The 66067-nt window shown below is 35.3% G+C and overlaps 1 protein-coding gene across 2 annotated transcripts; it reads right to left on the bottom strand.

The window, feature by feature from the left end:
- Nucleotides 1-20177: 20177 nt before the first annotated feature.
- geminin (geminin DNA replication inhibitor) lies at nt 20178-55970 on the bottom strand. Of its 2 annotated transcripts, none has more exons than XM_081771056.1 (5): nt 55723-55970; nt 47632-47786; nt 43408-43544; nt 30899-31071; nt 20178-20469 (listed from the first exon to the last, which is right to left on the bottom strand). In XM_081771056.1, exons 1-5 carry the CDS (start codon nt 55777-55779, stop codon nt 20383-20385), a joined length of 609 nt encoding a protein of 202 aa, XP_081627182.1. In that variant the 5' UTR covers nt 55780-55970; the 3' UTR covers nt 20178-20382. The 2 variants fall into 2 exon arrangements, with proteins under 2 accessions (XP_081627182.1, XP_081627183.1); XM_081771057.1 differs by having other exon boundaries at nt 47632-47759; nt 55723-55968.
- Between the last annotated feature and the right edge of the window lie 10097 nt (nt 55971-66067).

Raw genomic sequence — 66067 nt, forward strand, 5'->3', positions numbered from 1 at the left:
TAGACTTATATTCACCGGAAGTTTCATTTTCTATTGTATTTTAACCTTTCGGATGTTTATCATTATAGTCGCAGCTATAAAACCATGTCGACTTTTATCACTAAAATTGTTTTATACTGCTTGTAGACGATCCAAGAAAGCTTGAACAAGACTCTTGTTCAAGACCATTCAAGACTATTTGATGAAAAAGATGTCAGCACTGACGTCATTTTTGTCTTGAATTCAATAGTTTCGTTCAAGAAATTTCGTTTCGGTCCTCTTCTAAACAATCCAATTCAAGAGCATTCAATAGCTAATCAGCGCTCGGGTTGAATGCAGGAAAATACAAAAGAAGTATGATGGCGTCGTTAGACAGAGCGGAAGTTGTTGAATAAATATCTTTTCATTACTCTTTCCCGTAATTATCCGATCTTCCAAGTGTGCATTATAATAATAAACAGAAGCTAATATTTGCGCCGGAAGATATTGTTATACTGCTTGTAGACGATCCAAGAAAGCTTGAACAAGACTCTTGTTCAAAACCATTCAAGACTATTTGATGGAAAAGAAGTCAGCACTGAAGTAATTTTTGTCTTGAATTCAATAGTTTCATTCAAGAAATTTCGTTTCGGTCCTGTTCTAAACAATCCAATTCAAGAGCATTCAATAGCCAATCAGCGCTCGAGTTGAATGCAGAAAAATACAAAACAAGTATGATAGCGTAGTGAGACAGAGGCAGGTGTTGAATAAATATATTTTCATTACTCTTCCATAATTACCTGAGTTTCCAAGTGTGCATTAATATTAAACAAAAGCTAACATATTCTGGAATATATTGTTAGTATTTTTTGTTGATAATATACACGATTTATTTAGTTACAATACTTGCATGCCCATAACTATTGATAAATTTTGAGGCAATGAGATAAGTATTCATTTGAGAATTTGACCCGGGTTCGATTCCCGGCGGGAGCTCATGTAGTTCGGATTCCACGTTAATCAGTACGTCCACGTCTTATATAGCCTCGCTGCTGAACGGAACGTAAAACTCAAAAATCAATCCAATCAATCATTTGAGAATTTAATATACAAGAATATCGGGTGTAGATTAAGAAAAAAGAGTCCATCAAATAAAAAATATATAACTGACTTTTCTTGATTTAATAAGACGTTTTGTACTGTTATTAATTTGGGATAATATCAAATAATTGCGTACAGATTGATAATATGCTCGCAAACTGAAGTATCCTGGAAATGATTACATATTATCTTATTGTAATGTAATTATTTTATCACGAAATCCACACGTACAGGTAGAGGTTGCTTTCATGTATGCAAATTAATTTTACGAGAACTTTCCTGTAAGGTAAAAATGCGCATCCTGACATATGTCACATATAAGAAAGTGCAAAAAAAAATAAAAAAAATCGAGAATGCTATTTAACAGTGTCAGGGCAGGAACATAGAAGCAGGCCTGTGCGAAAGTACGTCTGTAGGGAGCAGGCGTGTCATCCACGGAGGTTATAGAGCAAGAAACATAAGAATAATAAATAATAAATTAGAACAGTGCAACAAACCCTTGACATCTTATTCACTCATTTGAACTCAACTATAGCGTTTGCAATGATTTGATACTGGTAACATTCTAAACATAAAATACTGATTTCCCACGTTATACAAGCATGTTCCGACAGTGGAAATTAATAATTTCAGACAGTCCCCTTTCATACGCACTCACACATTTTAACAGTAAAATTACTATTTGTTTGAACGGCTATTCTTAATTAGTAGCAAATATAGGATAGGTTTGTGAAGAAAGTCTGATGGAAGTATGGGCAGTAAGTCCAGTAGCTGAAAAAAAGTGTTATCATTGCTTCGTTTGATTTCATGTGTTTTCAGCCTTTTCTTCAAACTATCTTCGATGCAATAGCATAAATAACATAAAAAAGACAGTCATTGCCTTGTGATACACACAACTTTGGGAAACAGTTCTCTATTTTTTTTCACACCATGTGAAGAATCAGATTTTTTTTTTTAAAAAAAAAAGCTTAGTACAGGGAATGATTTTATACTTAGATAGCACTTTACTCTTTTAACGTGAGCTAACCTAACCCGCATTTAATGTAAAAGGAGGAAAATACTTCGTGAAAATTCGAAGGGGGTTGCTACAAAATCAATTGACCTGTTTTCTAAATGGTTTAATATACCGGTAATCTATTAAATTCCAAATGCTTGTAGAAAGTTCGGAAAGATTTGCTAATATTATAGTTATTCATGCGTAGTTCTGAAGTAAATCAGTACACAGTTTCCGTTTCATTTGTTTTCATAGTTTCGATAACTTGTTTTGGACTGCCACCTATCAACAAGTACAGTATACAAAACATGATTCAATACATCTATGATCGTGTTAAAGATGTTTCAAGTTCATTCGAGACTCTTGTTCAAGTATCTTGAAAAATATTCCTTTGAACGTGTAAATTTGAGGTATTGAATGGTCTTGTTCAAGCTTTCTTTGGCAGTGTACAAACAACATTAGTACTGAAATTGCATGAAAAGTTACAGTAGGCCTATAACCTGTAACTAAAATGACCAGACAGTAAGTAAAATTGTTAACACTAAAAATTGTAAGAAAGAACGAAGGATAGTGGCGTCATATATCGATATTATATATGTATGTATTTAATTGTTCTAAATAACTTAAAGATTTTATCAAACTAGTAAAATGTCTAAAAGTAAACTTTTTTAATTTTTTTTAAAAAAAAGTGAATGTGAATGTGTAACGTTCATGTATTTATCTGTCCTACCGCCATCTTGATCCACTCGAACTTCACTTTTCATGCTTTAAATCAATGGTCGCCAAACTTATGAAGCTTTGAGCTACCATACCGTTTTAAAATCCTGCTGTGAGCTACCAACTTAAAAAAGAAAACAATCTTACATTTGTTTATTGTCTTGATTATTATTGCCTATTGTTTATTGCCAATAGGAGCGTTGACGCGATTTACCGAAAATGTTCCCGCGAGCTACTAATAGCTCACGATCGACGGTTTGACGATCACTGCTTTAAATGATTCCTAACAGCGTTGCCAAATCAGGTATTCAAAATATCAGTAGATATCTCTAAAGTTAAAAGAACATCGAACAACCAATCTACATGCATAATATTGCGATTTCTGAACTATTTGATTAAATACATTTACGTGACAGTTTGAATACACTGTACCTACTTATATTTGATTTAAAACAAGAAACCATATATATACCTCCTTTTCGTCAGTGAGTAAGTTCAAACACTATTCTATATTTACAAAATATTTATGTCTTGTGTCAGAAAGTTTAGTCTCTTAGAGAAGCTTCTACCCTCACGTCAAAATACATCTGTTCTACTAGCAAAAAGACATCATGTCATCTATAGTCTACTCATTCAAGCTCTGCAGTCTGTAAGTGCTGTTTTATTAGCAATCAAGAATAGTTCTCAAATAAATAACATTATTTGTGTCCAGGGCCGGATTTAGGCATGGGCTCGTGACTAGGGCGGCAAATTTTGAGGTGCGGCAATTTAAAAAATATTTTAAAAACGATAAAATTATTGAAAATGCATATTTTACCAAAGCGAAAGCCTTGCCTTACTGAATAAAATAAGCGAAAGCCTTTTTAAAAAAAATAGTCGTGACTACGATAATATTGTAGCAGATTAATCGTAGGATATATTGGCATAAGTCAATTGGTTATTATGGCGGTTTAAACACTTGTCGATGAATCTGCTGAAAAGGGTGGCAGCAGGCAGCTCGACACCCGTACTTCCACAAATTGGCGTTGGCGCGGCAGAATGTTGTTATATCTTCATATCGTTTTTTTGACTTGTTACACGAACTCTATCATTTTTCTTATTCCTCGACCCATCAATGGAATATTTTTCAAGCCTGACGATAAGAATATTTCTATCAAATCACTGAGCATAACAAGATGGTTTTGGTTTGCCGGGGAAGATGCATACAAAAGCGTCAACAGAGAATTTGAGCCAATTGCAAAGGTTCTCACGTGTTTGATTCTCAGCCAAGATGAAAATGAACTAACAAAGACCAAAGCTAAAGGGCTTTTAAGAAAACTTCTTTCTTCTGAAATTTCGTTTATGGTAGCCTTATGAGGAGACATCCTCAGTAGATTTAATTCTGTGAGTGAAAAGATACAATCCCATATGACTGTAACTGCAGTTATATTATGTCTGTACACATCTCTCATTACATTTGGGGATGAACTGAACGATTGTCCAGATTGTTCTTGAAACTGATGGTGAATGCCCAGAAAACAGGACTAGCTCGGGAGAGTAATGCTCCCGGAAGTAGAAACGACAAACACATTTCTGATTGGTTGGCGTTATCCACTTCTTGCCACGTTGTATTCAAATAGCAGACAACAAACACTTACTGTTGTCGGCCTCAGTGGCCGAGTGGGCTAGCGCTATATGCTAGTAATAAAATCCTCTTTTGGCGCGAGGAAAGTTTTTCCTTACATTTTTATAACACTTATTAAATTAAAATAATATGAAAATAATACTTAAAAAAGTGATTTATTTATTTTTATGCAGATAAGTAGTTGTAGTACTTATGCCCTTGTACTCCATGATATAGGGTCGTTTTGTTCCCCTTGTACTTCATGATATAAATTTTGTGACCAACTTAAAACAACTGGCTAGGATAGCGCGTAAAACAGCTGTCTAGAGTAGCGCGCGGAAAAATACTTCCGGGAGTATTACTCTCCCGAGCGGGTCGTCAGAAAACAGTCCTAAAAAATTAAGAAAAAGAAATTCTTTGATGAATCAGAATCATCTGAATCAAAAGAGGAAAAGGAGATAGAAAACCCAGATCATTGTATTCAAGAAACCTTTGTTGTGGTCATTGATAAGCTTCTTTCCGAATTGAATCAAAGAATCGCGGTCTACAACGAATTTCTCAGCAGATTTTTTCCTTCTTAACAAATCTATGCAACTTGCGTGCCGAAGAATTCACCACAGCAGCGATTTTTTTTTCCAGGGTGTATGCAGCTGACATCGAGAAATCTTCGTTTGTTGTTGAGTGCCTTCATTTAAAAGGACTCTTAGCTCAAGAGAAGTTGGGAAGTGTTGAAGAAATGTCACTATCGCAACTTAACCGATTTCTCATATCGAAAAATCTTCAGGATTTATATCCTAAAATAAGTATTTGCCTTAAAGTGTTTTTATGTACACCAGCAACTAACTGTGAAGTGGAAAGATCATTTTCCACACTGTCAAGAATCAAAAGCTATTTAAGATCTACTCTTTCTCAGAAGAGACTGGTTCATCTAGCTGTTTTAGCCATCGAAAATGACTGTAAAAACTTGATTTTGATGACGTTTAACCGCTTTAGGATCCTGGCATTTTGGGCTATTTTTTAGACTTTCAGTCAAGCAGCTACTGCATCGTCACTATTTATCCTAGAATCATGGTCCATACCTCGTTCTCTTCAGAATAGAGCTGGCTTTCAAATGGTATCACTTGCATGCCCATACCATATACCAGAAGCGGGAAAAAATGTCAAAGTGAAAATTTCGGAGGGAAAAATTTTTTCTCGAACTTTGGCCCCCCTGGACCCCCCTGTGTGATCGTAGCCATCTAAAAAAATCTGATAAATAGTACTTGGTATAGTGAATGTGTGTGCCAAATTTCAAGTTTCTATCTTGAATAGTAAGGGCGAGAGAATTTGTACCAAAAATTCCCACAATGCCCCAAATTACCATAAAACACAATGATCTCAGGGGGAAAAAATTCCTGAGACATCCCTAATTACCCTAGGACTATAATTCGCCAATCATTCTCTTCAGAATAGAACTGTTTTTCAGGCGGTACCATTCACATGTCTCCATCATGTATCTAAGGCGGGAAATTCCTGAAAAAAATGATTTTGGGGGAAAATTTCCCTTTTTTCAACTTTTGCCCCTCTGGACCCCCCTGTTTTTACGCAGAAATCGAAAAAAAACTTCTGGTAAATACTACTCGGTGGACTGAATGTTTGTGCAAAATTTCAATCTTCTACGTGAAAAAATAGGCCCCCCAGAAAAAAATTCCCTACCATGCCCCACTTTTACCCTATAGAGAAGTATATTTGGATAAAAATTCACTGAGACGGCCCTAATTACCCTAGAATAATAATTCGACAGTCGATCTCTTCAGAATGGAACTGCCTTTCAGACGGTATGACTCACGTGTCCCCATCATGTATGTGAGGCGGGAAAATCCTGAAAAACGGGATTTTTGGGGTAAAAATATCCCTTTTTTTTACCCCTTTGCCCCTCTGGTTCCCCCCCCCCCTGTTTTAGCACTGACATCGGAACAAAAACTCTGGTAAATACTACTCGGTGGACTGAATGTTTGTGCAAAATTTCAATCTTTTACGTAGAAAAATAAGCCCACCAAAAAATATTGAACATAGGCTTAGAAAATGAGAAAATAAATTTTTGACTTATGACGTCATCATCTCCTATGTCTGGACGCAGGACGGTCTGAAACCATACGTAATGTCTTCTACAAGGCCTCTGGACTTGGAAAACAAAAAAAACCGGACGAAAAAGCTCAAATAGAAGAGAAATAACGCAATGTACCATGAAACACCCGTATGGTACAAATTGTAGACCTACCATGAGATCCGATAAGGGTTAATGGTTTTGCCAATGTCAAAACAAGACGTAACCAGTTTTGATACACAAAAGTTTCCAGAAACGTCATTTCGTAAATATTTAGGTACAATAATATAACTCTATATCATTTAAAATTGTTTTATATTTTGCTGTCTTTTACACCATAGATTAAGCAGAAGACAGGTAAGTTTTAATGGATCTACTCCAATTGCTGGCCAGATATAGGAATTAAATTATATTACATAAAATGAGTAATAAGAAATAAGAATAGTAATAACTAATAATAGTAATAATTAGTTTAAATTATAATTTAGTAGCAAACGTAAAAGTAATATTTTAAGAAGTGGATCCAGGAGAACGATTGGTGTGGTTTTGGAGAGCGATTGGTGTGGTTAGGGGCGGCAATTTTGCTAGGGTCCATGGGTGCAAAACATGAAAATCCAGTACTGTTTGTGCCTAATGTGAAAATCTGGGGATTTTCATCTGCCATCTGTATTTAAATTAGTGAATAAATATAAGCATACAAAATGAATAAATTGTACGTGAAGTGGTACGTAAATTGTTATGGTCTTTTAGTGTGCAACAGATGCTTATCTCCTATGACTACTAGCGTATATATCTGCAGATTTACGTTTTTTTTTTTTTCTAATCCTGATCATTATTGCACATCTATTTGTGAGTTTTAGAGTAGTTTGACGTACATTTTTAGCCCGCTCCCCCCAGTTCTTTGTCACCGGAACTGGAAGAGTCACTACTACTACTACTACTACTACTACTACTACTACTACTACTACTACTACTACTACTACTACTGCTGCTGCTGCTGCTCCTACTGCTGCTACTACTACTACTATTACTACTACTATTACTACTACTACTACTACTACTATCTACTATTACTACTGTTACTACTACTACTACCGCTACTACTACTACTTATACTAAAGCTTCCTTACCGCAAGATTTATATCTTAAATCTTTATAACATGTTTAATCTTTACAACATTATGAACTAGTATGAATCGTTGAAATCACTATGATTCGTTAAAAATCATTGGGGGGAGCGGGCTATACTCAATCCTTTAGCTCTATGATAGCTGACATAGGCAACTGCTGAACTGCATGAAGAATGGTGCACTATTCTTCGATTCACAATTTACGTGCATGAATTCTGCGACGAATACAAGAAGTAATCCAGATTACAAGAGATCCAACGCCGCATTAATCGGATAAGTTGCATCTTGTCAGGGTGTTTCCATAGTTTTGAAAACTATTTCCAGGTGCCTCTGCAGCCCTTTCTGAGAAATATGGAGCTTAGCAACACTCAAAATTCGAGGAAGTTAAGATCGAACTATCCGCTTGGCCCATAGAAATGTATATTACGTCAGGTTCCCAATAAAAGTCCAAAATAAATTTTTAAGACTACTCAAGACTTTGAATATTTTGTATTCTTCACGAAACTTGGTAAAGCCAAGACTTACAAACTCGTCATCTATCAAATAGCTTTACCACTAGAAAGAATTTGGACAGTGTAAAGTTCACGCAAACCAATAAAGTTACCTATCTTTTTAGGACACCCTACAATTACCAATTACCAAATTCCCCTCTCCCTCTTTCTACCCTCCACATTAGGCTGACCGAATATTGACCAGAAGGAAACTGGTCAAGCTAACGCATAAGAGGATGTTAAGAGTTCTAGATGTCTACTATTTCAGACAAATAAAATCCCCTGACTTTTTCTAGGTTTTCCAGACCACAACAGAAAATTGTTCAGACTGTTTTAGTGAAGTTACTGCTGTTCACAAACCACTTGTAGTTTTATATCTATTCACAAAATATCTTTAGGCTCTCTTAGATGCAACAGCTGTTATAAATATGCGAACAACGCTAAATTTTGTATTTATCTCTGGCAAGAACAATGTATTTTGAACAACTTGCCATTAAGTACACTGTATATTTGATGGCCTCCCATATCCTCATAGGCATTCCTATCCACTTCTTGTTTCAATACAACTTATATATGTATGGTGTTCTAAACATGGCGCCCACGGACCACAGAGCGTTATTCTACATGCCAATATATATTTGCACACCATTCGAGACCTCGTCCGGAGACACAAATTGCACTATGTGGCAACCTCAAAAATAAGGAACCATAGATTAGATCTACCAACCTATCAAATAGTTTTATTGATTCTATCCAGATGGCAGCTTAAGTTGATATTGATTGACACTAGCATCACTTAGTGTAGCAATCGATTCAAGTGCTTGCTGTATTCGTAGAGCAATGTTAATGGATCCAGTTAATCTGCGACTTTACCACATTATTAAATTTTGATTCGCCATAGCGGCTGAAGGAGGCCCCGGAGGGCAAATGGCAAATCATCATATAACATTTTCGCTTTATTTTGATCTGTAGAATAGTGCTCTGTGGTACGTGGACGCCATTTTTAGAACACCCGATATATATATATATATATATAGGGCCGGATCCAGGATTGTCTGAGGGGGTGCACCAATAATTACCAAAATAACCAATCATAGTGCCATGTGACAATATTCATTATACCCCTGACAACACTGAAACGTGAAACAGGGGAGGGAGTATTTTAAAGAGGGTCTCAAGTGTTATGCAAGAAAAAAAAATGTTCTTCTGTCCCCCTGGTTTCTGCTTTCTTCCCTACTAGACAAATACGAGTATTATATTCTTTTGCTTGGTGAATCCTTTTCCTTCAACCTTCAGAAAATCAACTTAAACTATTACTTTTCCAAAGCTCTGCTTTCTTTTAATCCCCAAACGAAAACATGACGGCAGAAAGTGTCAGAATGCGTTGCTATTTTCACTGCTAGCTTCTCATTTTAGATAGTGTATATTTATAACGAAGGGGAGTGCACGTGCACCTTTGCACCCCCCTAAATCCGGCCCTGTATATATATATATATATTAAAATACAGAAAGTGTGAATGACAAAATATACATGACAACACACACAAAAATTCGCATGAAGATATTACATTTTACACTACATGCTTGTGAGGTACACCCAGTTACATATACTGGACTATTCAAGCGATTTACTTATGTGTTGGGAAACAGATTTTGCAAGAAAAAAAAAGGATAAGATAATCTAATATTACTAAGAAGAATAACTATTAAAATGTTTTTTTGAGAAAACAACCTTTCCTAAGGGACAAGAGAGACTTCTTAATTATTAGAAACATAATTAAAGTGTGATAAACACGAGGGATAAGGAGGATACATGCTGGCAAAAAGGAGGACGGAAGCAACCAAAGACGAGAGGAGAATTCAGAGTCATGTGGGTGAGAGGACACCTTATACTCATGTAAGACTTTTTCCTGTTTGTAAATCTCAGTTGGAAAAGAATCTAAGCTAAGTAAGGTCTCTTATGTAAAATATTCTGTGATTACAAAATTTACGTTATTTCAATGTAATCTTATTGTTTTTTGTATTCCTCAATAATCTCTCTCAGTGTGAATAAAATTTTCTAACTTAAGTAATCCTTCCGGTTCTTTTACTTAGTTTCATAGAGAAGAGATAAAAACCAGTATTTTAAATTGACAGCGGCGGATACTCATCACTACTAATACTATAAAATTCTTTCATTTTTACTAATCATGGCTCTGGTCAATAATGTAATGTGTAATATTGATGAACTAAAGATTATGAGATGAGAAATTTTAAGTGCCTAAAGTTTATTTAAATATTAAATTAAGTTCATGTTTGTCAGATCATTTAAAAAGTATCTCGAAGTATATCAAAACTAAATGTAATATAGTATGCAGTAATCTTATTCTGTGATCTGTTATACAAACTTTCGTTTAATATATCATTATATGAAGAAGAATCAGCAATTTTTATTTTCAAGTGTGATGGATATGCTGAAAACTTAAATTACCAAACCTATAGTACTGGCTCACTGCAAGGACAGATTTTTGCAAGAAAAAGGATAAGACCGACACACACAAAAAGGTGTTGTTCGAGTTATGTACTGATACAGTGGGGGAATGTGTTGGGAAACAGATTTTGCAAGAAAAAAAAGGATAATATAATATAATATGTACTAAGAAGAATAACTATTAAAATGTTTTTTGAGAAAACAACCTTGCCTAAGGGACGAGACTTCTTAATTATTAGAAACATAATTAAAGTGTGATAAACACGAGGGATATAAGGAGGATACAGGCTGGCAAAAAGGAGGACGGAAGCAACCAAAGACGAAAGGAAAATTCAGAGTCATGTCGGTGAGAGGACACCTTATACTCATGTAAGACTTTTTCCTGTTTGTAAATCTCAGTTGGAAAAGAATCTGAGCTAAGTAAGGTCTCTTGTGTAAAATATTCTGTGATTACAAAATTTACGTTATTTCAATGTAATCTTATTGTTTTTTGTATTTCTCAATAATCTCTCTCAGTGTGAATAAAATTTGCTAACTTAATTATTCCTTCCAGTTCTTTTACTTACTTCCATAGAGAAGAAACAAAAACCAGTAATTTTGAATTGACAGCGGCGGATACTCATCACTACCGATACTATAAAATTCTTTCATTTTAACTAATCACTTATACTGGATTCTTAGTATACCAGGATGTAGTATATGAAGTATGAACTAGGCGTAATACATGCACGACAATAGACTAGTAACTACTACATAAAGGACTAATATCATAATGGTGTCAGAGTTCTCCAGAGTGGATTTCTTCTAGGTGATTTCATGAACTTTTTGATACCCCCTTGTATATGTGTGGTTACTTACAAGAATGTTATTTCGAGATACAAATACTGACAAACATTGTGGATTTTAGTATTCTAGATTATAAAAATATTCTATACTTAGTATTTTAGACTTTAGTGGATATGTTTTTAAATTGTGTTAAGCATTAACAATAAAATTGGAAATGTTAAACGTTATTCCGCATGAGATCTCATATTGTGATCACGTTACTGGATCTTTTAAGATTTTTTTATATGTTCAACTTCGTTTATTTCTTTTGCTGCCTTCTCAAGGATTTTTCCTTCTTTTTCTTCAATTGTTCCAACTCTGCAGCAGCTCCTTTTCTTTCTTTCGAACAATTTTTCTCTGCCTCAGTTGTTGTATTCTTGTTTCTGAGAGTCTCTTTCTATTTGGCATTTGTACGAGTATTTCTTGCTGTATGAATTAATTGTTCCAAGATAGGCATTGAATGAACACTTCCATGGAATGTGACAGCGTCATGTACTATTATTTGCGAAAATAAAGACTTTTTTGTAGATTATCCACAAGAAACTCCTTATTCAAAGAGAAAGTGCGTTTAACGAAAGAGTTTCCGATGCGATAACATTAGAATTTTCTTAATAAACACTGATAAGTTGTTGCTGGAGTTAGTGTTGTCAAGAATGAAGAACACAAGTGATCTGAACAATCGGTAGTCACGTCAAAATTCTTCATTATTGTAGTAACTGCATCTTGAGTACGTACAAGTTTCACCATAGAGTCCTTTTACTTCATCAACAGCAGGGTCAGACAAATGATTCTCTACAAGCACTTCCAATGCTACGTTTATGGTCCTCCCCAAGCTTCTTGTTTAAAATTGAATCGAGAGAGAAGCATGCAGCACCGTGAATAAATCTGTATTTCAACGAAGATTTACACAGAATCTTCTTACACAAATCTGTTAAAATATGCAACGTACAGCTCTCCGAAAACGAAGGATATCCAGTTTAGGTAACTTCTCCGATTTAAACCTGTACGTGTTACAAACCCGACATTAACTTGTTCAGCCGAAAACAGATCCTTAAGGTAAATTTTCTCAGAACTTGCTGCTTCAATCACTTTTTTTCTTTTTTTTAATACAAATATCATCATAAGGGATTTCAGTTTAAGTACTTCACCATAATAATAATAATAATAAAAAAGGAAGTATTGCCGAAGTGCCGTGTGAATTTAACTAAACTTTGGCTAGAAAAAAGGTTGAATATCTGCAGCAACAGTTTGGAAGAAACCTAATTTAGCTCCTAGCAAAGAATCTTTCAAACATAATTTAACAATTTTAAAGCTATCACACGATGGTTCTCCGTTACTACCTGAAACTCAATCGACGTACTTTTTCAAGTTTGCTAATAATTGCTGAACTGTGTCTACTATATTCACGTTTTATACCCAAAGAATCGGGTAGAACTTTTTTAGAAAACACAGATGATTCAGTAATTGCCACAAAATCTGCCCTTCGCACTGGAATGTTTTTGAATAAGTTACAGATGGCTCTTAGGAAAACAGCTACGTTCCAGTCACAACTTGGGAAGGATATTTTGAAGGCACCATGAATAGCATGAAGACCACAGCTACCGATTTCAAGTAATCTTTTACCTTCCAGGTTACTACTTGCTATAGTTCTTTATCTTATTGAAGAATTTCCAATTAAATGCTGGTCTGCCCATGGATATCTCAATTATGTTTCCGGATTGGATATTTTTAATATCTTTTTCAAATGCATAACGCAAATCTGCAACTGTCGTATGTCCTCGGAATACAGAATTTAAGTATCTATCAACCACGATAGTTTGGTCGGTATCCCCAAAACGATCTAGTATGTTAATCTGTTCTTTTTCTGAGACGTTAAGTTTTTATCATAATATATAACCAGTTCTTCGTTCTAGTTCGGTCTGGAAGAAAGGATCTAATCCAAAAGCAATGGTATACGCTATTTTGTCTTTCTGAAGTTTCATACTACTAGCGGTTTCATTGCCAGGAAACATATATGTGAATAAAATAACTGCACTAGTTGCTGTAACTGAATGTAAACACCACAGAATTTCTGCACATGTAACTTCGTCTTTACAAAGAAATGTGCGCATACTTCGGTCTTAACACTACTTTGAGGACACATACTTCGGTCTTTACTATCACTTTGAGGACACCTTTCGGCAGAAGATATTTAGTTAACCGCAAGTTAAGACTACTACACTTCTGAGCCCGCTAATCAACAATGTTTTTTTCGACTTTTGTGAGAAACAACTCTTTTTCTCCCACATCTCAAAGCAAACTTTTGTTTACATAAAATACAGTAAGCCGAAATTTTCACTTGACACTTCTCGGAGCCACTTCGACCATGTCGGGTGAATTTCTTTTTCCAATCACATCTTGTTAAACACAGATTTCCTCGCCATAGATGTAAAGAAAAACGAAATGTTTACGAGAATTTGCGAGAAAATATGTAATTATTAGCAAGGTGCAAGCACGCAAAGGGAATGCACAGAAATTACCTGTAAAATAATAACAAACATCACAATACACGCGGAACGTCAAACTGTACTGAAATTAGAATCTGGAGAACATTTTAGAAACTAGTCGAGATTGAAAAAAAAATACAAGTGTTAAATAAACCCTTAACTAACTCAAAATGGACAAAAAATTGGGAATATTTTGTCAATCTGTTTCATATGTGTTTTAAATGTACTCAAACAACGATTTTTAAAAACCAAGTTTTCAAATGCTGTTAAAATTTAGAACTTACGTAAAATGATTTTACGATCTTGAACACTACAAAAAAAAAGAAGAAGAAGAAAGAAAAAGAAAATCTCCTTTACAGGAACAATGTAGGATTTTCAGACTACAGAATAATTCTGTCTCGGTCATTTGCGGAAGTAACAACTGAGAAAAAAACAATAATCATTATAAAATTCAAAAACTGAATGGAACAAAACATCGTTTTGTTAACTCATTCTATTTGGTCTAGGAATTATTTCGTGCGGTTGGTACGCACGCATTGAAGCTGTAGTACAAACACAAAATACATAAATACCTTAAGAAAAATATTGTCCATCGCTAGCCACCACTTTCGCCCATCTGTCAGGCAATGTACGGATTCCGTGGCGAAAGAAGTCCTCATCCTTGGAAGCGATCCAGTCAGAGACCCATGTTTCGATATCTTCTGAAGAAGTAAACCGCTGTCCAATCAAATCGTTGTTCATGCAATCGAACAAGTAGTAGTCCGAAAGAGCAACGTCTGGTGAATACGGCGGGTGGGGTAAAACTTCCCATCCGACATTTTCTAAATAGGTTTTGACCGGTTTTGCGACATGTGGGCGAGCGTTATCATGTTGAACAATAAGTTTATCATGTCTGTTCTCCCATTCTGGTCGTGTTCTGGCCAGAGCTTGCTTCAAACGCATTAATTGTCGTCGATAACGTTCTCCATTCATAGTTTCACCCGGTTGCAGCAGCTCATAGTACACCACACCTTTCATATCCCACCATATGCACAGCATAACCTTTGCACAGTGAATATCTCGTTTTGGTTGTGATGGACCTGGTTCACCTGGTTTCACCCAGGCCTTTTTTCGTTTAGGGTTCTCGTAATGGATCCACTTCTCATCACCCGTAATAATTCGATGCAGAAACCCCTTTCTGCTCTGTCGTTGAAGTAGCAATTCGCAAATGGTTTTTCGTCTTTCAACGTCTCTGTCTTTCAATTCATGTGGAACCCAATGTGACATCTTTTGAATCATTCCCATGGTTTTCAAGCGTTTGGAGACTGTTGTTTGATCAACGCCTAATGCTGCTGCAAGTTGTTCCTGCGTTTGACACGAATCCTGCTCGAGCAATGCTGTCAATTCTTCGTCTTGAAATTTTTTTGGCTGTCCAGCTCGCTCTTGGTCTGCCAAGCCGAAATCACCACTTCTAAACCGTGCAAACCACTTCTGACACGTTCGCTCAGCTAGAGCATGGTCACCATACACTTCCACCAAAATACGATGACTTTCAGTCGCACTTTTCTGCATGTTAAAGTAATGCAGCAGGACACCCCGCAAAAACACTTTATCAGGCACAAATTGCGCCATGTTCACTTAACTACAAACTGGTGTTGTTGACGCTTTAATCCACTGCCCTATACTACGAACGATACGCGATGACAGGGGTTTGCAACACATGTGTGGATACACGGAACTGTGGGACGCTCCCTTCGTTGCGCCATCTCTTGTCCACCCGCACGAATTAATTCCTAGACCAAATATGTTGTACTAGTTTGCGATCCACGAAGTAGTTCCGACATGGGAATTGTCCTAAGAATGAATGTGTCTCATACATAATACAAGGGTCTTAGATCTTGGATTTTTTCCACAACCCAAACAGCAGATGCGTGTATATGTCGTGATCGGCCAACCCAAGAGGTAGTGTGGCAAGTGAACTAGGAAGCCGCCCCCCACGTTACTATTTTCAGTCAGTTTTTAGCACCAGTGATAATGAGAACTCAACAACATCTGATACATGAACTGTTATTTTGTAAATTCGAACTTGGGCATAACGCTGCAACAACTACACAAAACACTTGTCATGCGAAAGGAGTAGGTGAGTTGAGCTACAGTACAGCAGCTCGTTCGTTCCAGAAATTTTGTGCAGGTTTTAAAAAATGTCGATCAGCCACAGTTCGGCCAACCAAGGTAACAGATTTTTGGTCACACGATATACCATGGAAAAAAAAAATCCATGGTATATCCACCAGCACTCTACGATTGTGACCAACTCATATGTCCCAGTTCATAGTGTGTTACTTTCACGAACTTGAGAAAACCATCAGGAGCTGCATCACTGTGCCAAATGCAGGGTTCTTACAAAATTTCTTTTATCATTTTCTCTGACTTTTCCCTGATTTCCAGGTGCAAAACCAACTATTTTCCCTGACCCGCGACATTTAATAAGATAGTGGTGTACTGTCGATGAATGCCTGTGAAAGCTACATAAAGACTTGGGCCAGTGATTCTCAACCTGTATGCTACAAAAGATCAGCAAGTTTCCATTTGCAACACTATACAGTAGACAGAGCCATACAAAAGGCTAATAATAGTAGACAAGCAAACCAGTGTATGCTAACCAAAGAATTGCTATTTTAAGCTAATAAAGAAACTTTATAAGACATCTTCAAATATTATTACACATTAACGTAAAATTTCTTTAAAATTATTAAAAAAAAGAAAAAAAGTAAGAAAGAAATTGGCCATCCTTCTCCCCAATGAGCAGCTGTAACTTCAGAATTCTTTAAAAAAATGTCAACCAATTGCTTTTATTAATTTCGAAGAAAATAAGACGCTCTCCTAAACATTTAGTCAACAGACGAAAAAACAGTACTTTAATGGAATTCAATATTTCTTCGAATTCAATAAATGAGAAAATAAAACAATGAAAACTTTTCAATGAGAATACAAATTGTGAATTTTTTTCCCCCTCAAACGCAAAAATATTTGAAAGTTTAACATAATGAAAATGGGGAACGAACATTACAGCTGCCTCTATTATCTATTATCTAGTACCGATTTTTTTTAACTTATTGTAATAGATCCTAATTATCACAATAAAACAAATTTATTATGTTATACCTAGGTACAACACATTAAAAGGTAACAAGAATTTTAGGAATGACCGAAAAAAAAATGGATCAAAAGATTGCGATCTTGGCCGATAATTAGTTTTTGGATCAGGAGCTACAAAATTTTTGAACGGGTCCTAAGTCGTGTTTTCTTTCTTTCTTTCTTTCCTTTTTTTTTTTTTTTTTTTTTTAACGGAATAAGCGTATCATACTGAGTTAAGCGATAATTTGAGTTGGCTACACTATATGTAGTTCTCGAGATATAAGATGTACAAGAAAATCTTTCAATGAAATATATTGGATTTTTTGGATCAGGGGCCACAAAATTTTTGAACGGACTCTAAATCGAGTTTTCTTATATTTTTACGGAATAAGCACATCATACGGAGCTAAGTGATAGTTTTGGTTTGGCTACACTATAGGTAGTTCTCCAGATATAAAACCTTCAAGAAAATTTTTGCTTGAAATATATTGGATCTTTTGATCCCAACAAAAAGAAATGAAACCATTTATAACGTGAAGTGTAACAAATGAAACTATCTTCATAAATTACATTCTTAATATTAGAAATAATGTTGTGTACAACGATACACGAAGTAGTAACTACTTTACTTAACAAGTTTACATACTATAAATACAACTCCTAAGACTCAACGAAACTCATTTACTTATAGTGCTTCTTTCAACAAATAATGACTGAATTATTGGCTTATCTTAACAAATAGGTAAGACGGATAATAGTTTCATTTCCTGAGAAAAATCTCCAATTTTCCCTGATTTCCAGGTTAAGCACCATTTTCCCTTCATTTTCCCAGTTTTCCAGATTTGTAAGAACCCTGCACATGAGTTAACCCCAGCTAAGGTCCAGAGGAGGATGTGTACCGACAACTGCTGTAAAATCTATGTGATGTGCGTTTCCTGAAACGAATTGTCACATACGACGAAAAGTTAGTATTTTTTTCAAAATCCAAATGTGTAAAAACATGGTTGAGCAAGGACTAACATCCAAACGACCATTTTAATTATAAAAGTCAAGGTGTCGCGTAGCGTAGTCGCTAACATTCCACCTTTGGTGCGAGCGTCCCTAGCTTCGATTCCCAGTGGGGACACTCCGTCGAAAAAGTGTAAAAGCTGCTTCAGGCCAGCCATCCTGAGTGAGGTTTTCTTCATTCACACCAGGCAAATACCAGAATAGTACCTAACAATGGTCCCAGGCCGCTTCCTTTATTCCCCATTCCTTTTCCTTTCAAATTTCCTGGGCAGTGTGATCAAGGCACTTCATTATTCATACTGCATAGATGCCGAAAGCCCAGAATTCTAATTCCTAATCGATCATGAAGTCTTGTTCTGTGTATGGTGAAACTACGAGAGTGTAATACACTTCGAGTTCGTTTCTAACGGACGTACCATTAATGTGGATTTTTATTCTGAACTGTTGGCTTATGTATTTTGTACTACCGAAATTCTGGTTAACCGAAAGCGCGCTCTGCTGCAATAGGATAAAGCAAAATCATACTCGGCTCGAAACACTCAACAAAAAAATCAGCATCTTGATTGCATTGAACTGGTGCTACACTCAGCATATAGTCTTTACCTTGTTCCTTCGGATTACTACCTGCTTGTTTATGACATATTTTCGCAAAAGACATGCTTCACCAACCAGCAGGAGGCGGAAATGGCAGTGACTAACTTCTCTGCCTCTAAGGACAAGACGTACGAGGCGATCCAATCGCCAGACAACAGTAACTGAACTTGCCAAAGAGTTCTCATAACAAAAATTTTGTGCGAAGTGGGTGCCAAAAATGCTCACAAGTGTTCACAAAGAACAAAGAATGACAGCTGTACGTGGTTTTTTGGCCCGTTAGGGGAAGGATGAGGATGGCCTCTCCTCTCACATTGTGACAGGGAATATAACGATATCGTACACCGCTGGGGAGTTGAAACAGCAGTCAATGCAATAGCGGCACTCTGGTATTCCTAAAGCAAAAGAAATTCAAATAAATACCATCAGTTCACACAACTATGGCTTCCATGTTTTGGGACTTAAATAGGGTACTCTTGAGGAATTCTTGGAACGAACTATTAAAGCAGATGTGCATTGCCCAACACTGAATAATCTCTGAAGTGTCATCCAAAATTGGCAAAGAGGAATAATATGGTCTGGAATTTCCCTGATCATGACACAGCCCGCCAACACAGCTGCTCGTAGTGTTGAGACAATTCAGAGATTTCGATTGGAACTATTCAATCACCCTCTTACCGCCCCGACCTTGCTCCCAGTGATTTCTTTCTTTTTCTTCATTTGAAAGTGGTTTGCATTAAAGCGCTTCACTATCAGTGAAGTTCTCAAGACATCAGTTTTGGCCTGGTTGCACTCTCACGCGGCAGATTTTTACATAAAGGATATACGGAAGCTTGTGTCACGCTACCAGAAATATCTAGAGGTTCAAAGTGACTACGTCTAAAAATAGTCAAGATATATATATATATTACACTTGTATATCAATCACAGTAAAATACTTCTTTCTATATCTTCTTGTTTTTTAAAAAAATATCGGCCCGTTTCTTTGACATGCGCCTCGTAGTATTGACGAAATGACAGGAAGATGGCTGCACTCTTCCTACACAAGAAGCTGCACTTTGAACGTCAACCTGTTTTCATTTTACTGTAATAAATACAGATAATTGTGCACCAGAATATTGAAAGACTTATGACTCATCCTTGTACAACAGAGTATTGAGTTTGGTTAAGTTATTTATGGGTAAGTAAAATGCTCTTCACATTTATTATTAGTTTTTATTATTGATACTGGAAAAATAATAATTCTGATTTTTTCCACGTTTTACAACTCATATTTTACGTTAAACAATTCCTCTGCATTTTTCTCCTCAATGAAGATTGCAGAGCAAGTATGCAATAAGCATTTCACGATATTAATTCTACACATCAAGAAACAATTTAAAATTATAAATAAATGAATAAGCATTAAAAATAGTAAATAAGCAAACAATACAATTACTACATAAATAAGGAATGTTTTCGAAGATCTCCAGCTTAACAAAAGCTACCACATTTATAAAATAATAGTAATAATGTACCTAAAAGTGTTAACTGCACGCATTATTTTACATTTACATTAAAATTGGGATGTTCCATGACACTACAGAAAATGTTCAGAAAATTCTGAGTCAAACTGCCTTTATTTCACAAACCTTGAAGTTACAGACCGCAAAGTTTATCACAAAGCGTAAATAAAACTATAAAAAATCCATTTTATCTCTGCTGGAGGCGTTCCCTTTGTCTCTTCTAAATTATACAAGCATATAACAATCGTATAGCCACAATACAAAATTATATATTCACATTATCACAATAATGGTAAGTTTTCAGACTGTTAACGATGATTCTGCTAGCACCTTCAGAGCTTCATCTGTTTCAACGGATTCCTCGGCATCTTGGTTGCCAACCATTTCCTTCAAAGACAAAAAGGAAAACATATTTCAGCAATTGAACAGAATTTGAAAGCATTCATGCATAGTTAACCATTACTATATCTTCATTGTACTACACAAGGAATATATCTTCAGTAGCAACAGCAAAGCCCAAAGCATTTACACTTTCTGATAATGACCCGTAAATCTGAATTTGCTGCAGTATTGAGGAATCATGAAATGACGACTTAGGAAACTAAACAGTGTAATTCGCTCTCTGCAAAATAAGTGATTTCATGGAGTCATGCGTCTCTTGTTAATAATTAATTCCTGTAACTTCAATAATAATAATAATAATAATAATAATAATAATAATAATAATAATAATAATAATAATAATAATAATAATAATAATTGTAGTAGTAGTAGTAGTAGTAGATGATGATGATGATATCAATAATCCCTACTATAAGGGGAAAATATCTCATTCTGTGATTAATGCTACCTAATAGTTCACACTCGTTGCTCCGCTACGTGCACTGCCAATCTCCCTGACGTCAATAGATAGTACTAGCGTGCAGGCACTTTGTATTTAAAAACTGCATTGTTTCAACTTAACTGTTATTTCAAAGCAGATCAAGGGCGTAAAGTGTATTTAGATTTGAGCATTATTTGTGTCCTTGCAAAGTAATATATTGTGACAATTTAGTTGCAACTTAAACTGTATTGTTTCACTTTAACTATTTGAAAATGGAAAGTGATGATGTTGAACGTGAAGTTGTTTGAAGTTGTTGTTAAGTTCAAGACAAACAATTACAACTTTTGACTAACAACGATTTTAAGTCATAATGTGAAGCCAGCCGAAAGCTTAGGAAAACAAGTGGTAATAATAATAATAAAAAGTTATGCTAACAAATACTTCTTGCTTTTAACTATTTTCTTTAAAAGTATGACGCACGATAAGGACGATGATCGAAAATTCAACATTTTGAAGGAATAAAATCACTAGCGAAAAATGAAAAAAATACCCATCTTATACAACGTTTCTTTTCAGTATCTTTGAAACGTATGGATCCATTTTAATAGTTTTCGGTTAAAAAAAAAAAAAAAGAAAAAAATGTTATTCTCTCAAAAATTACCCGTTCAAATTATTCTATCTTAAAAAAAAATCAGACTGTTAGGTCTACTCAAATTCCCACTTTAAAAAGTCCTCTAGAAAAGGAAGTTTTTTCAAGACTGTCTGAAGAAAACACTCGAAACTGAATAATGAAAGCTCTAGGCGAATTGAAACAAAACACTACAAATTAAAGCAAACAAAAAATTGTGTCTGTGCCAATTACATCATTACAGAGAGCACATCAACAATCACATTACAATGACAAAGAATCATATTCATTCTGTGAAAAAAAAAAAAACTCATATAAATCAATTAGTTAAGCAGAACTATCGATTATTACTGGTAACGAAGAGTACATACCGTTTATCACTATAAAATTTTGTTTTAGTGGATTTTCTCGGAAATTATCAGAACTTACCCTTAAGCATGTAATTTTGTTCAGTTCGTTCTGATCGGTCGATTCATATCGTCAATCTCGAGACAAAAGGGCGTATCTCATTTTTTTTCAACTTTTCCAGGAGACAAGTTTAAACATTTTATTATCATTTGTTCTATCGTGTTCTGTTAAAATTTAATTTGATCTCATATACCTGAAATAAAGATGATCAAACTAAATTGTAAAACAAGACGATAGAATAAATAATGACAAAAGGTTTAAACTTGTTAAGAAAATGAGATACACTCTTTTGTCTCGAGAGGGACGATATGTCTCATATTTGAAGCATTTTCGCTAAATAGAAGTTTAAGAATTAATGACATAGTTTTAGGTGGTGCCTTGTTAATGTCATAATGAAGAGCTTCATGAGGGTACATACAGTATACGTCAGTAGCAGTCTCACGTTAGTAGGTGGTGTGGTTCTTATACGTTTACAAAATAATTCGTTTTTCTCAATTTTCTCGAAAACTACGAACCTTTCCACTGACGCATATTCTTCTGTGCTTATTACTCACGTCAGTCTGATCTATCGATTGGTATGTGACTCATCTTTTGAGAATTTGTTTTCCTTTAAATGCTACCACTGGCGTCTCTGGCATATAAAATTGGGGGGGGGGGACATCGAAGAAAGTGATTAAAATGGTGCTACCTAGGCCAGCCTATTTATTATCTTCGATTCCATTTGTTACCTTTCTGCTTACCTTCACGGATCCCCTAAGGTATATCAAGAACTCTCATATAATCGTTCCACAGCCTGAATAATATATTCCCAATAAATATGATTATTATTATTATTTATTTATTTATTTGCTATTCTGTCGTTAGTAAATAAATTAAATTAGAATGAAATATTTAATATTTTGTACTTCAAGATATTGGGGGGGACGCGACCCCCTCCTCCGCCAGAGACGCCTATGAATGCTACTAACAAATGTAGAATTGATATAAAACTTATTCAAAGTTGGCATTTCCTTCGCTGGCGGTTCTAATTCCATATCAACGAAATTTATTCGTGCAAAAATATACGGTGAAACTGCGCTGTAGAAATGTATATGAATCTTAAGACTTCATGAAGAAAAGCATACCGATTTCTCTAGAAAATACCTTCGGCCTTATTGTGAATTGCTTGCATACTCTATTATTTTCGATTGAAAGAGTCTACTAAAACAATTTCTGCTTTTAATCTGTTTTACTCTACATCCTATGGAACCAGAGATTCAATGCCTCATTCATAGAAACTCTCCATTGACTTCTATCGTTAGCCAACTGCATCCAGTTTCTACTTTGTATTTCTATTTCTGCAAGATCTATCTTAATATTATCCTCCCGTCTGCCTCTAGGTCTTCCTAATGGTCCTTTCCAGACTGGATCCCAAGTTAAAATTTTAAAGAGTTCCTATTTACTTTCATTCTGGTTACATGACCTGCCCACCTGAGCCTTTTAGATTTAATTACCCTAACAATGTTAGATAAACGGTATAAATTATGCAATCCTCAGTGCGAAGTTTCCGCCTTACCCCATCTCCCTCACTTTTAGGTCCGATATTCTCTTCAGGATTCACAGTTGAAAATAACCGTGGAAAGGTAGTCAGCGAGAGTACTGAAGTCTTAGAAAGATGGAAAGAATGTTACGGACTTACATGAAAGCAGGAATAGAGCGCGTGGCTTAGATGTTGAAGAAAAAAGTTCGCGAGGATGATAAACACTAACATTCTTCGGAATGAGTTTGAAAAAGCTATATCCGAAATTAGGAATGGAAAGGCAACCGGGATAGATAGTACACCAATAGAACTTCTTAAGAATATCAGAGACAAGGGTTTAAAAAAAACACCTCTAGTCTGCAATGAAATATATGAAAATAGGAGAGTAGTCAAAAGATTTCCTCGTGACGATAACTATGCCACTGACTAAGAGATAAAATCAAGAGAGATATGAGGACTTAATGCTCTCACATCATATGCAGCAGAAATTATACTTCCAATACTGAACGGAAGGTTATATAAAAGTTGAAGAGGAACAGTTCAGGTTTAGGGGAGATAAGGGCACAAGCGATGTAATTGGTCTGTTAACGGTAATCGGTGAAAGGTTTACAGAAAAAGAAAAGATGTATTTTTTAATCTAGAACAGACTTTTGAATGAAAAAACTGAAAATATTTGCTGAAATTTCTGAAGGAGGTTGGGTTGGAATGAAAAGATTGAAGACTTATAAAAACCAACAAGTAACTGTTAGAAAAGGGGAAGAAATGACAGAGGAGAGTGAAATTGGAAGGGAGTTAAACAGGGATATTGTCTCTCGCTGACGTTACTTAATATGTAGAAGAGATAGTCAAAAAGAGCCAACATAATGAAGACGGTATGTCAGTAGGAAGTAGAATTATTAGGTTTATACCGCTTGCAGATGATATAGCGCTTGTTGCAGAATCTGAAAAGAAAATCAGTAAGTTGTTAGAAAACTTGAGGAAACAGTGTGAAGAAGCTGGGATGAAAATAAAATGATAGAAAGCACGGTCATTGGAAGAAAGTGGTCGATGTAAAATATAGAAGTAGGAGAGAAGAAAATAGAACAGGTGATTAGTTTTGATATCTGAGTTGTATTATTGAGGACCATATGAAGTGGAAACGTGAAATAAAAGCAAGGATAGGAATGGTGAGAGAAGCATTTAGGAAGAACGGAAGTGTATTTTGTGGGTCCTTGAATGAAGAGTTGAGGGAAAGATTTATAAAATGCCTCGTGTGGAGTGTTGTACTATTTGAGGCAGAAACATGGACATTACGCAAAAGCGATCATAAATACTGGTAGTTTTCAAAATGTTTATGTGGAAAAAAATAAGAGAATTAGCTAAGTCGAGCGGAAAACGAATGAGAGGGTGTTAGAAATGGTGTGAGAGAAAGAAACGATTTTAGGCGTAATTGAAAGAGAACTGGTTGGCACATTGGCTGAGAAAGCACTGTATCATTAGGAATGTGTTAGAGAGTACAGTACTCATCTCTTAAGAGAGCAAAGAGATGAAAGCAGTGAAGGAAGCTATCAAAATAAAAGATTGTACATGAAGACGAAGAGATTAGCTCAAGACCGTAGTGCATGGAAGCTTCTCACCTGGTGCCAATGACATACCAATAATGGCAGAATACCTATACCTTTATTTCTATGCAGTACGTTTGCAAAACTAACTGGAACTAAGTCAAATAAAGTCGAGTTGCGACGATTAAGTCGAACCTACATCTCCTGCTTGTTCAATTTGATGTAGAAAAGTGATGATTTGTACCCTCATGTTTTCCACCACATTTACACTCTATACAACTGAAAGACTACATATAGTTAGAATAACTGACGGGTAAGGGGAAAAACAAGGAATGTCCATGTATAAGCTTTTCCGGGTGCTTTGTCCTATCTGTTGGTGACTCTTGGTTCTATTTGACTGTATATACCATGCATGCGTAGATGTAAAACTGTCCATGTAAAAAGGGGCAAAAGATGTAACTAACCCTATTCTTTTTACGCGGTTTTTAATATTAAAACGCCGTTTACTCGAAAATGCAGTTTTGTGACATACCTTCTTTTTTTCCCTTACCCTTCAACTGAACATTAGGTAGAACTGAAAAAATCCACTGTTGGCACACAAAAATCAAAGTAAAATTAATTGGTATGAATGTTTAGAACAGTGGTTCTCAACCTTTTAAGGCCTAGCACTCCTCTGGGCGAATGCGACTGAACGTAAGTCCATGAAAAGGGAAATTTTGTTTCTATCACTTGGCTTAGATGATTAGCAATCTTTTATCTTCTTTCAAAAGCCCCTAAATAGTCTATCTCCCCAGAACCGTCCCTTTTTGTCCTCACCCCCAATCATCTCTCCGCGCCGCTTTGGAAACGAGAACGCCACCTGGAAGGCGTTAACACCCATGTTGAGAACCACTGTTTAGAACACACACCACATTCACTAAATAAAAACTTAGCTTTCAAGCGAAGAACAGCTCGTCGTCAAAGTATAAGGAAAGAAAGAAATACTAAAGAGAAAACACAGTTGACTGTGTATCACTCGTTTTTTATTACGTTTCCTTAAAGCATCTAATTCAAAAACAAGTTTCGTGTAACATGAAAATTTTAAAAAGTATTTAGATACGATACGAAATTGAGGAAAATATTTATTTAATTTAAATTAATTTAAAAATTGAGAAAAATATCGTCAAAGGCAACACGGAAACAGCATATAGAAAAGTTAGAAAACAGTTCGGTGAGCAAAAGAAACGCACAGACATTAACACAGACAAGGACGGGACAGCGCTAATAGAAGAGGAGCAGACAAGAAGATGGGAGGAATACATTGAAGAACTCTACAAAAGAGACAGTGAACGAAGAAGAGATAGAGAAGGAAGAAGACGTCGATGAAAATGAATTAGGACCATCAATTTTACAGTGTGAATTTGACAGTGCTTAAAGTGAATTTAACATAGTAATGCCCCAGGAATAGACCATATACCAACGGAAGTGATTAAGAATCTCGGAATAGCAACAAAGAAACTATTTAATCTTATTAATGAAATGTACATCTCGGACGAAACAACAAGAGACTTCGAGAAAAGCATATTGATTCCTATCCCGAAGAGAAAAGGCGCATGGAAATGTGAAGAACACAGAACGTTAAGTTTGCTCTCCCATGCATCAAAAATACTGTGCAAAATTATCGCACAACGAATGGAAGGAAAAATCGAAGAACGGCTATCGGAGGACAAATTTCGATTCAGGAGGAAATGGGGAACAAGAGAAGCAATACTGAGTCTACGGATCATGAAATAGCACATCAGAATAAACAAAACAATTGTGATAGCATTTGTAGATATAGAGAAAGCTTTTGACAACGTAAATCGGAATATCATGCTCAGAGTGTTGAAGAATCTGAAGGTGGATTACAGACAGAAGAATAATATACCAACTTTACAGGAACCAGACACAGCTGTTATAGGAACAGATCAGAAAGAAGCAAGAATAAGTAAAGGAGTAAGGCAAGGATGTGGACTTTCACCTCTCCTGTTTAACGTTTATATAGAAGAGGCTATGAAAGAATTCTTTGATAAAAATGAGAATGGCGTCAAACTAAATGGCCAGGTTTTCAGTACAATAAGGTTTGCTGATGACATAACACTGATAGCTGAGAACGAAGAGGACTTGCAGGAAGCACTTTCAAACTTGAACGACCACCTGAAAAGAACATGTACACTGTAAAAAATGAGGTGTTGAAACAACACAAAATGACTACAACTTTAGCGTGTTACTTGTGTGTTAATTCAGCGCCAAACACATCGCCTTCCGGGCATATCAGAAATAACTCATTACTACCTGAGAGAATTTGCATTGGTATTTATCGTTTAATATGAGCCAAGCTTTGCGAAGTATATATTTGGTACTTGTGCCAAGTAACGAATAATGTTCTATGTTTTCTGTAAGCAGTCACAATAATATTGTTGTAAACCTGTGAATCGTCTGACAATAGTTACAAAGGCAACGGTCCTACCATCTTCTGTTAATACTTGCTAAGACACAATAATAACAGATAAGGAAAGTAGATGGAAGCACTGCTATTTGTGTAACTGTTGTCAGATGATTCACAGGTTTACAACAATATTATTGTGACCGATTACAGAAAACATAGAATGTTTTTTGTTACTTGCCACAAATGCAAAATGTATTTCGCAAAGCTTTGCTCATACCAACCAATAAAAAACAATGCAAATACTCACAGCAAGTAACGCGGTATTCCAAATATGCTCTGAAGGCGATGCGCTTGGTGTTGAATTGACACACAAGTAACACGCCAAAGTGGAAGTAATTTTTTGCTGTGTAAAATGAAAGTGATGAAGTGCACAAGAGCAAGACAGAAAGGGACAAACGTATGGCTAGAGGGAGAGAAAATCCCTATCTAGGAAATCAAATATCCTCGGATGAAAGAAGTAAAAAAGACATAAGTTCCAGAATACCACAGGCTAAACAAGCATTCAATAGGAAAAGAAGACTGCTAACATCAAGAAATGTCATTGGACGTTCGAAAACGATACATTAAGACTCTAGTATGGAGCGTAGTGCTTTACGGATCAGAGACGTGGTCATTGAGAAAAGCTGAAATATTCAAGATGGAAGCATTTGAAATCTGGTGTTGGCGCAGAATGCTGCGCATATCATGGGCCGAAAGGGAAAGGAATGAAGACATACTAAAGGAAGCTAATGAAAGACGACAGATCATGCATAGAATAGGAAAAAAAAGGAAACAGTATGCTTGGCCACCTTATTCGGCACTCCGATTGGATCACCGTGTTGATAGAGGGAAAGGCAGATGGAAAACCAGGAAGAGAAAGACCTAGGATAGAATATCTAGATACAGTTATGAAGAAGAGACCTCATCAGAGTGTTAAACAGCTCTCCCAAGAGAAAATTTTTAAAATTTCCATGTTGCCCACCAACTTATGGTTGTGGTGAGAAAGAAAAAAGATACGATAGAAATGCTAAAATGAGAAATCAAATAATAATAATAATAATAATAATAATAATAATAATAATAATAATAATAATAATAATAATAATAATAATAATATCAAGTGAGTTTTGTTTCATAGTGTGGAACTACGGTAGACTTCCACACCAGCGAATTCAATACTTCAACTTGAGGTCGTACATTTATAACTTGTGGTTGCAATAGAGTACGAACATCACACATAACGCTTGCTAGTATTTTTTGCTCTCTGGAAATTAATATTAAAACCGGAAGTGCCAACTGATGTCTATCACTTAGCATGTATCAGACGTAAATGCTCTACCACTGAGGCACCCCGTTCACGTTTTAAGAACGAACACTGCAGCTAATTGTTAATACATAGAAAGAAAAAAAAATAAAAAATATTAAAAAAAGAAGCTTTGTTGATTTGAAACACCTTACTACATATTATGCTATTACTCTGTCATACTAAGGGCAGGTAAGTTGAAATGAAATATTTATATTCATGTATAATTCATGTTGATACCCAAGTTTACCTTAAGTAATTTATCTATTTTAAAGCGAAAAATACTGATATTATATTCATGATTAGAATGTTATGATGAAAATAGTATAAAACATTGTATTCTATTTATAAATAGAACACTTTAAATAGGTATATGCTCGTTGTGTAGCGCAACGCAAAGTTTTTGCAGTTTGCAAAATTGCAACATGTTCTACATTGCATATTTTACTTTGGTTGTTTACTGATTAAAATGTTTTGAAAGAAAAATTAAGATTAATATACTTTATCTTTCTGTTATCCAATTATTGTGAACTGAATCTGCAAGATCACAGTGATTTCACCTACTCTTAGATATTGCGTGAACAATATTGTGCTGCTTCTAAATAATTATCACGCATGAGAAACACCATGCAGAAAACACCATATAATATATATATAAAATATATGATTTCGATTTATTCTAACATCACTTCATAAAGAAACCTGAAACCTCACAGTTTACCTATTAAGAAAAAACAGCATTTCTTTTTTTCTTTTTTTTTTCATCAAGTACAAGTAATTTAAATAAAAAATATACAAAAATGATTTCTTTTAAAAATCGTGATTTTTTTTTCAACCTTAGCTTTCAATGTTTCCTAAACTGCTAACGGTATCGTGTGTGAATAAAGTGCGAAAGTGTTTTCCCATTCATCATTTTGTTACTACTAAAAAGTGGTGAATGGATCGTTAGATGTCCTTTACAGGTTGACAATTTCCAGATTTCCAGAAATTTTAAATTGTAATCATTAACTGCAAAATGAAACATTCGATTTGTTTGAACCATGTTTTTATTCGATTAGTAAACGAATTATAGACTTCTTTTTGTAATATTTTGAAACCCTATTTCTTTGCCCTAAAACCCTTCTTTGTTTTACTTTGCCATTTTATCTGTCATTTTTCGGTTCTTATCTTGCAATTTTGCCAGCCATTCTGGGCTTTTTGTTGATTATTTTCGAGCTTTACTATTGTAAGATTCATACAATAGTAATTTTTATATTAATTTATTTTATCTTAATCTGCAATCAGAACCGAATATAATCAAATTTATTATTACTATCACTATTATAGAGAAAATATACAAATTTGCGCATTAATTTGTTCGATTCGGATCAGTGCGCGGCGAAATTCTCACTTCGTTTGCTATGAATGTTCCATTCTCTACCTAAGTAGGCGTTACATTAAAGGTCAGGTAAGCAATTTATTTGGTGTAGTGTACACTTTGTACTTTGGCCGCTTATCATTGGGACCAAAGTTTAATTTTTCTATATAAAAGTCGTTCTGACTGGGTGACTGATCGACGCCTACACCGAACTACTTAACCTATAGAAGCCTGAAATTTGGACAGTACATAGGATGTTGCATAAGGCGCTACTAAGAAAGGATTTTAGTACATTCAATGTGGAAGTAGGTGAAATGGAATTGAAATTATTATACGAAAATGTCCGCACTTCGAAATCCATACGATTAGAGACGAAGTTTAGTTCAGATTTTTCACTTAAAATAAATTTAAAAAGTGCTTCAGCGGTTTTTGATATTTGCCTTAGGGAAGAAAAGACATGGAAAGCGATAAGTAGTGGTTCACTAGATGAACGTAACTCAGGATACCTTAGAGTTAGAAAAATCAGCATATTTCAGTGCTTTTTGCTACTTGACTTACACAGGAAGAAAATGGGGTGGTTCATTAAAATGGTCATACGAGTTATTCGAATTTCGTGTGGTTTCTTCGAGGTCAGAAGAATTTAGCACGAAAGACGCAAAAGGAGCAACGCAAACTGTTTTCCACAGTAACATGTGAGGGAACTTGCTGGTATTGTATGTAACCCGCCTGTATTTTCCACAAGATGTCACATCGATCTTATACATCTCAATCTACAGAATGAGAATACGTACCATAAGAGATTCCACTAGATGTTCCGTCTCTCCCAACATTTCCTTCAAGATGCTATTCTCTTCTTCCAACTGCTGAACCCTCTTATGAAGTAACTCGTTCTCTTTTAACGCTTCTTCCAACGCCAATCTTCGTTTTTCAGCTACCGTCTCCCAATAGCCCTCGCTTGGGTTCTCTAACAAACACAAATAATAAATAAATAAAACGAGTGTAGAGCAACTACTTGTTTTTTCGTGACGAAAATACAAATAAATAAATAAATAAAATGTCTTAATTAGAAAAGGTCACTGACACAGATTCACCTTTATGCGTAATATGACCCAGAGGTACCAGGATACTATCACTACTTAGTACAAAATCCTGTCTGGAACAAGTCACCATATACGATAAAGCATATACCCCTCCCATCAACTATTAAACAAAAGTAGACTAGCAACATGTAACTGGTGATTAAACTCTACAAGTAAGTTAAACTGAATTAGTGTATTTTACAGAAGAAAGAAAATAAAATGTAGCACTCTTTTTAATTGCTTATACAACATAAACACATTATAGTATATAAAGAAGTAAGTTTTGCAATAAGTTCTTCACATGCCTGGTTCCAGCAACGCAGTGGAAATTATGTAAATTATGTTAAAAATTGTACCAATACGAAGTAGTAATTTCAGACTCCACTTAAATGAAAAAAAAAAAAAAAAATCACACTTATTAGTCAAAGTTTTGTGAATTATAACTATATATACAAAAGCTTAGGGCACTTAATTCTATTTATAAACAGCCAATGTTCATCACAATACCGGTTAACGATAGTCTGGACACACATCAGGATATCAAAAAGTCCATCAATATACAGACATTATCATTAGGTATAAGTATCAACAGTACGAAAAATGTTAATGCCATTATTTCTAATGATGTAGTCGATAAAGAAAATTCTTGTTCCATTAGCCTAAAAGATACAGAAAAACGCGGTTTGTAAATAGAATTAGATGGGAATCTTGTGAACCTTATAGATTTACAGGTACTGGATTAATTATATCAAATCTTTAAATCTGGTTATAAATTCAGTTGTTTTTTTTTTTTCTAAGGAAATACCTCATCCGGATTTTATAATAGCACTGTAAATACCATCATTACGAATAAAAGACGCCAAAAAGTTTAAAATTTTACACTGGAATGTGAATGTGCTGTTGGAAATTACATATTTAACTATAGAAGGTTGCTCACGATAAAAATAGCTGAAGTTCACTCCCCATCCTCCCTCTGAACAACGCATTTAACTGCACTCTGCTGGCTATAATGGAGCCGGAATTTGATAATGGTATCAGTTCATTATCACGATTCTTGGAATGATGTAGGTAAAAGTGGCAGCTTTTTGGAAGAGGTTCATTTGTAGACTTTCCGCCGCCCATTAATAGCCATTCAATAACTGTGAAACGGTGAAAAGAAGAGGATTTAATCGTCAGTAAAGTTGGTGTAGGGGTCTCATCATCCGATGCTGTGCCCAACAGAAGTGTTCTTCGCACTGCTCTACCCCAGAGCCCGTTTCTTTTTATTTTCTCCGCTTTTTATTTTTATACCCCCCCCCCCCCACACACACACACATGAACAAGGCTGGCTGTAAGGGAGCGCCGAAAGCTAGAATTGAAAAAAAGATTTTCAGGAATCACAATTATAAGTAAGTAAAATTATTAACACACTAATTTATACGAAAGAGCAAATATTGTCACTTGTGTGATGCGTCAGAACTTATTATTTTCGCCTATATATATATGTCGCAAACTCTACTGTTTGCTTAATCATGTAGTCCTAAGGATTACTTCTTGAACTGCTGGTTAGTGGAAATACTATTTCTTTCAACAAGTAAGACAGAACTTTAGTGTACTTTTTTAATTCTGCAGAAAATCACAAAGTCATAATGTCTACCAAATTTCGACAAAAAGTATTAACACAAGAAGACGAAGGAGTAGAAGAAGAAGAAATAACTAAGCAGCAGTTCAAAGATTAATCCGAAGAACATGATTAAGCAAACAATGGAGTTTTCGCAATATAGTAGAAACATTTTAAGCACCATAAAGGTAATGATATTCGCTCCTTTATATCCAAAATATAGATGCTGAAAGACATTGTCTAAATGGGAACATTAAGATTAGTAATTTCTATATAACACATGGGCTGAAAAGTCCCGGGCCTAACACATAGATGGCGCTAGTTGTATTGCAGTCACCTTGTTTTCAGTGAATACTAACCTTCACAAGACAGCTGTGAGAATTTCATGATATTCTATTCATTCGTCTGTGAGTTATTGTGCTAAGAGTGACCCTACTTGTGTTAGTTTCAAAACAATGGATCAAAAACAATTTCGTGTTTTAATTTTACACTGCTTCTTGATGGGAAAAAATACCGTTCAAGCGAAGCAATGGCTTGAAAAGTGTTATGGGGACTCCGCTCCATCAGAAACAACAATAAAACGTTGGTTTGCTGACTTCAAACGTGGTCGTAGAGACACCGATGATGCAGAACGCAGTGGACGTCCAAATGAGGCAGTAACATCAGAAAACATAAAAAAAATCCACAAACTTGTTTTGAATGATCGAAAAGTGAAGGTGCGTGAGTTAGCTGACATCGTAAAGATATCAAAAGAACGTGTTGACTTTATATTGCATGAGCATTTGACTATGAGAAACCTCTGTTCAAAGTGGGTGCCGCGTTTGCTCACTGTTGACCAAAAACAAGAACGTGTTGATGCTTCTGAGCAGTGTTTGGCCATGTTTAAACGTAACAAACCGGAATTTTTGCGTCGATATGTGACAATGGATGAAACATGGATCCATCACTTCACTCCGGAATCAAAACGATCGGCATCTGAGTGGACAGCAACTGGTGAACCTCGTCCAAAGCGCCCGAAAGCACAACAATCGGCTGGCAAGGTTATGGCCTCGGTATTTTGGGATGTGCGTGGTGTAATATTCATCGACTATCTTGAGAAAGGACATACCATTAACAGTGACTATTATATAGCGTTATTGGAGCGTTTGAAGGCCGAAATTGCAAAGAAACGACCGCATATGGCAAAGAAAAAACTTTTGTATCATCAAGACAACGCACCGTGTCACAAGTCAATCAAAACAATGGCAAAACTACATGAACTGAACTTCGAATTGCTAACACATCCACCGTATTCGCCAGATTTGGCTCCCAGCGACTACTGGCTGTTCGCAGACCTGAAAAAAATGCTCGCCGGTAAGAAATTTCGCACGAATGAAGAGGTTATCGCTGCAACTGAGGCCTATTTTGAGGCAAAAGATAAATCGTTCTACAAAAGTGGTATTGAAATGTTAGAGCGGCGCTGGACTGATTGCGTTGCTCTTCAAGGAGATTACGTTGATGAATAAAGCTAATTTTGAACCAAAAAAACCGTGTTTTCTTTGTTAGGCCCGGGACTTTTCAGCCCATGTGTTATACTAACAAATACCCTGTTTATTTTTCATATATTACCGATTTTTTAACCACTGGCTTCTGAGAGTACCTAACGTGGTCATCACTAACCAGAAGATATATTTTAAATCAATGTAGGTTCAGTATAGCCACCAGTGATGAAAATTTTCCGATTCATAAAAACATATTCCACTTATTCCTACATCGTTGTTTAGTCGAGATGTGAGATGGAAAATTTTCTTCTATATTTTTCCGGAAAATTTTTGTTCTTAACAAATATCAGTAATTAAGTAACAATTCGTCAATATTCATAAAATTGATTGAGTTCATGTATAGAAATGTTAAAAAGTAAAAGATCGTTTAAAGAATTGAAAATTTTCATGGCTTAGACAATTTTCAGTACGATGTAGGAACTAGTGGAACAATTTTTTATGAATCGAAAAATTGTCTGTCCTGTACAGTGATGAAAATTTTCTGGAAAATTTTCCGATTCATAAAAATATACTCCACTTATTCTTACATCGTTGTTTAGTCGAGATGTGAGGTGGAAAATTTTCTTCTATATTTTTCCGGAAAATTTTCGTTCTTAATAAATATCAGTAATTAAGTAACTATTCGTCAATATTCATAAAATTGATTGAGTTCATGTATAGAAATGTTAAAAAGTGAAAGATCGTTTAAAGAATCTGAAAATTTTCATGGCTTAGACAATTTTCAGTACTATGTAGGAACAAGTGGAACAATTTTTCATGAATCGAAAAATTCTGTCCTCTACAGTGATGAAAATTTTCCGGGAAATTTTGAAATGTAAAATTTTCCGATTCGCACAAATATACTCCACTTATTCTTACATCGTTGTTTAGCCGTGATGTGAGGTGGAGAATTTTCTTTATATTTTTCCGGAAAATTTCCCGTTCTTAACAAATATCAATGATCAAGTAACAATTCGTCAGTATTCATAAAATTGATTGAATTCATATAGAGAAATGTTAAAAAGTGAAAGATCGTTTAAAGAATCTGAAAATTTTCATGGCTTAGACAATTTTCAGTACTACGTAGGAACAAGTGGAACAATTTTTCATGAATCGAAAAATTGTCTGTCCTGTACAATGAAAATTTTCCGATTCATAAAAACATACTCCACTTATTCCTACAGCGTTGTTTAGCCGTGATGTGAGATGGAAAATTTTCTTCTATATTTTTCCGGAAAATTTTCCGTTCTTAACAAATATCAGTGATCAAGTAACAATTCGTCAGTATTCATAAAATTGATTGAATTCATATATAGAAATGTTAAAAAGTGAAAGATCGTTTAAAGAATCTGAAAATTTTCATGGCTTAGACAATTTTCAGTACTATGTAGGAATAAGTGGAACAATTTTTCATGAATCGAATGAATAAGTAGAGTACGTTTTTATGAATCGGAAAATATTCATGACTTAATAAATTTAAATTTTAATAGAATGGGATATTTGTACTCTACCAACTCGAGGTATGTTCTCTGCACTTTGAATACACACACACATACATACATATATATATATATATATATATATATATATATATATATATATATATATATATATATATATATACAGGGTGTTTCAGATAAAACGTCCAGTGCTTATAAATCTGAAACGGCTGAGAATAAAAAGATGAAACAAAAACTGAGATAGGAAAATGTCATAGGGCACATCACATGGTGTTGTTGTGGAGACCTCCAGGGCCCTCCTTCAAGGGGACCCAGGGGCCAACTTCAAATTTTCAAATGGGAACACGTATTGAATCATACCTCATCCAATAGTACTTAAAAAACGAAACATCTTTTGTAGGAAACAATTTTCGATTTGGGCCATCGTTTTCAAAATGGCCGCAGAAAGTGGGTCCTGTATCAGATAAAACGTCCAGTGCTTATAGGCCTAAATCAGAAACGGTTGAGAATAGAGAGATGAAACAAAAACTGAGATAGAAACTATGATAAAGCATATCAAGTGGTGGTGTTGTGGTGACCCTCAGGAAACTCCGTGAAGGGGACCGAGGTGCCAACTTTAAACTGATACAGGACTTTTTGCGGCCATTTTGAAAACGGTGCCCCAAATCGAAAATTGTTTCCTACAAAAGTTAGTTCGTATTTCAAGGACTATTGAATGAGGTATGATTCAATACACGTTCCCATTTGAAAATTTTAAGTTGGCCCCTGGGCCCCCTAGAAGGAGGGCCCTGTGGGTCACCACGACAACACCATATGATGCACCCTATGGCATTTTCCTATCTCAGTTTTTATTTCATCTTTTTATTCTCAGTCATTTCGGATTTATAAGCACTGGACGTTTTATCTGATATAGGACCCACTTTTTGTGGCCATTTAAAAACGGTGGCCCAAATCGAAAATTGTTTCCTACAAAAGTTGTTTCGTTTTTCAAGTACTATTGAATGAGGCATGATTCAGTACATGTTCCTATTTGAAACTTTGAAGTTGACCCTGGGCCCCCCTGAAGGAGGGCCCTGGGGGTCACCACAACAACACCATGTGATGCGCCCTATGACATTTTCCTATCTCAGTTTTTGTTTCATCTTTTTATTCTCAGCCGTTTCGGATTTATAAGCACTGGACGTTTTAGCTGAAACACCCTGTATATATATATATATATATATATATATATATATATATATATATATATATATATATATATATATATATATATATATACAGAGAGAGAGAGAGAGAGAGAGAGAGAGAGAGAGGGTAGTTGAATTGAATTGGCAAAGGCGCGTATGCTAATCGCTTAGCAACGAAGGAGCTCGCAGAGCAAGAGAGAGAGAGAGAAACACTGTAAAATTTTATTTCCCAACTTGAAATAGAAAATTTTCCGGTTCCCGAAAGCTAATTGGAAAATTATGATTTGTTGCTGACTAACTTTCCTCTACTGAAATTCGATCTTGTAGCTCTATGTGCAGTTAATTATAGTGGAAAATTTTCCACCTAACATAACTATACATAATATCCAAAATTGTCAGGCCTATGAAAAGTTTACCACTTGTTTCTACATCGTGATGAAAATTTTCCGATCTATGAAAATTCCTCTCACTAGTTTCTACAAAGCAATAAAACTTTCCGATTCACAAAAGAGTTGTTTTACTTCTTGCTTCAAAATGATGAAAACTTTCCGACTCATAAAAAGTTCTTTAATTTTTCCATATAAGGCAGAAAATATTTTGATTCATGAAAAATTATTTAACTTGTTCCTACGTAGTACTGAAAATTCTGAGCCATGAAAATTTTCAGATTCTTTAAACGATCTTTGACTTTTTAACATTTCTATACATGATTTCAATTATTCATGATTGCTGAGGAATTGTTACTTGATTACTGATATTTTTTTAGAACGAAAATTTTCCGGAAAAATATAGCGAAAATTTTCCACCTCACATCACTAATAGCCATATCATATTGTCATCCGTGCTGGTGCATTCAATGATTTTCTGCATATAAAAAATTCTTATCCCAAATGAAATAATGTAATATTTTTTATGCTTATAATTGTTTTTTACTTTTGTTGTTGAAATTATAAATGATGTAATCCCATTCTTTATTTAAATTGCATTTATCACTGTTTAGTTTTGGATTTCTTTTTATTTAATAGGACTCAAAAACACGTTTTTTTAAAAAAAGATTCAGTAACTAAAAAATAAAATAAAATAAAAAGCCAGCTAGTTCTGAAGCAGTGGAGGCTCCAAAGTTCTATAAGAGGGAAGTCACATCGGCAGTGGCATAAAACCTGTCATACCTCCTACGTTAAGTGCCATCTAGTGATTTTTTAAATTCTGATATCAGGTACAAAAATTACAGAAAAAAACACCAGCGAATTTGGTATATATCCACCACATGCCTTATATACAGAATTACTGAACTTAATGTCAAATACATTGTTCAGAATAAAGAATTGAAATGTGAAAAACAGCTGATGTTCCTACCACTGGGTTCAGCCTATTTTTTCAGTTTGAATTTGTTAATGAAACGAAATTTTAGTTTAACGTGGCATGGTTATTCCCTTTAGGCTAACGACGACGAATAATTAATGAAAATGAATGATCGCGAAATTAAATTTTCGTGCTCTCTCACCAGGAATCAAACCTCGAACCAGTACGCCATAGGTCCAAGCACTACCCACTAGACCAGCGAGGAAAGCTTTGAATTCCTTATCAATTCTGTAAAAATCATTGGGTCATACACCCAGCAACATTGGTGCTTATCAACTGTACTTAGAAATGAACACATGTGTTAAAAAAAAAAAAAAAAAAAAAGTGATGGTGATTGTGAAAAGTTAACTAGCTTCATTTCTCGTATACTTATATTTATTAACTTATAAAACGGGACACGATAACTTACATGATACATTGAAATTCAAGTAGGTATTGATTTTGATCATTTCTAAAGCAACTGAGCTAAGTCATTCAAATCAAAATAAGTATGAAATTCTGCAAGTCTAGTGGGGACCAATTTACCGAATCTCTGTGAGTGTTCCCCCTCTTTACCTGACTTGACAACTGACCCAAAACCACAGTAACTATGCCTTTGGACTAATAAAAACAAGAAAAATTCGTGTTTATGTAACATATTCTTTTGTAAAATTTGGTTTTATTTTTCGATGTTTTGCTCTTCTCTATTTGTATTTTAAAACTATTTATTTGAACTACAAGTGCAGCACTTACATATTGTCTGTGGTTTCATATGCATTCTTCACAGTAACATTTCAGAGATAATTAATTTAAAATGTAACAAGAATATTCATTCATTCCTTAAATATTAGGAAAGAAGAAAGAAACAAAAACACTCATACATCGTGTTATTAAATTCCAAATCGTCAAATGTATTAAGAAAGTATTTTATTTTTTCCTTCATAATAATTTGTTATATACATTAAAGCTGCACCGACAGTCTCGTGTGAAGGTCTTTCGTCCGTGAAATAATGAGTCTAGTCCTTCTGCGAGAAAGAAAAAACACCTTCCTTCTTTCCATTCAACGTGTGATCAACACAGAGCTTACAGGGTGGCTTCACCCAATTTTCTTCTCTTCCTAGTCGCCGCAAGGACATAAAAAGCAAAAGAATTTTCAATCAAATGTGTGATTATATTTTACCTAAGACCAGGCGTTTAAAGGACTGTTCTGTGGCAACAACGAAAACTAGAAAGAACCAAGCCCGAACACGTGAACAGAGGTGATAATATCAAGCATTGTGACTAACGCTATGTTGTCATATCTCTCATGGACATAAATCAGAGTTGCAGGCTCCATAATAAAATAACTAAAATTTGTGTTGGGTCACTCCTCATTCGTAAACAGGAATAAATCTACATATTTTTTTTTATTTTATTTTATCTTCTAATTAATTGGGAAGTCATATCACTCTGTGACTACATTACATAACCGCCACTGCTATTAAGTATTTCGTAGTGTAATAAAAAATAGTGAAAATATCCATTGCCTTTGACTCAATTTCGCCATCAACCCATGGACCACCCTTTACACTCTACCGGAAAACCTTTAAAATCATGCTTGACATTATAAGGAAAGCGATCCGAACATGGATATAATAAGATACTGGAAAAATCTTGGCATAGCAAAGTGCATTGTTTGCATAAAAGAGTCATTGTAGGAATTGAAACAATCCACATTGGTGGCATGCTGGAAAAATCTCTGGCCCACCTTAACGATTATATACAATTGTGCAATGACTGGAAACATTGTTCAAACTGCAAATTAACATAAAATGAGACTTTTTCGAATATTTGGAATTGAATTACATTCAACAGTTGCTGCATCGCAAGACAAAGATTTAATGGAAATGGAATTGGAAGAAATACTTAACATCGATTTTAGTAACGAAGAACTTGCAACCAGCATGGAAAAGATAACACTGACCTTAAAAAGTGAAGGACTCCATCCATAGACAGAAACCTTCTTTTCAAAATAACAATTGAACAAGATATTCCCGAATATCAGTCTGAATTACACTAACGTTTTACGTCTACATAACGGAAAATTTGCAATTTAGTTTAGGATAATAGGCATAGCAGCTTTTTTTTTTTTTTTCGTTGCTGTAGTACCTAGAAGTTTGCAGAAACTGGTGCAGAATGACCCTCCAAAAATATGCAAACAGGCGAAAGCAAAACTTTAGAAAGCATGTCAGTTGATCTTGTAGATCCGCCAGCAAATTTTTACTGGGCATTTTGGCTCTTGTACATCGAATGTAGCTTACACTAAAAAGAGTAGTCTTGTTTAGGTATAAAATCGTCCCTTCATATGGCGTACAGATAACAAAATGACACCCACGAAAGATTTTTCGCAGTTCCCAAAAACTGTGGATCAATACCACGAGGTAATGAATGCCTTTCGATGGTATTTATGCTACAACATCGAAGACTTCGTTTTAAAGAGGAGGCTATTTCTCTGCTGCCCTACTGTAAAATTTAACCTGGCATGGATCAACGAAATGATAGCAATAATATTTTTATCTACCTACTGGATGTACCGACCATATTTGCATCAGGCTTTCTTCACAAACTCAACCGATTTCCTATATATCAAATCGTCAAGTAATATTTACACCTATAATTTCTAATATAATATTAACAATAGCTATTGGCACACAAGCACTGCAAGTACGTAAACTCGTAATATCTTCCAAAGCAGATATTCGTTTTTGTATATTATTGTCTTTTCTGCAATCGATTTCAGGTGCTGATGAACTAATGAATGTTCTTGAATTGGAGTGAGGACCGAAACGAAATATCTTGAACGAAATTATTGAATTCACAACTAAAATGTCAGTGCCGATGTCATTTTCATCAGTCTTGAATGGTCTTAACAAGAATCTTGTTCAAGCTTTAACCGTCTACAAACCACTTTAACACTGACAATTACAGGCATCGAAGCGTCTAATGTCATTGAAAATAGCTACTTTGTAGACCAAATGAGGCACAAAAGGAGACTTCGTAGACTAAATAAAGCAAAAAAGGAGGCTTTGTAAACCAACCCGCCTCTGATAAAGAATTTCACAAATCAACTTTCAGTCATAAGTTTGAAAATGTTAACATTTTTACAATGATTTACCCCTACCAAGATGCCAGTTAAGACGAGAAATAAAAAATATATTTATCTATTTTCCAATCTTCATAAATGATTAAAAACATTTTTAATTTTCGAACATATATAAAGAAAGCTGAGGGACAACTCAGCTGTAAAGCCTTCAACAGAACAAAGCTTTTATTTCTGGTCCTGGATGGAGATTGGCTTTTTTCAAAGATACAATAACATCATTATGATTTGACATCTCAGGAACATTTTATATATATATATATAAACTTTGCACTTAGATAAATTTCAGTTCTTCTTTGACTGTGCAATAAAAATCGATGCAATTAGAGCATTTCTCTTCTTTTCAACACTTTTCTGAAGAGCTTGAATGTCTTTGTGCTCTTTGCATTCCTCTTCTTTCAATGACATGACACCTTCCAACATCCCTTGAGCGATTTGTGCTTCCTTCAGGTCCCCTTTTTTAAGAGCCTTCAGAAGTCTATCTGTGGCTTCACCAAGCAGAGAATTTGCAGATTCTTTGGTCTCACTATACTTCCTCTTTCTTTCACTAAGCTGGCTTTCAATTTCTTCTATGTTCTCCTTAGCATTTGTTACATTTTCCAGTTTTTGTTCTTCTGCTTTTTTCAATAATATGTGGATATCGTCGTTATTTCGTAACATTGAGGTAATATACACATACACAGTCAGGGACAAAAAAATCGGGCACTCCCCGTATAACTTATACGAGAAGTGGCCGACGTTTTTGACCCTGACTGTTTATATTTGATACTCGTGTATCATTGTATAGTCACGGAGACTCAATAGATGTACTTGATTTGTTTACTCATGAAGACCGGAGATATGAATTTTATTTGCTCGTATACATCAGTTAATTGAAACTTACGGAATGCATCACCATAGAGAGGAAATTCTCGAATCGAAGGCTGCAATGAGACCATGTTCGAATTTACACTGTGACATAGCGAAAGGTATATCTAGTTCTTATATTACCTCAATTTACAACTAATTAAATTAGGATTCCCACTTATTTTGCAAGTACAAATTTCCTTAGTTTTCCAGATCATGATTTATAAATTTCCGATTCGACATATAATGTAAAAAGATAGGAATATATAGATATCTTTTTATATATTCCTCTTGCTACGAATTGACTCTCCGTGAACATTTATATAGTCGTTAAGCCGTAACATTATTTTTAGGTCGGAATGTAAACCATAAAAGTCTGCTGTAGCGAAATAAAGGTTTAGCAACTGGATTTGCGAAGTACAAATCTATTCTTAATTTTTTTTTACTTTTCCAGGTTTTTAAATGTTTCTATGACTATGATCGAATTCTATGACTTTTGAGTTAGATGAATTTCCTCACTTTGCCGGTTTACCAGGTCGATGGGAACCCTGTTAAATAACGAGAGGTGATAACCTGTTGCAAATTCCCTTGTGGTTAACAAAAAAAGCAAGACAAACACAAAGGGTCTCCATGGTAACCTTCCTCTAGGGAGACAAAAATCTTTCCAACCTCCCACACAAATGCACACACTGACTATATTTATTAACATTGTATTTACGTCATTTTCTGTTTATCATCATTATTATTTTCTTTTATTTAATTACTGACATTTCCTAGTACATTGGCCACAATCGAAACAATATGACTAAGTAAGGATAAAAAAAGGAGACTTAGTAGACTAATATTTCAAAAATAGAGACTGATAGAGACTTTGGCCAAAAAAAAAATATACTTTTAGATGAAAAAGAGACTCGCTCCGATGCCTGCAATTTACTATGTTACCTTTGTTAAGAAGCTTTAATTAAAAGGCCAAAGGCTCTGTGGGAACAATCATCAGATTAAAAGAAAACTTATTGGAGAAAGTGTCAGTTGCAGTATATGCATGTAGTTTCTTGTGCATGGATGTACTGATGCAGCATTCTATAAATCTGAATATTTTCTGCTTTACATTTTCAGAAAAAAACTAACCTGATATTAAATCTTCAGCTGTCACTTTTTTACTTCTAGGTTTTTCAACTTTAATACTCGACTTCTTTTTCACAACTGAGCTTTTCTTGTTGTTCTCATTGTTAAGCTCCTTAAGAACGTCTTTGGGTTTGCCATCTCTGGAAAAAGAAAAAAAGAGAAAAACTTTAATTACCCTTTCAATGACTGTATAATTTTAATGTACTTAACTGTTCTGTAGCGGTGTTCCCAGACACCTTTGTTAGATCTGAACAACTCACCTTGCTTCTTAGAATTTCACCTTGCATATTCTATGTCCATGGTAAACAATTAGGGTTGCCACCTGTACCGAATTAGACGGGACATCTCAAGTTTTAACAAAATTTTCAGCGTCCCGAATTACAAAAGACCTACAAAAGACGCATTATATAGCGCGACAGCAAATTATTTAAAACACATACAAAATATGTGGGTACCTTTTGTAAATTTCAACCACCATGTGTACGTATGACTGAGATATCCATATGATTCTATCGCTAGAATCTACCGTTCAACCAACCGCTAACTAGCTGATGCTAAAAGTTTTCTTTTTCATGCATTTTTGGTTTCACTTTTCATTTATATTTCTTTCTTTTATTCTTGATAAATTCTTCCGTGTAGAAATTTGAGTATGGGGAACAGATGATCTATACATGTCCGATAAGTGTGTTACAAACCACTTGATAATGTAATAATGTATATTCTTTGCACTTGAACATCTCAAAGTTCTTCTCCTGTGATAAAGAATTTACAAAGAAGTTTTATTTATTTACTTATATTATTTATTTGTTTACTTTTCATTATTATTATTTTGAAACATGCAATTTTGTGTTAACTAGTAGAAAAAGTGCTAAGTTCTAAAAGGCACTTTTGCACTAAGATACCATTATACTCGTAAATCAATGTTAACCATTATTTATATTTTAAACTTACTTCATTGCAAACTCCTTGCCTTAAACGGGATTTTCAAAACATTAATTACTACAAACACTTTGGATTGATTATTTGGTGCCTAAAACCATTTTCAGCAGCAAGACTATGACAGGGAACGTAATGAAAATGGAACCCGTACTACTTGAGTTCATTTCTCCCACTAGAGTCGAATCTGGAATAAGTGTGTTAGCTGCTTAGTTGGGAAGAGGAAATACTACATATAATGATTATTCAGATGGTTCAGTTTCCTCTTACCATTCAACAAGCTATTTCATAATATAACAAATTCTCAATTACCTGCGCGAAGAACCGAAAAAGAGCATGTGATGCAGTGATACCGAACTGTCGAACATTACAATTTTACGATTATTTTTCTTGGAATATAAATGTTTGGATCCTAGTCTTCTCCTTTTGGAGCCCCAACTCCTAAACATTTTGAGATTACAACAATTACTTAACAAATAAACACATACATCTGAATACTCTAAATTTATTACCACAACATGTTCTATAAGAGGCATTCCATGTCAAATCAATCAATTTTTAAACGAGTTCTACCTTACCTTGCCAGATTTTCATGAAATTTAATACAGTTCCCGGTACCACTGGAAAATGACAAACTCTGATACTTCAGGTTGATATGTGAACCAATTTCGAAATTACAGGCCTCCCAAATTCTCAAAATTTACCCTGCGTGAATGATACTTGTTTGCCTGATATATTTTAGTCTTTTCTTCAAATTTAAGCTTTTCTATTACACTCACTAAGTAAAACTCATGGGACAGAAGGTAATTGATTCGGAGGCGTGCAGCACGTGCGTTCCACGCTCCTTGCAGGGCTCCGCGACAGCTACAATTGTATGTAAGACGTTGTGCGAAGTGGCTGTTTGAGTGATTCATGTCAAATGTAACGTCGTTCTGAGTTGACATTCGAACGGGTCATAGTGGTGGGTGCCTGATGCATGAGACATTCAACTTTGGAGGTGGTGAAGGAATTCGCTTCCACGTGCAACTGTGACCAGGGTGTACCGAGAATAGGTGGATGAAGGCGTCATAGGTCACAACAAATATCATACCGGGCGTTCCGCCACCCTCAATAAACGAGAACAACAGTACAACAAATTACGATTCAATATAACATTGGCTGCGGTAGAAACATGTCAGTGGACAATCTATCGGAACATGTGTGTTCTCGGGTATGGAGATGTCGCTCTACACGAGCGCTATTGCTATAGCCGCATCATCGGACATTCCGGCGTGCATTTGCCACCAATCATATGGAGTGGATGAACATCGGAACAGTGGCGTATCGTCATATGATCGGATAAGTAACTGTATCAACTGTACTATGCCGACGTGAAGACTGCATGTAGGCAGACTGCTGAAGCGATGAATCCCGTATACCAAGAGGGCGTAGTCAAGGGCAGTGAGGTGTCAGTTATGGTGTGGGGCCGGTTTTCTTGGTATGGAATGGGTTCCGTGATTGTTTTGGAAGACTGGTCAGCGGTATCGTCAGCTGCTCGGAGACCATCTCTACCCGTTTGTGGTCTTTCTACACCCTAACGGCATTGTGATTTTTCAACAGGACATACGCTGCCACATCGCTCCAAGGTTGTCCGCGAATGGTTTGAAGAGCATGCACGACGTCCAACGACTGAGCGGGCCACTTCGAAGCGATAATATTAACCCCATCGAGCATCTGGGATGCCACTGATCTCAAGCTCAGTGTATTGAATCCTCGACACACGAACAGAACAATTAGCTGTCGCTCTGCAGACTGTGTGGTGTCACCTACCTTCGGAAGTGTATCAGGGACTTGTAGACTCAGTTCCATGCCGTATTGCTGCATTCTGCAGGGCCACAGAAGGCTTGACCAGATATTAGATGGATATCCCATGAGTTTTGCTAAGTCAGTGTATAACAGATAAAAGAATATAAAGGAAAAATTAAAGCTTTTGAAGAATCACAGGAAATTGGTCATTCGATATGGAGAAATCATGTAGCAATACTTTCTTTGGAACTGACAAGTGAATTTAATTTTGTGATCTGTTGAAGTGGTAGTAATTTCAACGACAATCTTTTAATCAGATCAGCGGAGTCAGTAATAACTGTACTAACAATCAGTAACAATATCACGTTCCGCAAAAGTATTATTTATAATTTAGGTATAAATTAAAACTTCAATTAGTTACGTACACTTGAAGAGCTTCAGTCTCATAGGGTAAACAAGTTTCGTATCGCATTCATATAGGTCTTTAAAATTTGGAGAAAAAGAAGTTATTTTTATGCTCTTACCAGAGTTTCTACTCAAATATAACATTAATGAAACCAGTTCTGTGAAAAGATAATTGTCATGCTCACAACACTCAAAATGCAATTAAGTTCTTCAGTTTTGCAAACAGAATAAATTTGCAGAATTAACAAATTCAAATTGAGACATGTGCTAGAACTGAAGAGCCAGTAATATACGAGTGCTTTTATACCATAAAAAAGCATACATAAAACGGCAGAAACATCTACCGTTCGGTTTAGTTGATTTAGAGTTTCGCGTACCTTTTAGTACCGTGACAATGAAACGTGAACCTCAACGTGGAATACGCACATGGAGTTCTCATCGGCAATCAAACGCTGGTATCCCGGTACACACGTTGACCGTACAGTCACAAGAGCTCTCTCTATCCGGGATAGGCCAAAGTGGCCCACAAACGGTAGTAAGAAAGATGAGGTTTCACATGTCCTTGGCTTCCATATGATACAATCTGCATCATGCTTCCAAAGACCGAAGTTTCTCCAGACACCCATTTTGTGTGAACGGTGAACCTTTGAGTCCCTTTAAAACTAAGAAAGATCATGGAATAAATCCCACCCTCGAAGGGAATAGAATCTAAGGTTTCCTGTTGGCAGACAGACACTTTGCTGACTACGCTACAGTGAGAAAGAAATTTAACCTTCGTTCTATTCCTTGTTTCTTTCTTCGTATAATATTGTGTTCTTGCTTTTTCGAACCTCGGCATAAGTGACAAGGTTGTAGTATTTAGCCCCATATCGAATTCACGAGCATTATGCATTGTAAAGCTTTTCTGTTAAATATTGAATCTACTCTGGGTACGTCAAAATTGTAATTGAATAAATAAATAATAAAAAGCTTATCTTCCCCAAAAAGAAGATAAATATAATAACATACTAGTGCAAAGGATTATAAAATTTAACTACATATCCTATCACTGTTACATATAATTATTTCCAACTTACAATAATAATAATAATAATATCTTACTTAGGGAGTACTTTCTCATTCTCTTTTGCCATAGCTTCAATGGTTCTTCCTCTGCCAACCAGGTTTTCTTTGTCAAATGCTGACGGCTGAAGGACACTCAACGTTTTTCTTAACGGCAACTGTTTCTCCTGAAATAAAAAAAGGTCCAAGTTAGCCTAAATATATAATTCATCACATTCATGTACATTCTTCCAGCCTATAACTGCGCGTGTGAATTCCTCTAATTCCCTTAAAATAGGCAGCTTGGTAACAATGTATAAAAAAAAAAAAAGTCGGGAGTACTGAAGCATTCTAAACACACAGGGAAGTAAAATATAGTGATATAATAGGAATTGTACAATGTCGCTTACCTTCAAAGTAAACACTCTCGTCAATAATTTCATTGTCGGTTTCAGCAAAATCTTTGAAATTTGATAAATTCCCATTCTCGAGAAATTTTAATATTTCTTCTTCGCAAAGTTCACACTTTTTTAAGTCATGGTATGCTCTAAAGCCACTATTCTCTCCTACAATAATCACAACACAGAACCACGACTTCTACAAAATAAGACTGCAACACTTCTATTGTACATTATTTGTTAGTGACAAACGCTGTTACCGGTCAGTCCTAGTGTCCTCTACAGAGAACGATTCTTCAAGTTCTACATTGTCAACAATGTGTTTCCAACAGAAAAGTTTTTATCTTTAACAATTGTTGGCAACAATCAACAAAATATGATATGGTACTTCCCATTGACCACAAAATATGTTCCGTCGCGAGTAGCGTTTTCCGAAAGTCACATGTTTTTAATCATTGGCGATCTGTTATATTTAGAATAGAACAATTTGAACAGGCCTTTGTTTCTTCCTACGCAAGATAATCTGTATTTATTACAGTAGAATGAAAGCAGATTAACATTCAAAGTATAACCCCTAATGTTGGAATGTCTGCAGCCACTTTCAAAGTATTGCAACAAGTTTAAATTCCAAACAAATAATTGCTTATTTAAAAGATATTGCACATAGTTATACATTGCAAATATATGTGATACGCCAAGCAATGTATTCTTTTTCTTTTCTTTTTTTTTTTTTTTTTTTTTTTTTTTGACAATATTGATTATGTATGACAAAGTAACCAATATTGTGAGTTAGTTACTGATGTATTTAGTAACTTACAATGCATGATAAGTATTTATATTTAATAAAATTTCTCTTTTTATAGAAAATATTCTATGTTCACCAGATTCTCCGTGCGTCAACTTTTCCTACACCGGCATGTAATTTAATAAAAATAAAATAATAGAAATTTTTTTAAAAAAAAATAGACAGCAATACTATATGAATAGCAGGAAGTTCAGGGCAAAATTATGTATAAACCTGAACTTCATTCTGCTTGAGAAACAGAACTAACATTCTAAGAGAAGAAAAATAAATAACCAAAGAAAAAAGTAAATGCAGAGATAAATGTCAGAGATACAAGAAACTCCCGGTAACTCAAGAGCCTAATAGCAAGGGAAGTGGAGAAATAATAAGCAAAAATGGAAAAATGAAATGAAATGAAATCTTTGAGTTTTACGTTCCATGGTTATGCCGGTTAGGCTAAAGGAGACGATGATGATGAGTAATGAATGAAATGGTGGAATGAAGAAAGTGGGAGGAAACGGGAGAACCCCGAGAAAACCCACGCACACGATGTTTGTCCACCACAAAGTTTACTTGGCGGGGGCTGGGATCGAACACGGGACCCCAAGCACCAGAGATGAACGCTCTACCACTGAGCCACCGCGACCCCCAAGAAAAAATGGAAGCAGCAAGTGCTTATATTTTATTACAAAATGTAGGCCTATTATATCTTTAAATAAATGTTAAAGAAATTTCTTTACGCAAGAGCCAAACATGCTGATCATGTTTCAACACAGCAACCCAACCGCATTAGACAGTTCGCTTTTAATACGATGCTACTGTACCTGAAGAAACAACACACGAAGAGTGGATCAGTATGTGTAGATTTGAATTCATATAATGAATGCGAATAGCTCCCGACCATAAGCCTTCGCTCCATCAACTCAAGTACTACTATCCGGTCCTGACTGCATCATATCCAGCCCCCCATAATCAAGGAGAAATGAAGCCAATGCAATTTTTGTAATTAACTACTATCATCGGACGCTGTGCCTACTTTCACTACTGTATTTGGACTATCTAAATCCTAGCAAAATAAAGTAATCTTCCACGTCACTTATCACGTGTTGAGGAAACGTTTTAGCCTAAAGATTGATACTATTTACTGCAGATTTATTTTGGAATAAAACGTGGAAGCTTCCAATTCAACATAAGTAAAACTAATTTACACTGATTATAACGTCATGGCAAGGTCCTAGGACACAGGTCGCCTTCCAGGTCCACCACCCTGAGGCCAAGTTAGGTGAATTACGACAAAGTAAACTATTTCAAACTATTAACTAAGCAAAATACCACTTGCATAAAAGAATTTCTTCCAATAATGTACATTATACAATAACAGAGGGGGGCAGAGGCCCCCCCACACACACACCCTAAACGTATATTACTTTAGAACAGGGATGCAAATAACCATTCATCCCCGCGCGAGTGGTTCATTGGTGCGGGCGAGTTTTTAACACCACTATTTTTATTTCAAAGGTAAGTAAATGATTTCTATTGTGGGATGTGGGCTAATAGCTTTTTCTTGGGTTAGTAAAATTTTGTTGGTTATTTGCATCAATGCTTTAGAATACATATTATTAGAAGAAATAATTCAACTTAAGTAGAATTTTGGTTAATTAATAATTTCAAATAATTTATTTTGTCGTGATTCATCCAACTTGCCCTAAAAAACAAAACTAACTAGGAATATCAATAACATTAGACAATGCAAAACAATATACCGATTGCGAACAAATGAATTTCAAAGAACACCACACTGTATGCCACAACAAATCATTCCGTAAACTCACAAAACTCAAACATACACACAAATACAATAGAATCAAGAAATAGAACACAACAAGAAATTAGGTTGGTAAGTACACAAACGTAGTGTGTACTGTTCAAAGATTGAAATTCAGTGTTCTTAGTGTCGGTAAAAATATATTTCAACAATAAAAAAAGTCCAAAAACTGGAAGAACAAAAAACAGAAAAGAATAAGGACCGAAAACGATCAAAACAAGGTACGTAAAATATATTTCATTAGTTTTATAAAAGGAACCTCTGTTCTAGAACCTTCCCTACAGGGTTGGCAAAAACCATGGTTTTTATTTAAAAAACCAAAAAAACCGGTTTTTTTGGTTTAAACCAGGTTTTTTTGGTTTAAACCAGGTTTTTATGGTTTAAATGATTTGCTCTATATATTCATATCATATATGGACAGAAATACGTTTGTTTCGTCTTGATGTTATTATGCAACAACCGGGTTATGCTGGAAGGGGTCACATAAGCTTAAAGCGGAATAAAAACCGCTTCTCGAGTTACATCCGAGAGAAATTGTCCTCCATTTGAACTCAGAACCAGGACTAATTGGCCACAAATGCGATACGTCTGCCGACTCACTCACGAAGGAATCCTGATAAAAAAATACGTTGTACTGATCTTTACATGCTTCTTAATATAACTGTCAAGAGTCATTTCAGAAGGACAAAAAGATAAACAGTTGCACAAGTGAAACCATTACACAGAATTACATATGAACAATTTCAAAGTACTACGGAGTACAGAAGAACTAATTTAGTTCAAGTTAGTTAACAACGACTTTTATTGGTCCAAATTAAAGAAATACACCGACTTAATCTGCATATCAATAAGAAAAGTGAATAAAGATACGAATTATTTGAGTCCACTTTGGCTCAGACTCATTTATACATAAATAGATACCAAAGATACTTATTTCACTAAATGCCTCTCGTGGGGTCTGTATGACCCCCCCCCATACCCACACAAAAAGTACGGCATTTTCGATGTATTTTATCAATAGTAAACATTGAAACGAAACAATATTTAAAATTTTTCTTCGCAATTACATAACAATAACAACTACAAAAAAAATCACAAAATAAACATTTATAAACTTGTAATAAAAAGTTGCTTTTGTAGTATAATCTTTTTGAATAATGAATGGGGAATTTAGGTCTGAATACGAATAATATACGGGAGTGAAACGTGATAACCCACAAATGTGTGTTCATCAAGATTTTACAAACACTTACACTTTTACGAACATTTTTTTTTGTTTTTTTGGTTTAAACCAGTTGGTTTTTTTGAAAAAATCAGCTGGTTTAAACCTTGGTTTAAACCACCTTGGTTTAAACCAGCCAACCCTGCTTCCCTAGCGTCATAATCCGTAATAATAAAGCTGTTAAAGCTGTGTAACATGTAAGGCATCTAGTAACATGAGAAACATGTGTTTCCACTATTTTCGATTACGCGCATACTCAACGTCGCTGACGCGCCAGTTGCCAACGGTGCTACTGCAAAACAGTACTACATATTATCATCGCTCTGGCCTGACTCAGTTAGATATACTTCTTGCTTTCAGAGGCCACTTAGCACAGATAGCAAGTTGGTCTTTTTTATGATATCTAGTTGGTCCACCTAAAATTAAGCTCTACTATACTCAATTTGCAATCAGCAATGCAACCCATAAGGAATAATTGGTAAGATACCAAGAGTGCATTTCCCAATGAATAAAACTACATACGCTATGAATTCATGTAATTATGGTCCTAAAAATTGGAAATGCACTTTTATTCAAGTCAGGGTTGGCAAAAGCCATGTTTTTTATTGAAAAAAAAGTTTTTTCTTTTTGTTTACACCCGTTTATTTTTTGTTTAAATAATTTGCTCTATGTATTTATATCACATATAAACAGAAATAAGTTTGTTTCGCCTTGGTGTTATTATGCAACAACCAGGTTATGCTGGCATAAGCTTAAAGCGGAATCCACACCGCTTCTCGACTTACATCCGAGAGAATTGTCCTCCATCTGAACTCGAAACCAGGATTAACTGGCGATACGTCTGCCGACTCACTCACGAAGGACTCCTGATAAAAATACGTTGTACTGCTCTTTACATACTTGTTAATATAATCGTCAAGAGTCAGAAGGACAAAACGATAAACAGTTGCACAAGTGAAACCATTATACAGAATTACATATGGACAATTTCAAAATACTGAAGAGTACAGAACAACTAATTTAGTGAAAGTTAGTTTACTACGACTTTTATTAGTCCAAGTTAAAGAAATACAACGACTTGATTTGCATATCAGTAAGAAAAGTGAATAAAGATACGAATTATTTGAGTCCACTTCGGTTCTGACCCATTTATACAAAAATAGACGCCAAAGATACTTCTGATTAAATGCCTGTCGTGGTGCCCCCCCCCCCCAAAAAAAAAAGTACGGCACTTCGATGTATTTTACCGACAGTAAACATTATCAAAACGAAACAATATTTAATTTTTTTCTTTGATTGCAATTGCATAACAATAATAAATATAAAAAACACAAAAGAAACATTCATAAAATTAAAAAAAGAACAAAACTTGCTTTTGTAACATAATCTCTTTGACTACTGAATGGGGAATTCAGGTCTGAATATAATACGAATAATATACGGGAGTGAAACGTGATAAACCACAAATGTGTTCATCAAGATTTTACAAACCCTTACACTTTTACGAACATTTTTCGTTTTTGGTTTAAACCAGTTCGTTTTTATGAAAAAACCAGTCGGTTTAAACCAACCAACCCTCACTGCGACTTTTATTAGTTCAAGTTAAAGAAATACAACGACTTACTTGGCATATCAGTAAGAAAAGTAAATAAAGATATGAATTACCTGAATCCACTTTTGCTCTGATCCATTTGTATATAAACAGATACCAATGATACTTCTGATTTCAATAAAGGCATTTATTCCAAAATTGGGCGTCCGATACTTTTCGAGCAAAATCTTCATAATAACTATTAAAATTCAAAATTTTTCAATTCCTACGTTCTTGACTGACTTTAGGGTTCCTTTCCTTACATCGTGAGGTAGGGGAAAGGTTAGGTTAGGTTTGCATATACAACAGAGGTGCCCTTGGACGTCTCCGAACAAAGTTTACTATTTAATTCACACAATATTGCCGAGCGAGCCTTAGCGAGTTGCAGGGCACGTTGTTTTCAGTCTTCATTAAACTCTAATATAGTTTTTTTTTTTTTTTTTTTTGGCCCATGTTTAGCAGAAGGGGTCCAGCTCTTTTCTCTAAAAAATTTTATAATTTTGGTAAGTTGGCATATATTCCGAAGTTGGGCGTCCGCTTTCGTCAAGTTTTTTCACTGTTATCTCCTTTAAACACTTTCTGCAATTTGTTATTAGGTTCATTAATCCGTGCTCTTCATAAATTTTAAAAGATTTTGCTCGTTATCAATGTATTCCTTCACAAATGTTAAAACTGCTAGTTCATTGCCCTTGTACATTCGCCATGTTGGTATCATAAATGCTCGTTTCTTTCCCACAATGCAACTGTTCGGTCACCTTGCGCCAAGTAGTTCCCTCCGCTTGCCATATAGTCCCATGTTTATAACCGCTTATATATAACAAATAAACAGATTTTTCGAGACACTTATATATTATCAAGCACACAAACGATCAAATTATCCATATATTTCCTGTAAATTTTAAAAATTTCGCTGGAAACGGACGCCCAACTTTGGAATTTAACCCATTACTGTTCACATTCGGTGAGTTTAGTTTATGTTATATTAGTATGGGGGTCCCGCATAATTTCCCACAAAATTATAGAATTTCGCTTATCTCTACTAATATTAGGTTAGTTCAGGTTAGCTTTCGATAGTTTATGTTAGGTTAGATTAGATTTGGTTACGTTATGTTACGTGTAAGTACTTGCATCATTCATTCCTCCTGTAAATCTTGTGTTTTTTACGTCATTCTGGACCCCTTGTACTTTTATTTTACACTTACCTTAGTACTTCTATCCGTACTGAAAACAATAACTTTCTCCACGTTTCTTCGCTGTCACCTCCTTTCCACACTTCCCACAATTTGTTCTTGGGTTCATTAATTCATGCTCTTCACATAATTTTAAAAGATTTTGCTCGTTATGAACGTATTTCTTCACGAAATTTAACACAGTCAGTTCACATCCTGTGCATCGTTTCGTTATATTTGCCGCCATGTTGATAATATAAATGCTCGTTAGTTTCCCCACAATGCTACTATTCTTTTCGACATCCTTACATATTATCAAGCACATAAACAATCAAATTATCCATATCTTCCATGTGAATTTTAAAAATTTTGCTGGAAATGGACGCCCAACTTTGGAACTTAACCCTCAATAAATGCCTCTCGTGGGGTTTGTATGACCCCACCCCCTCCCAAATTAGTACGGCATATTGATTTCATCAATAGTAAATATTATTAAAACAAAACAATATTTAGAATTTTCCTTTGATTGCAATTGCATAACAATAATAACAAACTATTAAAAAAATCACAAAAGAAACATTCATAAACTTACATAAAAAAGTTGGTTTTGTAGTGTAATCTCTTTGAGTAACAAATGGGGAATTTAGGTCTGTATGTAACACGAATAATATACGGGAGTGAAACGTGATAACCCACAAATGTGTGCTGCTTATAACTAATGCCGGATATAGTATACATGAAGCTGCATCAGTTCCCGAAGGAGCAGGACGCTCATACTTTTAGGGATTATTCATTATGTACGAACATACAAAGGGAGTAACAAAGCGACTTTTATTTACTTATCGACTGATACGAAAATAAAAAAGAACGTACCAGTACTTCATATCTGCATGTGTAGTGCCTTTGTACTTTATTTATGACTATGTGTGTGTGTGTGTGTGTGTGTGTGTGTGGAGGGAAGGATTTAACACAAATCGCATGTCTTGTGCACATGGATACTTCTTACTGTTGCACTACGTAGAAAATTTATGGTATTTCATGTAGAAGTGGTAATAGAACACAGAAGAAACGCAGATCAGGGTGTCCTCATGTATACTATTACCCTAACGCCTCTTTGCTTTAAATACATAATACAACTTGAACAGTACGACTTGTTCTTTACCTGACTCTCTGAATTCTTTACTCTAGATGTCGACTCCTTTGTCACCTCTGGCTTCATTTTGAATTTTAGCTATAACGTTTTACAAATATTATAATACTAGTAATTATGAAAGAGAGTACGATTTTTCTATTACGCTAAAACACTTTTTGATGAGAAATTAGAACTACCTTCTTTAAAATTTCAATTTCACAAATTCTACAAACATTCTACGTAACGCGCCACTGTTTGTATTATCCTCAAATAAGTAGTACCAACTATTCCTATGTGCCAATCAGTGTTGCCACAGTCAGCTCTGGAGTGAGCTGAAAAATAGTACCAAATTCAAACAAAAAGTGTTGAATTCATTATTTTATATCAATGGAATACATGGCTCTATAACACAAACTAGAAGAGGAAAAGTTCTAGAACACTACCCCCTCCCCTCTCTCCCAAGAGTCCAAATCAAGAAAGTGCTCTCTCTAAAAATTACTTTTTAAAAACATCCAAATAGGAGGACCCCGAACAACCGTGAAAGTAGATAACACATTTCTCGCACGTAGATAGTATAACAGAGGCCGCAAATTAAAAGGGAAAACAGTTATCATCTTCGGTATGTACTGTAAGAAAACCAAAGTCGCCTTTATTTCAAAGTGACCAATAAACCAAGAAGGTATTATGGCTATATATGAAAACATATGTATAATACAACGAGGAACAAATCAATCATCTCCGAGTTCGTGTGTAAACAGTTAGTTATAATAAAATATTAACATGTAGACTTCGAAATCGGCCGACGCGAAATTCGGCCTCAAACAGTGACTTGGCTCGGAACACGACTCGAGAAAATTACCTTTAACTCGACTCAAATTCGCTTCGAGTTTCGAATCGAGTCGAGTTTTAGCTCGACTAGTGGCCATCTCTAGCGAAATATGAAAGGTGCAAATAAGTGTACGTTAGAAGTTCCTAAAGGATATGAAGAACTACAACGAAACTTTGTTAAAAAAAAAAAAAAAAAAAGAACACGTGTTTTTAGTTTGTGCGGAAAGTAGTTTTGGGGATAACCCTAACAGCACAATTACATAGCAGGCATATACCTATCATGCTCCCTCAGGTACATAGGATACATGTATAGTCAAAAACAGCCTAGAAACAAGTTGAAAATAAAAACGCTTTCTTCGACTTTCCGAATGAGTCTTAGGTTGCGACATGTGCAAAAATGTTATTTTCTATAAGAAATTTCAGTCACAATTATGCAACTAATTCAAAACTAAAGCAGTTCGGTGCAAGCAACTCTGAGGCGGATCCAGGAGGTCGATCAGAGCGATCGCCCCTCCAGAAGAGGAAACTTTCTTATTTTATATATAAATAAAATCCATTCCATAGTTTGGAGCTCTTAAAAGTAGCTGTAAGTAGCAGTAAAACAACCCACCGCCCCCCAGAAGTCCGTCCTGGATCCGCCCCTGAAGCAACTGAGACAAAAGATGCTTTGCCTCAACCTCAGGAAGAAGAAAATGATGATGATTTGTTAGAGGTATTCTGATTTAATATCATGTAATTATAAAGAGTGAATCCATTTAGCTTTGTCTCAGCGCAGAAGCTCTCTAACAATTTCTGGACATATTTAGCTATTGATTTTAATCACTTTTTCGTTAAATGTTGGCAACACTATTTACTAGCAGTTGACGTTGGCATTGGTACAAGTGTTGCCAAACTTGGTACAATTGTACAAAGTTCAGCCCTTTTTGTCATACATCAGCCCGTTGGTACCACGCTGGCATTTTCAGCCCCTTTAGTGAAAGAGTTGATACAATTCTACACAATTCAGCACCATTTAACAAACACCTGTACATTTTCAAAAGTGTATGTGTGCCGCATAATAATGATACCATTTTGACAAAATTATTAATAATGTGTTGTGATGTCTTTCAGAGAAGGTTCTAGGACCCTCGACCGGTTTTACATTTCATATAAATGTCAGTTTACTTACCTTATATTCTTCTTACATTCTATTATTCTCCTTCGGTCGTGAAATAAGTGAAGATAAGTTGCAATAATCTACATGTTAATATTTTATTATAACTAACTGTTTACACACGAACTCGGAGATGATTGATTTGTTCCTCGTTGTATTATACATATGTTTTCATATATAGCCATAATACCTTCTTGGTTTATTGGTCACTTTGAAATAAAGGCGACTTTGGTTTTCTTACAGTACATACCGAAGATGATAACTGTTTTCCCTTTTAATTTGCGGCCTCTGTTATACTATCTACGTGCGAGAAATGTGTTATCTACTTTCACGGTTGTTCGGGGTCCTCCTATTTGGATGTTTTTAAAAAGTAATTTTTAGAGAGAGCACTTTCTTGATTTGGACTCTTGGGAGAGAGGGGAGGGGGTAGTGTTCTAGAACTTTTCCTCTTCTAGTTTGTGTTATAGAGCCATGTATTCCATTGCATAAGATTATAAGGTGTCTTTTTATATTTTTTTTTTTTAGTTCAGTAATGTTCTAGCGCTCCGCCCCAAATATGCAAAAGGTACACTCCCACTTGAGACAGGCCGTTCTAGCCTGTAGCATCTAGAGACATTTAGGTTCTAACAGTGAGTTTTTGACCAATTTACAAATTGTTCATTCCGAATATAGTAAATCGTACAGCATATTTTTTCTTGCGAAATGTTTCATTTTTTGTATAGCTAAAAAAAGTTTATGGCTTTTTTTCTGCGTCAGTTCTACGTTGGGCCATCATACTAAAGAAACATATTACAGTGAAACCTGTCAACTTGGCCACCTCTCTAAGTTGGCCACCTGCTTATCTTGGCCTCGTTCGTCTTGAACCTGCATTTTCCCATAAGACATTCGTTACTTACTACTCTATAAGTTGGCCACCTGTCTATCTTGGAAGTTGGCCACACTGAAGCAATGTTTACCCTATGATGATAATGATAAATTTACCTGCGTATCTTGGCCACGAAAAATACAGTTTTGTTATTTTTCTTAACTCTTTCGAATTCCCATATGAGAGGCAGATGTTCTGTATTTGTGACTGGACACAAAAAAGCATAGATTCGCACGATTTGTTCTTGGAGGTCAATGGCCAGAACACTACCCTCATAAAAGGGTGGTGAAGGAAGATGTGAATAAGAAAAAGCACGTACAGGAATTCAGGAAATGGTTGTACGTATTTGTTTACCCTGTCTGTTTTGGTAAAACCATTAGCTATATCGGCTCCTTTCATCAGTGGGAAGCTTTAGTAATTCCGGAAAATTCTCAAGGTTAAAGCTCAGTTGTCATTTATTGGCACCTGACTGCATGTCAAAAGGTAGCGGAGGTTTTGAGATATGAATTCCCTCAAGATTTTCTCAAAACATCTTTTACTCCGAAGGAAACACTTCTATGTCATTAACAAGAGGTAGTTAACTACAATATTAGAATGTGCATATCTGGCAAAAAGAATAAAGCAAATATGTCTAGAATGAACCACCATTCAGTAACAACTGAAAAGAAGTCATATAAATTGCATATGAATTTTTCAATTTATAACTTAGCTTTTCTTGTTTTCAATCTGAATAACTCAGTGTGCTATAATATCAATTTCAATAAACTGCGTACATAAATTTCTATTTCATGGTTGTTTGTGTTATTGTGTTTTCAATCCGAATAATCTAATGTACCAGACTAGTTTTCAGGAAGAGAAATGTATGCATATATAATAAACATACTATCAAGAGCGCCGATCCTGGGGGGACCGAGGGGGCTCCCAAAGCTCATGTGGCCCCTATTTTATTTATGAGTATACAATATTTGGTATAATTTGAGTGCAATTTGTCTTAAAATCTTCATATATATACCTTCTGCATCTGAATGGGACCCCCAAATTTACAGATATATCTGCGCTCTTGCATACTATAGTAATATTTTCTAGTACTGTATATTTTTATGATTACTCTATATACATTATTTATAAGTAGCTGTCGTGCCACTGCTTATTAAAATTTTACAATCAAGTAATACTAGAAATCCTATTCTAAAAATACACAAATCACACTTATTTTCCGTAAGTTGGCCACCTGTCTAAGTTGGCCACTTTTCGATGGAACCGATGGTGGCCAACATAGACAGGTTTCACTGTAGTAGTCTCACTTTAAAACCACCACAAGGTGGGAGAGCCGAATTGATGCTCTGACTCAGTTATCAAATAGGGGAAATTTATGATGCCTTACTTCAAATAAGTAATGACAATAGAACAGATAGAATGGTCGCCCATGATTCTCTGTGTATAGCAAACCAGCTGCTTTACTTTCCTTTCCTTTACTCACTCGTTCTGATATGACTTTTTACTCCACATAAACATAGTAAGCAAAAATCTTCAAAGCATTGATTCTCATGAGTTGGATGCAGTAGGATTTCTTGAAAATATATCTAGGTACTTTGAGAGAAGAAATGATGCAAAGTTTCAATCTTACTCAGTTGATGCGACAGAGTTGGCATCAGCATTAGATATGGATGATCCACGGATATGTAATACAGTGCAAGCTCGAAGTCGAAAGAAGAGACAGTTTCAGTGCGAGGCAGAGAATGAAGCTATTGAAGATCCACAAACAAGATACAAGATCGATTATTATTACAAAGGTCTAACGCTTAGCTATAAGAGAAAGGTTTGAACAACTAAAATATCACGACGAGTATTTCGATTTACTTTACGATATAAGTAATTTTAAAGATATGCCACCTGAACTTTTGTCTGAAAAGTGTACTAAACTTGCCAGCATTTTAACAAACGAAGAATAGAAAGATATTAACCCCAGTGATTTGAAAGACGAATTGAAAGTGTTATCCGCTATAATTAAGCCTTAAAGTTCACCAAAAGAGACTTTAAAATTAATTAATGAACATAACTTTGCTCCCAATGTCAGTGTTGCACTTGGAATTTTGTTAACCTTACCGGTAACAGTGGCAAGTGGAGAAAGACGTTTTTCGAAACTTAAGCTTATTAAAAACTATCTACGTTCTTCCATATCTGAAACACGCTTGAGTGGTCTAGCGATGATATCAATAGAACACAAATTGGCTAAAACATTGCACTACGCGAATGTGATAAAGGAATTTGCTTATATCAAAGCAAGAAAAGTTTCTTTCAATTAAGGTATGTTAAATTTATGAATCCGTATTGTGTTTTAGTACATTATAAGGCTTAGGCTAATCACTTAGATTTACCGTAATATCTGATTTACTAATTATCTTCTTGCTCCATACTCTATCGAAAACACCTTTTGATATAAAATAAGCCCAAAAATTAAAATTCTTAGTCATGACTAATGTATATTTTTTTAAATTTTAGTTTCTGTATGCGCTGCTGTATATTACAGATATACAGCGAAATCGAGCATACTGAATATTGTGTCACTATCATCATCATCATAGGTGTTCTGCCTTTATTGGCAGGTCACTTGCCGCAGCTGAGAAGCTTCCATGCCCCACGGTCCTCCGCTAACCTTTTCGTCTCTGCGTATGATCTTTCTGTTTTAATATCATCCATTAATTGTAGTCTCCTTCGCCCCCTCCCTCTCTTTCCCGCCACCATACCCTCGAGGACGTCCCTCATGATACAATCTCTTCTTAGGCAATGTCCCAACCAGTTTCTCTTCCTCTTCCTAATAATATCTAAAAGTGTTCTTTTCTCACCCACCATTTCTAACACTCTCTCATTCGTTTCCCGCTCGACCCAACTAATTCTTTCCATTCTTCTCCACGCCCACATTTCGAAGGCTTCCAGTCGATTTTCGTCGCCTTTACGTAATATCCACGTTTCCGCCCCATACAGTACAACACTCCACACGAAGCATTTTATGAGTCTTTTTCTCAACTCTTTGTGTCACTATAGAGTCGTTTAAATATTAGGTAAGCATTCCAGAAAGGTAGTTCATTTTTTGTTTACTTTTCCATTTTATACATGTTTATAAATGACACTTGAACGTCATCTGTCAAAATAATGTTTGCAAATTAAAGAGGCGGCATGTGAAAGCACCGCCCAGGGCGGCAAAATTGCTAGCGCCGGCCCTGGCTGGAGCAGTGGAACAGTGTAAACCATTAACTTCACATCTCAGGAATAATAATAATAATAATAATAATAATAATAATAATAATAATAATAATAATAATAATAATAATAATAATAATAATAATAATGGTATTACAAGTACAATTTTTAAAGTGGCCCTAAAATTTGACAAAACTTACAGAAAAGTTGGGATTCCGGGGAGGGGTTCAGTACATTCAAAACACACTTCTGCAATTACCCAATTATAAATGAAACCGTTTCAGTATAGTTTCATATAGAAAGTATTTTACTGTACGTTTAAGGAAAATAATTGTAATAAAAATAACTGAATATCATTGAACAGTAAGGTATATAGTAAACTAACTTTTACAATACGCAGAGGTAATTATAAAAGCTTTGCTACAAAAGTACCTACACAGACCATAATACGTATAATTGAATGAGATCTGAAATATAAAGTAACAAAATAGCGTGTAAGATTCAGTCTACAGAACAATTGTTACTTAAAGAATGAACACACACCATTTCGAGAATCGAAATAAGACGAGGAATGTTTACGATACTTTTCGTCTCGTCTCGATTCTCATCTCCAAAGCGAGACAATAAGTTGAGTTAGCCTTGTCCCGCCTTGAATGTAAAATGTTAATTCTCGTTCCAATTTTTTGTTTGAGAAACGAGATTCCTCCACTCGTGGACATTATTAAACAAAACCGAAATATTCTTGCCAAATATCACGTTTCTGCTTGCAATGCTATGACCTGAGCGATAATAAGCTTCTAACTTTTAATCTTCTACGAGATAATTATTAATATTGCTCCGAGTATTTTAATATCTGAAGATAAAAACCGTATGTCATCGCCGGTCAATCGCCACCAAAAATCCTAAAGTAAAAAAAAAAAAAAAAAGTATTTCTTTTATCATAATCTTTGGCATATTTTATATTAATAACTTGAGTTGTTTTTAAACCTTTGATTCACAAGTTTGTTTCTTCTTCACATCTAACCTCAGATATGACAGATTTAATTCTCATACCCTGCATTTGTTTCAAACCAGTCGCCATTACCTGGTCAAAGACTTCTGTCCGCGATGATAAAATAAATATTAGAAATTGACTAATGTAGCAGAAGTTGACTGACGTAAACAATACGTTATGGTGTTTTTTTTTTGTTTTTTTTGTGAATAATGTATTATGTAAAGTGATTTTCATAAAGGATTTAAATATTGATAGTTGTTAAATGACAATCGATGAATCAAGTGATTTAGTTACTTTCGCTTACAACCTAATCTACGAGCGTAAGACAAATATCTGCAATCAATTTTTATTATTATTATTATTATTATTATTATTATTTTTTACCACGAAAGTACAATGTTTATATTCATATCATTTTTCAACAGTCATCCTCCTTTTCAATGCACCTGGTCCACCTTTGCACAAGCTTTCCGATACCCTGTGCAAAGATGATTTCAACTTGTACAGCACGCCACGAATGCACCGTTTCCTTCACCTGTTGATCAGCTCAATCGATGGCGCGAGATCGGGACTGTATGCAGGATGCTTCAACACCCCAAATCGCCGCGTCTGAGTAGTTTAAGCGGTGTGGGCGGCGGTATCTGGACGCGATAATGTTCCAGAATTGGCCCTTGTTAGCCCGAAAACACTGTGAACATCACTTTCCCTGCAGAAGGTTGACTTTTGAATTTCCTCTTGACGGGAGATCCGAAGCACTTCTATTCCATGCTCTGCGTTTGCTCTCTGGTTCAAAGTGATAAATTCACGTTTGAATAATCTCCAGTGATGATTCACCTGAGAAACGCTTCATCTTCGTTAGCATAACGGTCCAGTAGGTGTTGACTGGTTTTCACACGGTTTCGCTTGTCCTCTTCATCGAGATTTTTGGGAACCGTCTCGCACTTGAAAGTGGAACCTGTTATGTATGATGTCATATGCAGAACCATGAATAATCTGTGTATGGGTTACCACTTCGTCAACAGTCACTCGTCTGTTATTCAGAATCAAGGTACGGACTCGTTCAAAAATGTCATCAGTTGTTGCTGTATCTGCACACCCTGCTCTTCCTCAACTTTCACGCTCGTTCAACCACTTTCAAACTGTTCAATTCACTGGTAAACGCTTCGCTGTGGCAACACATCGTCCCCGTATTTTTCTGAAAGTCTTCCATGAATTTCCGCTCCGGGTACGTCTTCTGACCACAAAAACGGATCACAGAACGCTGTTCTTCTTTGGAGCACACAGAGAGTGGCGCAGCTGTCTTCACTTCGCAACAGAGAAAGCAGGCTTATGTTATAATGCTGCAACCTACTACAGGCGAAGCCAATGATGACACCTAGCGTCAGGTGAGCACACAATGCTATAGAGCCAATCTGAAAAGAAACAGAAAAATATTGCAGTTACTTACTGACTTACCCTTGTAAGTGAAAGGACCTGTAATACATATTCGGTTCCAAACAATACGCGTAGGCATAGGGCTACAACTCACATTTTCATCTGCTACGCATAGGCTGGTGTAAGTTCCATTTCATTTTCATGTAAATATGTTCCTCTCCCTTACTTATCTTTCATTTATTTGGTCTTTAAAGCTCCCTCTTTCAGAAACTTAAACAAAGATTTTAATTCTCTTTCATTATAAAATTTAGAAGTCAATGCAAAATATGAATGTAGCTCAAGACTTTGGAACCCACCGGAAATAAATGAGGAACAAGTATTAGCGAAAATACGTCATGTCTAATCTATCCATTTTAACGAATGGCAGGCGAAGTCAACAGATTGGAAAGTGCGTACACCAGATCTCAATCCAATGGAACTCTCTGTCTGAGGAATAATGTAAATTTTCTGCGGAAATTACAGATCTAGAGCACTTTAAAGATAGTATTACTTCTACAACATTAGTAATGGAATATGTTCTTCTATGCTTAAAAGGTACAATTTTTGTATTGAAAATGCTGTAGGATACTTCGAAAACTCGATTTAGAAAACTAACGTAGTGTTATTATAGAACTAGTAATAATTTCATAGTTGATAAATAATTCATTACAAATACATTTTTATTAAGTGTCTTATGGCCTACCCCGTATATTTACATTGCATATACCATGTATTTTTGAATCCAAAATGATCCCTCATATTTTTAACAAAGGATTACAGAAAAATACATCTACAGTACATACTGGGTATATTATGAAAATTTGTTATAAAACTACACTAAAAATAAAATCAAATACAGATTTGTCTTGGTCTTCCTTACTGGAAGAGTTCACTGAATCTGTGAACGTTCAGGGCTAAAGCGGCTGACGAGGAAAGCAAAAATTAGAGCTTAATGGGAGAACCTTGCTAATTCTGTTCAGCAAAGAAAATTCATCACATGCCACGAAAGCAAAACGATCATCAAATTGCAACGTAAAAATCTCGTCTGGGATCCAGAAATTTATAATATATCTGAAGTCATCTGCAATGGTTCATATCGAATATCTCGAGTTTTCTTTGATGCAGAGAGAAGATAATTTTCTGCAACTTCCACTAGCTTTACTCAAAATGGGGCTGAACCTTCTACAGTTATGACGAGAGAACATATCGGGGAGGATGTGCACTTTTGCCGACCGCACTGTACAGTCAATAACAAAATAAATAGCACATTTTATATAATTTGTATATAAAGTATGCTATTTTCCTTTGTTAATTACTGTATTCCAGTTTTTTTTCGAATATCTTATATATCTTTTTTAATTACTTTATACATTGGAGTTGGAGATATAGATGAAAAACCATGTTCCAGTATAAATAACTGACTATGGAACACTGGAAGGAATTGTCAATAGCGGAATTCGAATTCACGATCTCTCAAATGTAAAACAAGGTGCTACTCTTATACAATAACAGGGAATTACGTACCATCCATTACTCAAAAAAAGAGTTAAAGGAAAAAAAAAAAAAACATGACTTCAGCTTATATATATGTATTATATTAATATTGCACACACATGCATACATTCAAGCACACATAACGACACTTGTCAACAAGGTCTTAAACCATCAGAATATTACAGCAACACTTAAATTAATAATAAATTTCTCATTCACAACATTAATAAGTTATGCATTTTTTTTTTTAATTATAACCAGCAACAGTCGCATTTGATTCACTTTATTCTTTTGTTCTGCAACAATATACAGTGTTGTTCAAAAAAAGCCTGGCCACCTACCTCTGCTTAAAAAGCCTCTACACTATTACCTACAGTTGGAATTAAATCAAATAAATGTGGATTTTCTTTGCCCAGCTGAGATCTTC

The sequence above is a fragment of the Thermobia domestica genome, chromosome 9 (assembly GCF_964235325.1).
Source record: "Thermobia domestica chromosome 9, izTheDome1.hap1.1, whole genome shotgun sequence".
NCBI classification, from domain to species: Eukaryota; Metazoa; Arthropoda; class Insecta; order Zygentoma; family Lepismatidae; genus Thermobia; species Thermobia domestica.

Coding starts and splice junctions, on each gene's coding strand:
- geminin (XM_081771056.1), bottom strand. CDS start 55,779: ATGAAGCCAGAGGTGACAAAGGAGTCGACATCTAGAGTAAAGAATTCA. Junction 47,787..55,722: donor TAAAGAATTCAGAGAGTCAG/GTAAAGAACAAG, acceptor TTATATATTTAG/GCTAACTTGGACCTTTTTTT. Junction 43,545..47,631: donor AATGAGAAAGTACTCCCTAA/GTAAGATATTAT, acceptor TTCTTTTTCCAG/AGATGGCAAACCCAAAGACG.